We start from the raw sequence: 72,089 nt of genomic DNA, 5'->3' as shown, positions 1-72,089 counted from the left end.
GGTGCGGAATGCTCCGCATCTTTGGGGGCCGAGCCCCAACATTGAGGGGCTAGGCCGACGCCGGAGGAATTTCCGCCCCGCCAGCTGGTGGAAATGGCCTTTGTTGCCCCGCCAGCTGGCGCGGAAATGACATCCCCGGGCGGCGCATGCGCGGGAGCATCAGCGGCCGCTGACAGTTTCCCACACATGCGCAGTGGAGCGAGTCTCTTCCGCTTCCGCCATGGTGGAGACCGTGGCGGAGGCGGAAGGGAAAGAGTGCCCCCACGGCACAGGCCCGCCCGCGGATCGGTGGGCCCCGGTCGCGGGCCAGGCCACCGTGGGGGCACCCCCCGGGGCCAGATCGCCCCGCGCCCCCCCCAGGACCCCGGAGCCCACCCACGCCGCCTTGTCCCGCCGTTCAAAAGGTGGTTTAATCCACGCCGGCGGGACAGGCAATTTATTGGCGGGACTTCAGCCCATCCGTGCCGGAGAATCGAGCGGGGGGGCCCGCCAACCGGTGCGGCCCAATTCCCGCCCCCGCCGAATATCCGGTACCGGAGAGTTCGGCAACCGGCGGGGGCGGGATTCACGGCAGCCCCCGGCGATTCTCCAACCCGGCGGGGGGTCGGAGAATGACGCCCCTGGTCACCTCATTATAGGAAGGATGTGGAAGCATTGGAAAGGGTGCAAAGGAGATTTACCAGGATGCTGCCTGGATTGGAGGGTAGGTCCTATGAGGAAAGCTTGAGGGAGCAAGGGCTTTTCTCTTTGGAGCGGAGGAGGATGAGAGGCGACTTAATAGAGGTTGAAAGATAATGAGGGGGATGGATAGAGTGGACGTTCAGAGACTATTTCCTCGGGTGGATGTAGCTGTTACAAGGGGGCATAACTATAAGATTCAGGGTGGGAGCTAGAGGAGGGATGTCCGAGGTAGGTTCTTTACTCAGAGAGTGGTTAGGGTGTGGAATGGACTGCCTGCTGTGATAGTGGAGTCGGACACTTTAGGAACTTTCAAGCGGTTATTGGATAGGCACATGGAGCACACCAGAATGACAGGGAGTGGGATGGCTTGATCTTGGTTTTGGACAATGCTCGGCACAACATCGAGAGCCGAAGGGTCTGTTCTGTGCTGTACTGTTCTATATACAACCTCACATCCCTTGACTGTGGGAGGAAACCGGAGCAGAGAACAAACGGGGAGAACATGCAGACTCCGCACAGACAGCGATCCAAGCCGGGAATTGAACCTGGGACCCTGGAGCCGTGAAGCAACTGTGCCAACCACTGCGCTACTGTGCTACCATTTAGTTGATGCTAAAACATTGAATATATTCAAGAGGCAGCTAGATGTAGCACTTGGAGCGTCTGGGATCCAAGGTTATGGAAGCTATTAGTTATCAGAGTATTGTATCATCTTATTTAATGGTTTATTCTACAATTGTTTGTTTATTTTACTAGTTCAGTATTAAGCAAAAAGAACTCATGAGATTATTTTACATTACTCATTAAATTCCTTTATCATCACTGGAAGACATATGCTATATTTCAACATCTCAGCTAGATAAAAAGAGTAATATATATATTACAGCAACGTAATATAACATGGTACCAAGTTAGATTAGGTTAAAGAAAGACTAGTAAGAAAATTCAAACAAAAAAGACAAAGTTCAATACCGACTATTCGACTGGGGAAGCCTTTGCAGCAACTGAATCCTCGACTACAAATCGATTTTTGATGGACCAAGTACAGGGTCCTAGGCATCTAAAGACAACTGGTAATCTGAATTTTAGTTGGAGATTGTTTAAGCAACAATTCCAGCTTTATCTGGAAGATAGTGATTTAAACTCTGCTTCTGAAGCTAGACGGATCGCTTTGCTTCTGTCCCTAGCAATAGCAAGCAATTGAAATCTACAACTCATTTATTTTTGCTGCAGGCAAAGATGAATCAAAATTTGAACGTATAATTGTGAAATTCGATGATCATTGCAGAATGCAAACTAACAAACTTTTAGAGCGATTTAGATTTCATAAGCCAGTACAAAAAGTTGGAGAACCTGTGAATAACTTCATTACTGATCTAAAACTCTGAGCTCAGACCTGTAATTATGCTGATCTTCATGACTCTCTAGTGAGAGACCAAATTGTCTAAGGTATAACGGATGAATCTTTAAATGAAGCTTTAATACTTCAAAATGATCTTACGTTGAAAATTACTATTCATAAATGCATCTCCAGTGAACAAACTAAAAGTCAGTACTTTTATCCGAAAGAAAAAGGCGCGAAAGTCTACCACGAGGCTGAGAAAATAAAAATGGTGTCGCAGGCAGCACAGAACAACGTTCGGAATGGCAGCTACCCAACGCACGCATTTTCCAACTCGGGTCATGTGCATTTCGCACAGAGATGCGAGACTCCGCAAAAGAGGTCTGCGCATGCGCTAACGTCACTAATACGTCACAGCGACAGCGTGATGACGTGTCATAGATGTGGGAACGCCCATTTGAAGGTAAACTGCCCATCTTTTGTAAAACGCTGTTTGAGATGTTCAAAGATGAATCATTATACTTCTCAGTGCCAGCCATTAGCAAGTTATCTCCCTCCTGCCACAAAACGAATTACGATGTGGAGATGCCGGCGTTGGACTGGGGTGAGCACAGTAAGAAGTTTTACATCACCAGGTTAAAGTCCAACATGAATTACAACATGAGAGCAGTTGACAAAGATGAAAAAGTCAATACACCACACGATTTTTCCCAAGATGATGACATTTTCTCTGTAGAAAATACCTGCTTTGTTGGAGTGGTTGAAGCATCAACGAAGACAGATCTTCAAACAACAAAAAAAGCTTTTCACACAACTAAAAAGAATCTTTAAGCAACAAAAAATCAACAAGTCAACGTTGCCAGCAATGAATGGATGACAACTGTATGTATCAACGATATACCAATAACATTCAAGTTAGATAAAGGCGCTTCAGCGAATTTTCTCAGCTTCAAGAACTTGTCTACTATTAAAGGTGACTACGACATAGTACCTGCAGAATTTTTACCAACAGATTATAATGGTAATCAAATTTTTTTGCATGGCTCGTGTTATTTAAATGCCACCAACAGGGACATTTACAAAAATATCAGATTTGAAATAGTGGATAATAACCGATCTTCACTGTTGGGTGCTCAGGCTTGTAAAGGTTTGCAGCTGATTCAGAGATTCTTCTTGAATACTTCTGAGACATCTACAATAGAAGATGACATCCAACAACTCTTAAAAGAATACTCTGATATTTTTCATGGAATGGACACATTGCCATATCAATATAAAATTCTTCTTAAAAATAAAAAAGATGCCAAGCCAGTGATACATCCACCGAGACGAGTACTAGCAGCTCGCAGAGCCAGATTGAAAGCTGAACTAACAAGATTATAATTGCAAGGAATAATATCAAAAGTAACACAACCTACTGATTGGGTGAGCTCCCTAGTCTGTGTGAAAAAACCACCGGATGACTTTAGGATATGCATGGATCCTAAAGAACTCAACAGAAATATTCATTGAGAGCTCTGCCCAATACCTAAAAGAGAGGAAATCACCTCAGAATTGGCCAATTCCAGGGCAGCACGGTGGCGCAGTGGGTTAGCCCTGCTGCCTCACGCGCCGAGGTCCCAGGTTCGATCCCGGCTCTGGGTCACTGTCCGTGTGGAGTTTGCACATTCTTCCCGTATTTGCGTGGGTTTCTCACCCACAACCCAACGATGTGCAGCGTAGGTGGATTGGCCACGCTAAATTACCCCTTAATTGGAAAAAATGAATTGGGTACTCTAAATTTATTTTTAAAAAAGAATCGGCCAATTCCAAAATATTCACCAAATTAGATGCCTCACAAAGTTTTTGGCAGATGCAACTTGATGACTCCAGCGAGCTCCTCTGCACCTTCAACACACCTTTCGGGAGGTATTGTTTCAATACAATGCCCTTTGGAATCATTTCTGCATCAGAAATATTTCATCGTATAATGGAACAAATGTTTCTTTTTGTTTCTTCTTTTAAACAAAATTAACTTAGAGCACCCGATTAATTTTTTCCAATTAAGGGGCAATTTAGAGTGGTCAATCCGCCTAGCCTGCACATCTTTGGGTTGTGGGGGAGAAACCCACGCAAACGGGGGAAGAATGTGCAAACTCCACACGGACAGTGACCCAGAGCCGGGATCAAACCTGGGACCTCAGCGCCGTGATGCAGCAATGCTATCCACTGAGCCACCGTGCTGCCCTTTATAATGGAACAAATGACAGAGAACATTGAAGGTGTTCATGTTTATTTCAATGACATAATCATCTTGTCTACGACAGCAGAAGTGTTCAAAAGAGCTTAACCAAGCTAAATGTATGTTTGCCACCCCATCACTGAGAATTCTTGGTGACAACATTACAGCAAATGGTATCAAACCAGACGAAGATAAAATTCAAGCCATCAAAACGATGCAGAAACCGAAAGACAAAAAAGCTGTCTTACGCTTTCTTGGATTTGTGAATTTTCTAGGAAAATTCATCTCAAATCTTTCAAGCAGAACAACTGCATTACGTCAGCTCATCAGAAAAAACACTGATTTTGAATGGACTCAGAGTCACACTGAAGAATGGTTAGATCTGAAACAACAGTTGATCCATGCTCCAAGCTTGACATTCTTTGACCCGACCAAGCTCCCTAAAACTTTGACTGATGCCAGTCAGAATGGCATAGGTGCAGTTCTGTTACAACAAGACCATTTCAATAACTGGATTACCATCGCCTAGGCATCCAGATCAATGACTTCAACTGAGTGCAGGTACGCCCAGATTGAAAAAGCGTGTCTTGGACTTGTGACTGGAATTACGAAATTCCATGATTCTGTAAATGGCTTACCAAGATTTACTATGGAAACAGACCATCGTCCACTTGTCAACATTGTCAACAAGAATCTTAATGATATGGCACCGAGACTACAACGACTTATGATGAAACTGCACAGATCTGGGGCGTCATTCTCCGACCCCCCGCCGGGTCGGAGAATGGCCGTTGGCCGCCGTGAATCCCGCCCCCGTCGGTTGCCGAAGTCTCCGGTACCGGAGATTGGGCGGGGGCGGGAATCGGGCTGCGCCGGTTGGCGGGCCCACCCGCTCGATTCTCCGGCCCGAATGGGCCGAAGTCCCGCCGAGAAATTGCCTGCCCCGCCGGCGTAAATTAAAGTAGCTATTTACCAGCGGGACAAGGCGGCGTGGGCGGGCTCCGGGGTCCTGGGGGGGCGCGGGGCGATCTGACCCCGGGGGGTGCCCCCACGGTGGCCTGGCCCGCGATCGGGGCCCACCGATCCGCGGGCGGGCCTGTGCCGTGGGGGCACTCTTTCCCTTCCGCCTCTGCAACGGTCTCCACCATGGCGGAGGCGGAAGAGACTCTCCCCACTGCGCATGCGCGGGAAACTGTCAGCGGCCGCTGACGCTCCCGCGCATGCGCCGCCCCGAATGTCATTTCCGCGCCAGCTGGCGGGGCAACAAACGCCGTTTCCGCCAGCTGGCGGGGCAGAAATCCCTCCGGCGTCGGCCTAGCCCCTCAATGTTGGGGCTCGGCCCCCAAAGATGCGGAGCATTCCGCATCTTTGGGGCGGCGCGATGCCCGTCTGATTGGCGCCGTTTTGGGCGCCAGTCTGCGAACATCGCGCCGTTGGGAGCCCTCATTTCACGCAGTCTAACGGAAAGGCTGAAACATGCGTCCATATAATTAAACAGTTATTAAGTAAAGCCAGAGACACACTATCTGATTTTGACTGAGCATTGTTAACTTATAAATCATCACTTTCAACATCAGGATTACCTCCAGCCCAGATGTTGTTTAACAGGAACATTATGACTATGATTTAGTGGCCATTACTGAAACATGGTTAAAGGATGGTCACGACTGGGAGTTAAATATCCGAGGCTATCAAACTATTCTGAAGGACAGAGTGGATGGTAAGGGAGGTGGTGTAGCTCTGTTATTTAAGGATGACATCCGGGCAATAGTAAGGGATGACACTGGTGCTATGGAGGATAAGGTTGAATCCATTTGTGTTGAAATCAGGAATAGTAAGGTGAAAAAGTCACTGATAGAAGTCCATAGGCCACCAAATAGTAACATTATGGTGGGGCAGGCAATAAACAACGAAATATCGAATGCATGTAGAAATGGTACAGCAGTTATCATGCGGGAATTTAATCTACATGTCGATTGGTTTAACCAGGTCGGTCAAAGTAGCCTTGAGGAGGGGTTTATAGAATGTATCCACGATAGTTTCCTAGAACAGCATGTAATGGAACCTACGAGGGAACAAGCGGTCCTAGATCTGGTCCTGTGTAATGAAACAGGATTGATTAATGATCTCATAGTTCAGGATCCTCTCGGAAGGAGCGATCACAATATGGTGGAATTTAAAATACAGATGGAGCGTGAGAAGGTAAAATCAAACACTAGTGTTTTGTGCTTTAACAAAGGAGATTACAATGGGATGAGAGAAGAACTAGCTAAGGTAGACTGGGAGCAAAGACTTTATGGTGAAACAGTTGAGGAACAGTGGAGAATCTTCCAAGCGATTTTTCACAGTGCTCAGCGAAGGTTAATACCAACAAAAAGGAAGGACGGTAGAAAGAGGGAAAATCGACTGTGGATATCTGATGAAATAAGGGAGTATCAAATGGTTGAGGAACTGAACAGGTTTTTTCGGTCGGTCTTCACAGTGGAAGACACAAATAACATGCCAGTGACTGATAGAAATGAGGCTATGACAGGTGAGGACCTTGAGAGGATTGTTATCACGAAGGAGGTAGCGATGGGCAAGCTAATGGGGCTAAAGGAGACAAGTCTCCTGGCCCTGATGGAATGCATCCCAGAGTGCTAAAAGAGATGGCTAGGGAAATTGCAAATGCACTAGTGATAATTTACCAAAATTCACTGGACTCTGGTGTGGTCCCGGCGGATTGGAAATTAGCAAACTTGACACCACTGTTTAAAAAAGGAGGTAGGCAGAAAGCGGGTAATTATAGACCAGTGAGCTTAACTTCAGTAGTAGGGAAGATTTTGGAATCTATCATCAGGGAAGAAATAGCGAGGCATCTGGATGGAAATTGTCCCATTCGGCAGACGCAGCATGGGTTCATAAAGGGCAGGTCGTGCCTAACTGATTTAGTGGAATTTTTTGAGGACATTACCAGTGCGGTAGATAACGGGGAGCCAATGGATGTGGTATGTCTGGATTTCCAGAAAGCCTTTGACAAGGTGCCACATAAAAGGTTGCTGCATAAGATAAAAATGCATGACATTAAGAGTAAAGTAGTAGCATGGATGGAGGATTGGTTAATTAATAGAAAGCAAAGAGTGGGGATTAATGGGTGTTTCTCTGGTTGGCAATCAGTAGCTAGTGGTGTCCCTCGGGGATCAGTGTTGGGCCCACAATTGTTCACAATTTACATAGATGATTTGGAGTTGGAGACCAAGGGCAATGTATCCAAGTTTGCAGGCTACACTAAGATGAGTGGTAAAGGAAAAAGTGCAGAGGATACTGGAAGGCTGCAGAGGGATTTCGATAGGCTAAGTGAATGGGCTAGGGTCTGGCAGCTGGAATACAATGTTGACAAATGTAAGGTTATCCATTTTGGTAGGAATAACAGCAAACGGGATTATTATTTAAATGATAAAATATTAAAACATGCTGCTGTGCAGAGAGACCTGGGTGAGCTAGTGCATGAGTCGCAAAAAGTTGGTTTACAGGTGCAACGGGTGATTAAGAAGGCAAATGGAATTTTGTCCTTCATTGCTAGAGGGATGGAGTTTAAGACTAGGGAGGTCATGCTGCAATTGTATAAGGTGTTAGTGAGGCCACACCTGGAGTATTGTGTTCAGATTTGGTCTCCTTACTTGAGAAAGGATGTACTGGCACTGGAGGGTATGCAGAGGAGATTCACTAGGTTAATCCCAGAGCTGAAGGGGTTAGATTACGAGTAGAGGTTGAGTAGACTGGAACTGTTCTCATTGGAATTTAGAAGGATGAGGGGGGAATCTTATAGAAACATATAAAATTATGAAGGGAAGAGATAGGAATGATGCAGGCAGGTTCTTTCCACTGGCAGGTGAAAGCAGAACTAGGGGGCTTAGCCTCAAAATAAGGGGAAGTAGATTTACGACTGAGTTTAGGAGGAACTTCTTCACCCAATGGGTTGTAAATCTATGGAATTCCTTGCCCGGTGAAGCAGTAGAGGCTCCTTTATTAAATGTTTTTAAGATAAAGATAGATAGTTTTTTGAAGAATAAAGGGATTAAGGGTTACGGTGTTCGGGCCGGAAAGTGGAGCCTGGTCCACAAAAGATCAGCCATGATCTCATTGAATGGCGGAGCAGGCCCGAGGGGCCAGGTGGCCTACTCCTGCTCCTAGTTTTTATGTTCTTATGTTCTTATTAGAACAACACTACCTCAGCTACATATTCCTGATCCTGATCAACATGATGTTGTTCAAAAACTTCACCAGCAACGTCAGAAACAGAAACAGTACTATAATCTACATGCCAAGAATCTGAAATCTCTTGCAGAAGACGATACTGTTCGCTTCAGACTTCCTGAAGGAGGTTGGTCTGACATTGCTCACATTCTGAGAAAAGTATCACCTAGATCATATATGATAAAGACATCAGGTGATGTTCTCATCAGAAGAAATCTTCTTCAAGTCAAGGATCACACACAGATTTTTTCTGATCTTGAATTACATCACATTGTTTCAAGACATGTTGAACAACAACTACATTCTATTCCACCAATGAAAAATGTTTTTAAAAAAAGAGGGATGTAGTGATCTCTGTATGTAGTAATTCATGATCAGACTATGCTAAGCAAGTACAGGCAATTGAACACTAGATGGCCACACTATCAGGACCTATATAAATGTTTTCCCTCTCTTTGTTACAGGAGAGTGTGTCAAGATTGCAGAGAGAACAAAAGTGAGAAAGCTAGAGAGAAGAACCATAGAGCCTTGATTCATACGCGGAATTTGGATGTGGTTGCGGTAATGGAGACTTGGGTAAAAAAGGGAAAGAACTGGCAGCTAAATATTCCGGGATATTGGAGTTTTAGGTGAGGCAGGGGGGAAGGTATAAGAGGTGAGGGAGTTTCAATACTGGTTAGAGAACATATTACAGCTGTTCAGAGGGAGGACGCCTTGGAAGAATCAAGTAATGAGGCACTGAGGGTAGAACTCAGAAACACGAAGGGGTCAGTCACTATGATGGGGGTGTACTACAGGCCTCCCTACAGCCCACGGGAAGTTGAAGAACAAATACGTAAGCAGATTCTGGCTAGATGTAGAAATAATAGGGTTGTTGTAGTGGGAGACTTTAATTTTCCTCATATTGACTGGAAATCCCTTAGGGCTAGGGGTCTGAATGGTTAGGAATTTGTTAAGTGTGTCCAGAAAAGTTTTTTGGAACAATATGTGGATAGTCCGACTAGAGAGGGGGCTGTACTGACCTAGTACTAGGGAGTGAGCCCGGCCAGGTCATCAAGGTTGCAGTGGGGGAACATGTGGCAAACAATTCCGTAAGCTTTCGGATACTCATGGAAAAGGACGAGTGTTAGCCTTGGGTTAAGGTGCTAAATTGGGGCAAGGCTAACTACAACCAGATGAGGCAGAATTTGGAGGCTGTTGTTTGGGAGAATCTGTTTGAGGCTAAATCCACATTTGGTATGTGGGAGACTTTTAAGGAGCAGTTGATGGGAGTGCAGGACAGGCATGTGTCGGTAAAAAGGAGAGATAGGAAAGGTAGGATTCAGGAACCGTGGATGACCAGGGAAATAGTGAGTCTCGTCATAAGAAAAAGGATGCATACACAAGGTCTAGGCAACTACAAACAGATGAAGGCACTTGTATACAAGGAAAGTCGAAAAGAGCTCAAGCAGGGAGTTAGGGGAGCAAAAACGGGTCATGAAATGTCCTTGGCAGACGGGATTAAGGAGAATCCCAAGGCATTTTGTACGTATATTAGGAACAAGAGGGTAGCTAGAGAAAGAGTTGGTCCACTGAAGGACAAAGGAGGGAAATTATGCATAGAACCAAAGGAAGTAGGTGAGATTCCTAATGAGTATTTTGCATCGGTATTCACAAAGGAGAGGGGCATGTTAATTGGTGGTGTCTCAGAGGGATATGTAAACACTTTAGAACAGGTCATTATTATGAGGGAGGAAGTGTTCATAATCATAGAATTTACAGTGCAGAAGGAGGCCATTCGGCCCATCGAGTCTGCCCCGGCCCTTACAAAGAGCACCCTACTGAAGCCCACGTATTACCCTATCCCCGTAACCCAGTGACCCCCACTTTACATTTTTTGGACACTAAGGGCAATTTAGCATGGCCAATCCACCTAACCCGTACATTTTTGGACTGTGGGAGGAAACCGGAGCACCCGGAGGAAACTCACGCAGACACGGGGATAACGTGCAGACTCCGCACAGACAGTGACCCAGCCAGGAATCGAACCTGGGACCCTGGGGCTGTGAAGCAACTGTCCAAGGTCGTGGCCCCTAAACCTGGGGCAGCACCGTGGGTGACGGCCATCTTGCGAGCGTCGGCAGTGTGCGCCGCTCGCGCAAGTTATGCGACTCGGCGCCGCGTCAATGACATGGCCCGCATATCCGACGCCAGTCTGGGGCCGCTCCTCCTGCGCTTCTCGCGGTGCCCGTGCCGGCCCCTTGTGCGCTGCAGGATCGCTGGTCCTAGCGGCCCGCTGACGGCGTCGTAAAATGCTCTGGTGTTTACGACGGCGTCAATATTCTGCCGTTATAACAGAAAATCCCGCCCATTGTGTCCAGTTCTGGTCGCCTCATTATAGGAAGGATGTGGATGCTTTGGAGAGGGTGCAGAGGAGATTTACCAGGATGCTGCCTGGACTGGAGGGCATGTCTTATGAAGACAGGCTGAGGGAGTTCGGGCTTTTCTCACAGGAGTGAAGAAGGAAGAGAGGTGACTTGATAGAGGTGTACAAGGTGATGAGAGGCATGGATAGAGTGGATAGCCAGAGACGTTTCCCCAGGGTGGAAATTACTGTCACGAGGGCACATCATTTTAAGGTGATTGGAGGAAGGTATAGGGGAGATATCAGAGGTAGGTTCTTTACACAGAGAGTGGTGGGTGTGTGGAATGCACTGCCAGCGGAGTTGGTTGAGTCAGAGTCAATAGGGACATTTGAGCGACTCTTCGACAGGCACATGAACAGCAGTAAATTGAAGGGGTGTAGGTTAGGTTGATCTTGGATAAGGATAAATGGTCGGCAGTACATTGTAGGCCGAAGGGCCTGTACTGTGCTGTACTGTTCTATGTTCTAACCACTATGCTACCGTGCTGCCCGTGTTAGTTGTGTTAAAAAGCATTAAGGTAGACAAATCCCCAGGGCCACATAACATCTATCCCAGATTACTGAGGGAGACCAGAGATTAAATCGCTGGGCCTCTAACAGAAATCTTTGTTTCCTCATTGGCCACAGGAGAGATCCCAGAGGATTGGAGGATAGTCAATGTTTTCCCGTTATTTAAGAAGTGTAGCATGGATAACCCGGATAATTATAGGCCAGTGAACATGTCAGTGATAGTGAAATTGTTGGAAAAGATTCTCAGAGATAGGGGAGGGATTCTCCGATTGCCGACGCCGAATTCGCATCCGGCAATCGGCCGGAGAATCCATTTTTACGCTGAATGCATGGGCGCCGTGGTTTTTCCACCCCCTCATAAACGGCGTACTCACAGCTCTAGGGTCCCAGGTACGATTCCCGGCTTGGTCACTGACTGTGCGGAGTCTGCACATTCTCCCCGTGTCTGCGTGGGTTTCAACCGGGTGCTCCGGTTTCCTCCCACAGTCCAAAAATGTGCAGGTTAGGTGGATTGGCCATGATAAATTGCCCTTAGTGTCCAAAAAAGGTTAAGTGGGGTCACTGGGTTATGGGGATACGGTGGAGGTGTGGGCTTAATTAGGGTGCCCTTTCCAAGGGCCGGTGCAGACTCGATGGGCTGAATGACCTTCTTCTGCACTGCAAATTCTATGGCCGGGATCCTCCCCCAACCGACGGGGAGGGCTGTATCGGCGCCAAAGAGTGGCTTGAACCACTCCGCCGTCGGGCTGCCCAGAAGATGCTGAAACCTCACCACTTCCGGGGGCTAGGCAGGCGCTGGAGTGGTTGGCGCTGCGCCAACCGGCGCCGAAGGGCCTCCGCTGGCCGGCATGGGTTAGCGCATGCGCAGGAGCACCAACGCGTTCTGGTGCATGCGCAGAATCGCTGGCGTGATACCTGCGCATGCGCAGGGGGTTTCTTCTCCGCGCTGGCCATCGCGTAGCTTTACCCAGGCCGGCGCGGAGGGAAAGAGTGCCCCCACGGCACAGGCCTGCCTACAAATCGGTGGGCCCCCATCGCGAGCCAAGCCATCGTATGGGCCCCCCGGGGCCAGAACCCTCCGCGCCTCTCGAGGACTCGGCAGGTAGCCCTCAGAGCCAGGTCTCGCCGGTATGGACCTTGTCCATTTCACGCCGGCAGGACAGGCCGAAAACGGGTGGCCGCTCGGCCCATCGGGGCCTGGAGAATCGCCAGGGGGGCCACTGCCACCGGCCCCCGACCAGTGCGGAGTGATCCCCATCCCCGCCAAAAAAACGGCGACGGAGAATCCGGCAGCCACCGTCAGAGCGGCGGGGCGGCATTCACGTCGCCCACCCCCCCGGGCGATTCTCCCACCCTATATCTATATCTATGGCACACTCCGAAATGAAAAGTGCGATTGCAGTGGCCGACACCTCGGAGGGAGAGCTTTCGAATGAGCTAGCAACAGAAGACATTGTACCGATCTTGGAGAAGCTTGCTCCAGAGGCACATGGTGAATCGTCTCAGGCCTCTGAAATGGACTCCTTGATCCTTGATGCTATTCCACAGGAAGATGAGTAAGTGGAGCTGATGAATATACCGCTGTGTAGCTCCACGGATCACACACATATACTAGGGCAAGACCAGGATGACCCATCGACTGGATCGTCAGGGCCAGAGAACGTTTGGATCATAATTTCCAGTGGTGAGGAGTCATCAACAGATGTTCTAATAAGCCAAGAAAGGCATGACCTGATGTTATAGATGTGACTCCCACCCAGGCACCAGAAAGCGAGGCTCTCCAACCTCCATTTGAGGGCACAGAATTATTGTGGCTACACAATCCTCAGCAGCACGCTGGAGCCAGAGGTCCCAACTGAGGATCCGCACACTTCTATGCACAGGGTTCAGACCAACACTAAAACAGGTGTTGCCAAACCAAAACTTAAAAAGAAAAGAACTCGCCAGATGATCATTAAAATTAAAAAAGAGGAAGAGAAGAAGAGTGGGAGAGCTAGCACATCCCAATGATGAAAACAAAAGAGAAGGTCTCGATGCTGTGACTGACAAGCCAGAGACACAGAACATACAATGAACCAGCAAACAGCATTGTGGGAAGAGACAAAAAAATAAAAAGCGTGGGCGTCATTCCCCGACCCCCCAGCGGGTCGGAGAATGGCCGTTGGCCGCCGTGAATCCCGCCCCCGCCGGTTGCCGAAGTCTCCGGTACCGGAGATTGGGCGGGGGCGGGAATCGGGCCGCACTGGTTGGCGGGCCCCCCCGCTCAATTCTCCGGCCCGGATGGGCCGAAGTCCCACCGAGAAATTGCCTGTCCCGCCGACGTAAATTAAAGTAGGTATTTACCGGCGGGACAAGGTGGCGTGGGCGGGCTCCGGGGTCCTGGGGGGGCGCGGGGCGATCTGACCCCAGGGGGTGCCCCCACGGTGGCCTGGCCCGCGATCGGGGCCCACCGATCCGCGGGCGGGCCTGTGCCGTGGGGGCACTCTTTCCCTTCCGCCTCCGCAACGGCCTCCACCATGGCGGAGGCGGAAGAGACTCTCCCCACGGCGCATCCGCGGGAAACTGTCAGCGGCCGCTGACACTCCCGCGCATGCGCCGCCCGGGGATGTCATTTCCGCGCCAGCTGGCGGGGCAACAAACGCCGTTTCTGCCAGCTGGCGGGGCGGAAATCCCTCCGCCGCCGGCCTAGCCCCTCAATGTCGGGGCTCGGTTCCCAAAGATTCGGAGCATTCCGCACCTTTGGGGCGGCGCGATGCCCGTCTGATTGGCGCCATTTTGGGCGCCAGTCGGCGGACATCGCGCCGTTGGGGGAGAATTTCGCCCCGTGTCTCTGTGTGTTTCCTCCGGGTGCTCCGGTTGCCTCCCACAAGACCCGAAAGATGTACTGTTAGGTAATTTGGACATTCTGAATTCTTCCTCAGTGTACCCGAACAGGCACTGAAGTGTGGCAACTAGGAGATTTTCACAGTAACTTCATTGCAGTGTTCATGTAAGTTAACTTGTGACAATAAAGATTATTATTATAAATTAAAACCAATGCATCAATTATCTAACTTGACATTTCTTTTAAGCCTTACGAAGTAGTCCACCAGGATCCATGTTCTTGTCAACCCGCACAACAATTTACTCAGTGTCCCTTCTCTGTTGACTAATTTTCCTGAGTACCTCCCTCCCTTCCATTTCCTGGTTTATGGTTGCTTCTGTTGTTGCCTGCTCGATGGCATTCTGAGCCATTTGCCCCTGCAGACAGAAAAGAAGAATTAATATAACTTCAAAGGACACACAATCCCAGCTTGTCGCCATAATCATCCCTCTGATAGATAATGGATCCTCCTGGGTAAGTACTCCACAATCTAATTCCCATGTCATTTGCACCATTTTTCCTGCAAATTCTGGTTCACATATATTCAGGCCTCATGATACATCTGCTGCTGAGGGGTACAATGCATTCTACCAGCTGGTTGCTCTCTCCGCTCACTGAGACACATTGTTTGATGCCCTCATTAGAGCCACATTGAGGTAAAGCCATGTTTTACGCATCCCAATAGGTCATTTTCTTGCACTGAACCCAGGTGTGCCTGTCGACCCCTAGCCTGCTGACCTCTGCTGCAATTTCTACCCGGGCCTCCATGGTCAGGCAGAAGGTACCCTGGTGCCATCAGTGGGGAAACCACTTTGCACGTTTCCCAGACAGCCTGGAGGAAAATCTGCAGGAAGGCATCACTAAACTGTGGCCATTCTTTGTCTGTTCCGGCTCGAATGGAGAATCCGCGGGAGGTCTACACAATGAAAATCAGCATGAATCCCTCACTGATTTTGGTACCGGTGAGGGGCACCCTTTGGCACCGACCAAATCTCCCACCTCACGTGCCGAAAACGGCCGGAGAATGGCCGGGTCTCGTGCCGCTCATCTGCACAGCTGATGACCTGCACCAGTTGCGTTGTACAACATGGCGCCGGCCGTACGCTGACCCGACCCGCAAACTGTGACCCCACAGTCCACACCCTGGCCAACCCCCACCAGTCCCCCCAGCCCTCGCTGAAGCCCTCCCAACCAGCGGCACGGATCCAGGCCGAGTGTGGCGGCGCTGGGCACCTTCCGCAGTCGCCACGCCAGGTTCATGGTTTCTGCGAGGACACGTGGCCCGTGCCTTCAAGAACTCCACCCATCTGGGGCGGTGCATCGCGAGTGGGCCGGCCGGTGAGGTGCCAACAGCAATGCGACTGCATGCGGCGCGTATCAAGGTGACGCCGGTTTGGAGGGGGCGGAGACTCGCAAACCGGCGCCGGCTCCGATTCCGGCGTCGGAATCAATTCTCCGCCCAATCGCCGATTACAATATCGGCGTCGGGCAATGGAGAATCCCACCCGTGATGCCTCAGTCTGGAGGTGAAGGAAAATAACCTGTGGCTCAGAGTCAGAGAGGAAGGGCGATTCTGGAGCCAAGTTATCCTGTGGATTTATACTAGACCCTGCAGAACACACTATTGGTTTGTCAGCAATGGGTACATGTCCGTGTTCTGCTTAAAAATGTTAAAATGATGCCTGGGCCTCCAATCCTGTCAGTCGATGGTGGGTGTGGCACCTTCCTGGTAGTCACCACTGCATCGTTGGCTGGATTTCATACCTCTGCACATCTTATTTGCTTATCACTGCATGATCAGCCAGCCTTTCCAGCTGTGAGCAGAAGTTGCATCCACTTCTGGACCTGCGCTACTGGAACAGAATTCCATCCAGTGATTCTAAAAGCTTTCCCTCCACTGATGTCAAACTGACAAGCCTGTAGTTGTTGGATTTATCCTTATTCTCTGTTCAGAATGAGGATCTAAGATTTGCAATTCTCCAGTCCTCCGGCACCACCCTTATTTCAAAGGAGGATAGAAGCTTATGGCCAATGGCTCTCCAATTTCCATAATTAATTCCCTCTGATCTTTAAAAAAAACTAAGTTGCTGGAGGGGCATAGAACATAGAACATAGAACAGTACAGCACAGTACAGGCCCTTCAGCTCACGATGTTGTGCCGACCATTTATCCTAATCTAAGATCAACCTAACCGACACCCCTTCAATTTACTGCTGCCCATGTGCCTGTCTAAGAGTCGCTTAAATGTCCCAAATGACTCTGACTCCACCACCTCTGCTGGCAGTGCATTCCACACACCCATCACTCTCTGTGTAAAGAACCTACCTCTGATATCTCCCCTATACCTTCCTCCAATCACCTTAAAATTATGTCCCTTCTTGACGATGAAGGCAGCACGGTAGCATAGTGGTTAGCACAACTGCTTCGCAGCTCCAGGGTCCCAGGTTCGATTCCCGGCTTGGGTCACTGTCTATGCGGAGTCTCCACATTCTCCCCGTATCTGTATAGGTTTCCTCCGGGTGCTCCGGTTTCCTCCCACAGTCCAAAGATGTGCAGTTTAGGTGGATTGATCATGCTAAATTGCCCTTAGTGTCCAAAAAGGTTAGGTGGGGTTACTGCGTTATGGGGATAGGGTGGAGGTGTGGGCGTGGGTAGAGTGCTCTTTCCAAGGGCTGGTGCAGACTCGATGGGCCGAATGGCCTCCTTCTGCACTGTAAATTCTTACTTTCTTACTTGATAAACATTTGGGGAATAAAGACATATAGGGCAGGATTTTCCCGAAGCATTGGTGGAACCGGAAGATCCTGCTAGTAGCCAATGCCGAGCTGCCTCCGCCACCAGAAAACATGTCACGGAGGACGTGGAAAATCCCGCCCGGAGCTTCTCTACAAATAGTAGCAGATAATGAAGTAACAGGCCACTAGGTAATGACTGCATTCTTTGGGGGTTTCATGATAATTTAAACTGTGGTACTTACCTCTTTAACTGTGGCCAGCTTTCTCAAAGGCACAATGGATAAAATCAGAAATGTCACCACAGAGACCAGGACCATCAAATGTTTTCTCTTACCTAAAACAGATTTATAGTATTTTGTGAAAGAAGAGGGGATCATCCAACTCATCATACCCATGCTGACGCTGAGAGAACCACTTCGGCACCCACTGCTATACACGTCCTTTCTAAACATTTCATTTTGCAAATCTCAATTGCTTCTCATTTGAAAGCCATTTTGGATTCTGCTACCACCACTGTTTCTGATGAAGCATTCCATATTCGATGAACCACCTGCATGAAAAAACATCTGCTAACTTCTTTTATTTTTTGGTGATAAGCTTGTATCCAATCCGATGGGTGGAAATAGTTATTCTTAAGTTTCCATCAAGGCAGGTCTAAGAGGCCACTTTACCTCTTTTCCTTTTTTCCTTGTTCTTTCTGATGTTATCTTGCCCAAATATGGTCTGAACTGTTTTGGGATATTTACGCACACTGGATCATGTACTGAGTTTATGCACAATGTCAAGGATTGGTTCCATGTTGCAAAAAACTGCATTTTGCATCTGCTGCTGACCTGATAGAAGATTTATGGTGTGTGCAAAGAACAAAGAACAAAGAACAAAGAAATGTACAGCACAGGAACAGGCCCTTCGGCCCTCCAAGCCCGTGCCGACCATGCTGCCCGACTAAACTACAATCTTCTACACTTCCTGGGTCCGTATCCTTCTATCCCCATCCTATTCATATATTTATCAAGATGCCCCTTAAATGTCCCTATCGTCCCTGCTTCCACTACCTCCTCCGGTAGCGAGTTCCAGGCACTCACTACCCTCTGCGTAAAAAACTTGCCTCGTACATCTGCAGTTCAACTTTATCCCCTAACTTCTTTCTCTGGTGTCAGCTGTAGGGAATCTCTGGCAAGCAGCAACTTTGGTGTCTTCAAGTAGGCTAAGCAGCCTTTCACATTGAAGTAATAAACTGGTTTATTGTTTACTATTTATAATTTTAGAGGAAACAAAAGATTGGACATTCACTTGGGATTCATGCAGAAGCCAACATATCATAAATAAACATTTAAACAATAATTTTAAAACTCTATGGAATCTTCGGAAATCCACAGTTCAGCTATGCAAAAAGGAGAAGTTGTTTGTATTATCTGTCTCTGGATATCGCAATACATCCTAAAGAGTGTCATAATATACACCAGTATATTATGGTGCAAACACACACACACTGATGGACATGCAGTGGGACCAATCAGCAGACACAACACCGCAGCCAATCACCAGTGAGAGCACACGCACTATAAAGACAGGGGACAGGAGAGTTCCCGCTCATTCTAGCAGCAGCCAGCTCGGAGCACAGAGCTCACAGCCTGCAACACAGACATTCACCATGTGTTGAGTGAATCACCTGGTTAGGACTAGGCAAGGGTCAACAGTAAAAGCTGGTGTTGCATTTACCCACAGTTCAAATATGTTAATATAGTTAACCTTATAATAAAATAGAGTTGCACCACTTCCAGTGTTGGTGACCTGTTTGTGATCCAGAACACCCAACACATCATAGAGGACTGTCAATTTCCATTTTAAAGACCTGACAAATTGACTTGTGAAACATTATATAGGACATTCACATGGGATTCAGGTAGAAGCCAACATACCATAAATAAACATTAAAACAATCATTTAAAAAATCTATGGATTTTTTTTATCAAGGAATTGAGAAAATTGACATTTCAGAAATGTAAAATTAGTTTTCAGGGCCAGGTAGGTTAATCAGCAGTAATTATGACAGTGCAATGTTAAAACTCAGCTATATCTCAATTAACAGGGCTTAATCCTTAACTCACGGAGTGAATAATGCGAAAACAGTGAGCATCCACATTAATTCTGCGTTTTGGAATTGATTTCCATCTGCAAGGATATTAACATTACTCCCTTTGGAGGAGCAGTGACAGCAGTGATTCTAGGATTCTACGTTTAACGACATTTGTATGGATGTCAGATGTTGCTGTCATGGTGATGGTGAACGCTGATAGTTTTGCTGTTGTTACAATAGCAAAATCGGAACATAATTTTTTGTTCCAAATAGCTGGCAATTTGACAACCTGACGAATAAAACCAGCCAATGTTCTGCTTCATGCAAAAGAAATGAGGCACAAAATTGCATTGAATATTAGTTTAACAATAAATCCAAAGATGACTTGATGACATGAAAACACAATTTGGCAACATTACACAAATGGTACTGTTGTAAGGTAAGTCAAATAAGGTAAGTCAAAGAGTAAGATTCACAGCTGAGGTCCAGTGGCACAAAAGGGTCATTGCACTGAAACCTTTAGCAATCCACAGTTCAGCTATGCAAAAAGGAGAAGTTATTTGAATTATCTGTCTCTGGATATCGCAATACATCCTATAGAGGACTGTCAATTTCCCTTTTAAAGACCTGACAAATTGACTTGTGAAACATTACAAATAAAATTAGATTGAATACTGTGATGACGGATTTTTATTTAGATGCTGTTCATGCTTACACTTCAAATGATGCAATGGCTATCTGCGCACAGCTGAATTGGAACTATACAAAACCATTAATAGAGAAATTGGCAGGAAAAGTCAACAGTGACATGTTTTGGACACAAATTACATCAGCTTCTGTCAAAATAGCACCTGCATCATTTAGCATGTTATTTACAATATCCTTTACTATCACATTAATGTAATAATATGCAGCAGTTTAAAACAAACCATTATATTGGGGGCGGGGGGAGGCGAAGCATAAAGCAGAGAATTAATCATTGGGTTTGGTAGAGCTTGAAAAGCTTCATTGTAAATCGGCAGATGATGATCATTGAAGGTGTGTAAACAATGCTTTGTAGGGCAGAGGCTGAGATTTGAATCATAGACATGTTAAGCTTGATGGCGCATGTAAAATGATGCACTGGAAAAGCATTATAATACTTTAATACAGAGCAAGTGAATTCTCCTTTTGTTCTCATTGGCACCAATTATCTTTTGCTTTATTTGAACCAGCTTAAACTTCCTGGCTCAAAATATATTTATTGTTGTGGAACAGAAAACCATTGAGATTTGGAGAATTTGTGAATCGGATATTAATTAGGCTAGAGTTTTCTCCATTATCCTACAGCAATTGGAAATGCCATCTCTCAGCAATGTGGCCATTTTCTGTAACCCCCCCCCCCTTCATAGCCCAAATACCCAAATGTTTTAGCCATGGATAGAGGAGGGTATGTGTCTGAACATCATGGCAGAATATTTTCAGGCGAATCCCTGTGAGAAAAAAACTACAATAAAGAGTTGCTATCATAATATAGATCACTTTTCCAAATTTCTTACCAGTGTGATTGGTCTTGTCACATAGATCGATATTCACTGGATTGCTGGTTGCGTTACTAACTGGGTTTTCTGCTATGCATCTGTATACATATTGCTCCTCTTCAGTAACACAGTCTATCACAAGCACTGTCCCATCATATATTTCATGGTGATCTCCAGAAATGGACACCTTTACCCAGTGAATTATAACATTTGTTCCATTGGAGACAGAACAGTTCAAACTTATGTTTTGTGAACTGACGTAGTTACCATGAATCACTGTCACAGGCTGGGAAACTGGTTCTGAAATAAACAGATAATAATTAACTAACAAAACTGTTAAGAACCCTGCTGATGTTAAATGCGAGGGCATCCCAAAATTGTTGTAACTTGGAACACTGGTTCTTAGTGATGTATATTTTCAATTTGGTATAATGTGAGAAAAGATATGCAAACAAGGGATGAATGAATAGTCCAATCATTTTGTGATCAAAAATAAGAATATTTATTTATTTATAACAAAGAATATTTGTTAACTTAATAGGACACATGACAGGAAGGACTATAATACACGACAATAATATACTTAACTACATTGATAGCTATACACACACATTATTACATGACGTTACCCCTTTGTTCTACGTTTCCTAAACTCTGAGACACCCTTGTTCCCAAACAACATCCAATATTACATAACTCGATGAGCTGAATCCAGTAGATAATTATCACACAAAGGTTATTTGTCCACATTTGGGAAAACCGCCTTCAGCGAAGGCGTAATCTTCTCGATTCGAGTTTTGGATTTCAGTGGCTGCCCTTTTAGCAATAACTTGTTTTCTGGAGAGTCTGTTTTCTGTAGCTGGGTGTGGCTGTGATGGTAGCTGCCTCTATCTCCTGTGGCCCTTTCTCCCAGTTATTGTGCTATGGGTGTATCATTCTTTTCCTTTGATGTTACCCACCCCGTGGACATGGCCTTTTAGCATTTAAGTGCCAATTGACTTTGAAGTTACCTCTTCCACACCCCATTGTCTTCTTCCAGTCACACAGGTAAACATTTGCTTTTCCCACTGGTATGCTAATTTACAGATCATGGGCGTCATTCTCCGACCCCCCGCCGGGTCGGAGAATGGCCGTTGGCTGCCGTGAATCCTGCCCCCGCCGAAGTCTCCGGTACCGGAGATTGGGCGGGGGCGGGAATTGGGCAGCGCCGGTTGGCGGGACCCCACGCTGGATTCTCCGGCCCGGATGGGCCGAAGTCCCGCCCAGAAATTGCCTGTCCCGCCGGCGTAAATCAAAGCTGGTATTTACCGGCGTGACCAGGCGGCGTGGGCGGGCTCCGGGGTCCTGGGGGGGGGGCGCAGGGCGATCTGACCCCGGGTAGTGCCCCCACGGTGGCCTGGCCCGCGATCGGGGCCCACCGATCCGCGGGCGGGCCTGTGCCGTGGGGGCACTCTTTCCCTTCCGCCTCCGCTACGGCCTCCACCATGGCGGAGGCGGAAGAGACTCTCCCCACTGCGCATGCGCGGGAAACTGACAGCGGCCGCTGACGCTCCCGCGCATGCGCCGCATTTCCGCGCCAGCTGGCGGGGCAACAAACGCCATTTCCGCCAGCTGGCGGGGCGGAAATCCCTCCGGCGTCGGCCTAGCCCCTCAATGTTGGGGCTAGGCCGCCAAAGATGCGGAGCATTCCGCACCTTTGGGCCAGCGCGATGCCCGTCTGATTGGCGCCGTTTTTGGCGCCACTCGGCGGACATCGCGCCGTTGGGGGAGAATTTCGCCCCATATCTCCTTCAGATAGCTCCCCTCATATATTTCTCTTTTTATTTTATCCCAATTCCATTTTTTAATTTTAATTTTCCTCAATTCTTAACACAGCACTTTAGAATAATTTATTTTATATCATATGCCTTGTGAGACACTTCTGATTGACATGATAAATCACAACACAATGAAATATACCAACTGAGGAGAACCAGGGATAAGTAAAAATCAGAGCAAGCATAATAGAATCAGTGGGGGCAGAAGCAGACTAAGCCAGAGAACTGGGATATAAGTTGCAGTCATCCTACGAGTGAACACTGTGTTATATCACAGGTAGTTTGGTCGGTGAATATTCTCTCTTCTACCTTTTTGGACTTGCTTTGCTATTGAGAGCTAGGTAGAAAAAAAATAGTGTGAAAACTAAAGAGCAGTAGTCAAATTAAAAACAAATTGAAAATCCAATGAAATAAAAAGGGATGCAGGTCCAGGCAATGTGTTGTAGCTGCAGCATGTGGGAGCTAGTGGACCCCATTGTGGTTCATAGTGACCACAAATGTGGTAAATGTGGTAAATTGCTTGAGGAACTTCGGCTCATAGTTAATGAACTGGAGCCTGAGCTTCAGACATTCAGACCTGGATGCTGTATTTCAGGAGGAAGTCACACCCCTTAGATTAATTACCTTGAATTTGGCCAGTGATCAGGAGCACCAGGATATGACTACAAGTGAGGCATGTAGAGGTATCCAAAAGGTAGCACTTCAGGACCCTCAGCCCCTGCCCTTGTCGAACAGGTTAAAGATTCTTGCTCCCTGTGTGGACGAGAGTGGAGACTGTGGGGAGGATGAGCAAATTGGCAATAACACCATGGTACAGGGAGACATTGAAGGGAAATGTAGTCATAGTTGGAGACAGTATAGTTCTCTGTAGCCAAGATTGAGAGTCCTGAAAGCTGTGTTGCCTGCCCAGTGCAAGGGTTTTGGACATTTGCTCCAGGCTGGAGAGGGAGTTACAGTGGAAGGGGGAGGATCCCGTTGTTGGGTCCATGTAGATACCAACAACATGGATAGGACGAAGAAAGAGGTTTTGCATAGAGGGTTAGCGGAATCTTAATAAAATAATCTACGATGATATGAGGCGTGAGTTGGCTATGATCGATTGGGGAACGCTTCTTAAAGGAATGGATCGGCATTGACAAACATTCAAAGAGCGCATGCGGGAACTGCAACAATTGTTTATTCCTGTCTGACTCAAAAATAAAATGGGAAAGGTGAATTGGAGATAGTACTCAAGTATTCGATTCAAGGGAGCAGCATACAAATTGTGGAAGTAAAACAACAGGGGCGTCATTCTCCGACCCCACAGAGGGTCGGAGAATGGCCGTTGGCCGCCGTGAATCCCGCCCCCGCCGGTTGCCGAAGTCTCCGAAGGGAGAAAAGTCGGCGTTAATGTCGCCGCTGCCGTCGGAGAATGTCACGGGTCTGCGCAAGGCAGCCGATTTTCGGCCTGCCAATATTCTCCCTTCCGAATGGGCCGAAGTCCCGTCGACGTGATGACCGTTCACGTCGACGTAAATTAAACCTCCTTTTCATCGGCGTGACCCTGTGCTCTAGGTTCACGCCGACCAGCGTGGAGGTGAGTGACAGCCTGGGGGGTTGGCTCTGGGCAGGCGATGGCGTGGCCGCAGTCTGAATGCGTGAGGAGAGGTGTGTCTCGGCTTGTGTGTGTGTGTGTGCGGCGGGGAGGGGGGGTGGTTAGAGTAGGCTGGGCTCCGGGGGAGTGCCGGGAGGGGGGTCCTTGCCGGGGAGGGGGATGGGAGGGTCCCTGCCGGGGTGGAGGTTGGGGGGGGGGGTCCGTGCCGGGGAGGGGGATGGGGGGGTCCGTGCCGGGGTGGAGGTTGGGGGGGTGTCCGTGCCGGGGAGGGGGATGGGAGGGCAAGTGCGTTGGTCCACCTGGCTAGGTGCCAGCCTCCAACAGTTGGACCCATGCGGTCCATGCCACCTGGCTGGGGGGAGGAGGGGATATGGGCAATGATGACATGTCGTCGTTCCCCTCCCCCCACCAGGCCATCATGTTTTCAGATCATCCAGCGATGTTGGCCGCCGTGGCGGCAGCCGCTCATGTCTATGTTGCCCTGGATGAGGAGGAGGATGAGGAGGAGGAGCGTGCCAGAGAGGCGGCGCAGGCTGCTGCAGAGGGGCAGGTGGCAGCCGCCCAGGCTGGAGGGACACCTGACCGACAGGACGAGGAGGGGGGAGGAGGACGTCGCGGCCCCACGGCAACGGAGGCACCCGAGGGCGCCCCGTGTGTACCGTCCCAGGCAGTCATACCAGGACCTCACGGACCGGGAATGCAGGAGGAGACTCCGGATGAGCCGGGAAACCGTGGCACACATCTGCCACCTGCTGCACACCTGTCACTGCGTGGCACTGGCGGGGGACACCCTCTCCCCGTGTCCGTCAAGGTTACGGTGGCCCTGAACTTTTATGCAACGGGGTCATTCCAGGCACCGAGTGGGGACCTGTCCGGCATATCGCAGACATCGGTGCACCGGTGCATCCGGGCAGTGACAGATGCGCTATATGCCATGGCGCATCGCTACATCCGCTTCCCCGTGGACCGGGCCAGCCAAGATGCCCGGGCCGTGGGCTTCTCTGCCGTGGCCGGGTTCCCCATGGTCCAGGGCGCGATCGATGGGATGCACGTTGCCGTGCGGCCAACTGCAGATAACAGGGCCGTGTTCACTAATAGGAAGGGGACCTATTTGATGAACGTACAGGCGGTCTGCGACCACCGCATGATGATCCTGCACGTCTGCGCCCGTCACCCAGGCAGTATACACGACTCATTCGTGTTGTCGCGGTCATCCACCCCCGGCATGTACGAGGGACGCCATCCCCGGCTGAGGGGCTGGTTGCTCGGCGACAGGGGCTACCCATTGCGATCGTGGCTGATGACGCCTATACGGAGGCCACGCAATGAGGGGGAGAACCGCTACAATGATGCCCATGTAGCGACAAGGGGAGTGATAGAGAGGTGCTTTGGCGTGCTGAAGATACGTTTCAGGTGCCTGGACCTCTCTGGGGGCGCCCTCCAGTATCGGTCAGATAGGGTCGGCCGCATCATTGTGGTGTGCTGCGTCCTGCACAACATAGCCCAACAGAGGGGCGATGTGCCGCAGGCAGAGGAGGGCGGAGTGGAGGAGCAGCAGGAAGAGGCGCAGTCCTCCCTGGATTAGGGGGATGGGGGTAATGGTCAGGGCAGACGGGTAGACACAGGCGGGTGGCTGTCCACTGTTACCGGCTGGCACAGCGGGCACGGGACAGACTGATAGACACCCGCTTCACTGACTAGATGGGCGTGGGAATCGGGTAGTATGGCCACAGACCGCACACCATGGCAACAGCCGACCACCCACACCCCCCACCCATCCACCCACCCAGTACCCTCACCCCCCTCCCCAACCCCACCCACCCCACCCGCATGCACCCCCCGCCCCCCCCCCCATTGCCGATCCACCTGCGGCACAACGGGCCGGGCTCACACAGTTGCGGGTGGACGCGTGTCTATCGCAGGCCATGGAGGATGATGACAACCCGCCCTGCGGTGAGCTCCTGGCTCTACATCGTTGGACTATGTCTGACCCATGGTCACAGTACCACCATCCACCCGGACCATCCCTGCATGCGGCTGTGACACTGCAGCGCACGGTCCCGTCCTCTGCCCGGGGGATGTTGATGGCGGCCCAGGGGGAAGGGGGCAGACTCACCTGGGGCTGAGGTAAGACCACCCCTCACACACACACTTGCGCTCAACGTACATGACACCCCCGCACACTTTGGACAGAGCACAAAGGCAGCTTCTGTAGGTGGAACATTGACTTTAATAACCAAAGGAGTTCATGCACGTGCCCTAGCCCCTAAAACTCATCTGTGCCCTGCAACCGTGCCAACTTACTCAGTGTCTAATTGTTTGGCCTTACGGGCCCTTTGACTACGTCTACGTGGTTCCCCAGATGGTACAGCAGAACTGGAGGTGGACTCCTGTGATTCCTGCCCTCTGACACTGGATCCCTTTGGCGGCCGTTTCCTGGGGCGTCCTGGCCTAGATGGGCCAGGCTGCAGCCCGGGCGACTGGGATGGCGAGCTGCCAGCCTGTCCTGCCCGTTGCCCACCCGATGCACCTGGGACGGAAGGGGGGGAGTCCGAGGTGTCGCGGTGTACCGGGACCTACCCTACAGAGGGAGCCGGGACGGACCACACCACCTCCTCCTCCCTCGGGGTGCCCGATGGCCCCCAGGCCTCTACATGGGTGGGGGATGTGAACGGACTGGCCATCCGACGCCCCCCGACATCTGGCGCTGCCAGTCCTGGAGGCCCGTGCTGGTATCGACAGGGTTCTGCAGGTTTTCAGCCATGGAGCCCAGGGGGTTGGCAAACCCTGTCTGTGACAGTGCGACGCCGGCTCGCACATGGCCACTGGAGCCGATGCCCTCAGCGATGGCCTGCAGAGACTGGGCCATGGCCTGCTGAGACTGGGCCATGGCCTGCTGAGACTGGGCTATGGCGTTGAGCGCCTCTGCCATCTGGCGCTGGCACTGGCTCATGGCCTCCTGTGAGAGGGCAGCCATTTCCTGGGCCACAGACGCCGCCTGCACGGAAAGCCCCAGGCCTCGCAAACCGTTCCCCATGTCTGACACCGTCGCACCCATTGCCTCCACCGCGGACGCCACCCGTGCGGTGTCGGCCTGGGTGGCACGCATGACTGGCACCACTCCCAGCTCCTGGACGTGGGTGGACTCCTCCATCTGCGACCACAGCCGCCGCAAGCCGCCCGTCATCCTCTTCGCTCGTCTCCGGGTCGGTGGTTGCATCGGATCTATGTGTGGGTGTGGTAACTCCAGGAACCCGGGATCCATCTGGGCGGCAGATGTTCGCTTGGGCTGGGCTGCCCTCCGACTGTCCGGCCCCTCTGCTGCTCCTACCTCCACCTGCTGTACCGGGACGGCTGTGTTATGCACACCAGTGAGTGTACCAGACGCCTCATCACTAAAGTGCCCAACCGTGGTGAGTGTTTCTGCGATGGTGGAGGGTGTTGGTGACAGCAATGGCGTTGTGTCGTGCTCTTCGTCCCACTCTGAGTCCATGGCACTTTGGGGTGGGGGTTCGTCTCCACCCATCCACTCTGAGTCACTGTCCGGTATTTCGTCTTCCTGGGTAGTGCTGTCCCGGGTACTGCTGTCCCGGGTAGTGGTGTCCTGGGTAGTGGTGTCCTGGGTAGTGGTGTCCTGGGGAGTGGTGTCCTGGGTAGTGGTGTCCTGGCTCGGATGTGACGGGGGCCTGTGGCTGCCCCCTCGTCGCTGGGTGGTCGCTCCCGCACGTGACGGGGGTGTCGTCTCCCTGTTGCTCCAGGTCTCTCCGTCTCCTGTGTTGTGCGAGGGGCATCCTGCGGGTGTCGCATGCTGGAGGGTGCAGGTCTCTCCGTCTCCCGTGGTCTCCGAGGGGCATCCTGCGGGCGTCGCATGCTGGAGGGTGCGGGTCTCTCCGTCTCCCATGGTCTCCGAGGGGCATCCTGCGGGCGGTCTGCATCTGCGGGGATGGGTGCCTGGATGTTTGGTCCTGCGATACACAATGAAGCATGCATGGTTAGACATCAGGCAGTGATCAGGTGATACGGGGGAGGGGGATATAGGGGAGCGGGGATATGGGGACGGTCTATCGGTGGCTCACTTACTAGTACGCCCCCGACCTCTGCATCAGCAACTTCCCGGTCCTCAGGTCCGCCAGCCAGTTCCAGGGCCCTTTCCTGGTGTTCGGTCAGTGGCCTCTCATCAGCGGGGCCTCCTCCAGTCCTCACATGCTCCCTATTGTTGTGTGCGCGCTTCTCCTGTGGGGGGGGGCGGGGTGGCAGGGGTAAAAGGCAACACTGTTAGGCAGGTATATGAATGCACGCCATCGGTGGCGCGTGCATTGCAGAGGTTAAGGTTAGGGCTGGATTCACTTGGGGATATGGGGGATATGGGGGAGGGGGGGATATGGGGGAGGGGGGATATGGGGGAAGGGGGGATATGGGGGAGGGAGGATATGCGGGGGGATATGGGGGAGGGGGGATATGGGGAGGGGGGATATGGGGAGGGGGATATGGGGGAGGGGGGATATGGGGGAGGGGGGATATGGGGGAGGTGGGATATGGGGAGGGGGGATATGGGGGAGGGGGGATATGGGGGAGGGGGGATATGGGGGAGGGGGGATATGGGGGAGGGGAGATATGGGGGGGGATATGGGGGAGGGGGGGATATGGGGGAGGGGGGATATGGGGGATATGGGGGAGGGGGATATGGGGGATGCTCACCCTGCCTGCTCTGACGAGGTCGTTCACCTTCTTGTGGCACTGGGTGCCTGTCCGTGGTGTCAGGGCCACAGCGGTGACAGCCTCTGCCACTTCCCTCCACAGACGCCGGCTGTGGCGTGGGGCAACTCTGCGGCCGTGCCCGGGATACAGGGCGTCCCTCCTCTGCTCCACCGTGTCCAGGAGCGCCTCCACATCGCGTGACTCGAACCTCGGGGCTGAGCGGCGGCCAGTCATCCAGTCGGGTGTTGCGGTCGGGTGTTCCGGTCGGGTGGGGGGGAGCAGCGTGGCCTCATGAGCCGTCACGCCGTGCGGCGCGTATGACGCTGCACGGCGTGAACCACTGCGCAAGCGCGGATCCTGTTACGTCGCTGCTAGCCCATTTTGGGCCGGAGACTATCGACCCATTTTTCCGACGTGACGCAAGTCGGATTTGCGCCGTTTTTTGCGCCGATCGGCGGACTTTCCGTCGATAACGGAGAATTTCGCCCCAGGTCTGAGGATAGGAAGCAGTTTGGAATTCAGCAAAGAAGGACCAAGCGTTTGATTAAAAGGGGAAAATAGAGTACGAGGGTAATCTTGCTGGAAACACATACACTGACTGTAAAAGTTTCTTTGGTTCTGTCTTCACAAATGAGGACACAAATAAGATAGCAGAAATGGTGGGGAACAGAGGGTTTAGTGAGAGAGAGGAACTGAAATAGATCAATATTAGTAGAGAAATGGTGTTGGGGAAATTGATGGGATTGAAGGCTGATAAATACCTAGGGCCTGATAATCTACATCCCAGAGTCCTTAAGGAAATAGCTCTAGAAATAGTGGATGCATTAGTGGGCACCTTCCTGGATTCTATAGACTCTGGGACAGTTCCTGCAGATTGGAAGGTAGCTAATGTAACTCCACTGTTTAAAAAGGGAGGTAGAGAGGAAACAGGGAAGCATAGACCAGTAAGCCTGATGTCGGTAGTTGAGAAAATTCTAGAATCCATTATCAAATCCATTTAATAGCAGAGCATTGAGAAAATAGTGGCAGGATTGGACAGAATCAGCATCGATTTATGAAGAGGGAATCATGCTTGACAAATCTACTGGATTTCTTTGTGGATGTAACTAGTAGAGTTGATGAGGGGGTTGTCATAATATACACCGGTATATCATGGTGCAGACACACACTGGTGGACACACAGTGGGACCAATCAACACACACAACACCGCAGCCAATCACCAGTGAGAGCACACGCACTATAAAGACAGGGGGCATCAGAGTTCCGGCTCATTCGAGTTGCAGCTATCTAGGAGGACAGAGCTCACAGCCTGCAACACAGACATTCACCATGTGCTGAGTGCATTGACTGGTTAGGACAAGGCAAACGTCTTTAGTTAAAGCTAGTATCGTATTAACCCACAGTCTAAGTAAGTTTAAACAGTTAACGATTCAATAAAATAGTGTTGCACTATTTCAAGTGTTGGTGACCTGTATGTCACCAGAACACCCAACACATCAGGGGAGACAGTGGATGTGGTTTATTTGGACTTTCAGAAGGTTTTTGACAAAGTCTCACATAAGAGATTAGCATGTAATATTAAAGCGCATGGGGTTGGGGTATTAAGATAGATAGTAATCTGGTTGGCAGACAGGAAACAATGTGTAGCAATTAAAATTGGCAGGCAGTGACTAGTGGGGTACTACAGGGATTGGTGCTAGGACCTCAGCTATTCACAATATATATTAAATTTAGACTATGGAACAAAAATGCAATGGCCAGATTTGCCGACCTTGCGCCGGGTCGGAGAATCCCCGGGGGGAGGTGCGAATCCCGCCCCGACGCCGGCTGCCCTATGCTCCGGCGCCATTTTTCGGGTGGGAGTGGGATTCCCGCCCCGGCGATTCTCCCAGCCCCGATGTGCCAAACGGCCGTCCATTTTTGGCCAGTCCCGCCGGTGTGAATTACTCACCTCTCCCATGGTGGGACCTGGCAGGTGAGAATGCGGGGGCGGTCCTCGGGGGGGCACAGGGGAATCCCTGGGGGGAGGGCCAAGGTGGCCTGGCTCGCGATTGGGGCCTACCGATCTGTGGTCGGGCTTGTTCCATGAGGGGGGCTTCTTTCTTCTGCCCCGGGCCCCTGTAGGGCTCTGCCATATTGCCGGGGACTGGAGCAGAGAAGAGAACCCCCTGCGCATGCACGAAAATACACCGGCTGTTCCACGCATGTGAGATCACGCCGACTGTTCCGCGCATGCTGGAGTGGCTCTATCGACTCCGGCGTCCACCTACCCCCCTAAAAAGGTGAGAATTCCTCACCTTGGGGGGGCTGTTGATGCCGGAGTCGTTGGCGCTTGTTTTCCCACCGGCGTGGGGACTTAGTCCCCAGAAGGGAGAATCACGGCCAAAATCTCCAAATTTTCAGATGTCACCGTTGGGTGGGAGGATGCAGAGATCCTTCAGCGTGATTTTGACAAGTTGAATGAGTGGGCAAGTAAATGACAGATGCAGCATAATTTGGATAAATGCCACTTTGGTGGCAAAAACAAGAAGGAAGACTATTATCTGAATAAATTAGGAGAGGGGAATGTGCAATGCGACCTGGGTATCCTCGTGCACCAGTCACTGAAGGAAAGCATGCAGATGCAGCAGGCAGTAAAGAAGGCAAATGTTATGCTGGCCTTCATTGCGAGAGTGTCTGAGTACAGGAGCAGGGATGTCCTGCTACAATTATACAGAGCCTTGGTGAGGCCACATCTGGAATATTGTGTGCCATTTTGGTCTCCTTGTCTGAGGAAGGATGTTCTTGCTATGGAGGGAGTGCAGCAAAGGTTTACCAAGGTAATTTCTGGGATGGCAGGGCTGACGTATGAGGAGAGATTGAGTCGGTTAGGATTGTTTTCGCTGGAGTTCAGAAGATTGAGGGGGGATCTCATAGAAACCTATAAAAATCTAACAGGACTGGACAGGTTGGATGCAAGAAGGATGTTCCAATGGTGGGGGTGTCCAGAACTAGGACAGAGATGAGAAGAAATTTCTTCACCCAGAGAGTGGTGAGCCTGTGGAATTTGTTACCACAGGAAGTAGTTGAGGCCAAAACATGTAAGTTTTCAAGAAGCAGTTAGATATAGCACTTGGGGTAAGGAGATCAAAGGAAATGATGGGAAAGCAGGATGAGGCTATTGAGTTGGATGATCAGCCATGGCCATTATGAATGGCAGAGCAGGCTCGAATGGCCAAATGGCCTCCTCCTGCTCATATTTTCCACATTTCTATGTAATGAAACATCACTGGAGCACAGTAGCATAGTGGTTAGCACAGTTGCTTCACAGCTCCAGAGTCCCAGGTTCGATTCCGACTTGGGTCACTGTCTGTGCGAAGTCTGCACGTTCTCCCTGAGTCTGCATGGGTTTCCTCCGGGTGCTCTGGTTTCCTCCCACAGTCCAAAGATTTGCGGGTTACGTGGATTGGCCATGCTAAATTGTCCTTAGTGTCCAAGAAGGTTGGGTGGGGTTACTGGGTTACAGGGATAGGGTGTGGGCTTGGGTCGAGTGCTCTTTCCAAGGGCCGGTGCAGACTCGATGGGCCGAATGGCCTTCTTCGGCACTGTAAATTCTATGATTATAAAATAAGTATGACTATGAGCACCATTAGATCAAATGACCAAATACTTGGTTAAAGAGGTAAACTTTAAGGAGTGTCTGGAAGGAGCAGAGTGTGCTCGGGATCACAGAGATGTCGGGATGGAATTCCAAAGTTTGGGGTCTAGGCAACTGAGCACAGTGCCATCAGTGGTAATTGAGGCCAGGAGGCCAGAATTAGTGGCCAGAAGCTAGAGACATGGCAATCAGATCAGCTGCTTCTGCCTCGACCTTCGCGAAAAATCCATAAGCTCCTCACATTGTATTATAAACACAAAGTGCTTTCAGAAAAGTAGTCAGTGGAAAAAGCCAAGTGCTTTGTTTATTTTGACTCACTACCCTTTATTATGTACATAGTAAACCGTCTGTTTATTTGTCATCTTTATACACAGTTAATGTTGTTAACAGATGTTCACTGGTGAGTGTATTGTGTTTCAAACGCTCATTTGAATGCTCCCAAGAACATATTTCCCCAGCTGGCAACATCCCGAACGATATATTTCTAAGATTCCTTTCTGTGCGCACTGTGCCATCAAGTAAAGATATAAATGTATCAAAGACTGCATAATTCCTAGCTTTGTTCAGCCCTTGTTCAGCATTCTTGTATTTATTCTGTCTCAGAAACCAAGAGCTGTATTCTCCGTTTTGGGACTATGTCCTCACGCTATCGTGAAACCTGTGGGGCGTCATTCTCCGACACCCCGCCGGGTTGGAGAATCGCCGGGGGCTGCCGTGAATCCCGCCCCCGCCGGTTGCCGAAGTCTCCGGTACTGGATATTCGGCGGGGGCGGGAATCGGGCCGCTCCGGTTGGCGGGCCCCCCTGGTGGATTCTCCGGCCTGGATGGGCTGAAGTCCCGCCGATAAATTGCCTGTCCCGCCGGCGTAAATTAAATCACCTACCTTACCGGCGGGACAAGGCGGCGTGGGCGGGCTCCGGGGTCCTGGGGGGGGTGCGGGGCGATCTGACCCCGGGGGGGTGGCCCCACGGTGGCCTGGCCCTCGATCGGGGCCCACCGATCCACGGGCGGGCCTGTGCCGTGGGGGCACTCTTTCCCTTCCGCCTCCGCAACGGTCTCCACCATGGCGGAGGCGGAAGAGACTCTCCCCACTGCGCCTGCGCGGGAAACTTTCAGCGGCCGCTGACGCTCCCGCGCATGCGCCGCCCCGACATGTCATTTCCGCGCCAGCTGGCGGGGCAACAAAGGCCGTTTCCGCCAGCTGGCGGGGCAGAAATCCCTCCGGCGCCGGCCTAGCCACTCAATGTTGGGGCTCGGCCCCCAAAGATGTGGAGCATTCCGCACCTTTGGGGCGGCGCGTGCCCGTCTGATTGGCGCCGATAAATTGCCTGTCCCGCCGGCGTGGATTAAACCACCTTTTGAACGGCGGGACAAGGCGGCGCGGGCGGGCTCCGGGGTCCTGGGGGGGGCGTGGGGTGATCTGGCCCCGGGGGGGGGGGCCCCCACGGTGGCCTGGCCTGCGAACGGGGCCCACCGATCCGCGGGCGGGCCTGTGCCGTGGGGGCACTCATTCCCTTCCGCCTCCGCCACGGTCTCCACCATGGCGGAGGCGGAAGAGACTCCCTCCACTGCGCATACGTGGGAAACTGTCAGCGGCCACTGACGCTCCCGCGCATGCACCGCCCGAGGATGTCAACAAAGGCCGTTTCCACCAGCTGGCGGGGAGGAAATTCCTCCGGCGTCGGCCTAGCCCCTCAATGTTGGGGCTCGGCCCCCAAAGATGCGGAGCATTCCGCACCTTTAGGGCGGCGCGATGCCCGTCTGATTGGCGCCATTTTGGGCGCCAGTCGGCGGACATCGCGCCGTTTCGGGAGAATGTCGCTGTGGTCTTTTATGCCAGAAAAACTGGCGTCAAAAGGCCACAGATTCACAGCCTTGCAAGGGGCTAGCAGGCAGCTGTCATGGAGCTCGCAGCTCTAACTGCCGATACGGCCCCCCGCACTTCCGGGTCAGAGGCCGTGCACGCGCACGGCGACGGCCTCCAGTGGCCTCGTCGTGCTACATGGCGGACTCAGATTCAGGACCGTGGAAATAGTGCCCCTGATCGGCCGCGCGCCCGACCCGGACCGCCCGCACAAAAAACCCCAGTCCCGAATGAGGCCCCCCTGCCCTCCAATCTGCCCTCCCCTGACTGTGGCGGACCCGGACTGAGTCCGCAGCCGCCATGCGGGTATCACCTACGGTGGGACCATGAGTGGTCCACGCCGTCGGGAAATCGGCCGGTGGGGGATGGAGAACAACGGGGCGGACATCAGGCAATGGCCTCAGGCGGTGGATAATCAGCACGGGAGTATGCCGCTTTTCGGAGGCCAGAGAATCGCGGAACCAGCGCCGGGCCCGATGTCGTGCGGGAAATTTGATTCTCCGCCCCTTTGCCGAACGCGATTTCAGCGTTGGGGTGCAGAGAATCCAGCCCCAAATGTTACAAAATGATGCAGAAATAAATACACCCTCGGTTACAATAAGCCTTGAGGTGATTATTTCCAAACAAGACATGAAGGCCTGGTCTCCCGTTGCGAGTCCGTTCCACTACCGCTGCTGGCGAGTTTGGAGAATTTGGCGCACCATTCGCTGGCAGCGATATTCTCCACTCCTGCCGTTTGTGAATGGGATTTCTCACTGAAGCCACCCCATGCCGCTGGGAATCCCACGGGCGGGGGTGCGCTGCCGGCGGGACTCGAGAATCCCGCCACCAGTGAATGGCTGGAGAATTCTCCCTGAAATGTCTCTGAAGTTAGTTTGTAGGGAGGCTGATACATTACCATGTGACACTCAATGTTCATGTGTTTGATTGCTGCTTTGCAAAACATTAAAAGGCAGCAGTCAGCAGAGATGGCAGAAGCCAAGTATCCAAAGCAGGGCTGGTTTACATTTACTGATGTTGGCGGCAATGTAAAAAGGGGTGGGTATTATCCCTGGACGTTGGCAGTAGAAGGTCACCCAGCTGAACTCAGCAGGCCTGGTGGAGGTGGAAGTACATGTGAGAAGCTGCAGTGTTGTCCAGAGGACTTGGGTCAGTGCCGGAGAGGTTTAGTGACCTTCTTAGTTCTGGCATGGTGAGTACAACACAACATCTGGATAACAGGCCTGCAGCCAGGAACAGAAGCAACAGTTGAACAGCTTGAGGACATATGCTGTTCTTGAATGTGGGAGAAATGTGTGCCTGTCAGCAAGACTCAGAGCACCAGCATTGTTAAAGGAGTTGTGTATGAAGCCTCTTCTGTAAATGAGCCACTGACATTGGTGAGAGAGGCTAGCATTGCTTTTTCTCTTGCTCTCCATCTCTCTTTTCACCTTGCAAGAGAAAAAGGTGCACAATGCCAGGTAGAGGGCACACATAGGAGAAGGAGTGCCCCAGCTCACTATCCTGACTGTTATGGAGGAGGTGGCACTAGACATCGCCACATGAAGACGTGGGTAATAGAGAGATGGGAAACGTGGAAGAGAGGGTGGAAAGATCTTGTGCCGTGCAAGCCTCCCAATCTGACAACTTGCCATGTCAAAGCCTCAGCTACTTTGGGAGCCATAGTTCTGCAAAGGTATATATTGTCACTGAGTTCTCATGATTGTCAGTTGTGGAGGGGAACATGCCAGTGCTCTAGCAGAATCACTGTTAGCCTCCAGTAAACCTAAAACAACTGAGCTAGCACCATTTGTCGCATCAGCCAAGCCCAGCAAAAACACAGTCACATGTTTAGATAGGATGACACAGAGTGAGGAGCGTGGCATGAGTGAGGGGGAGGGCCGATCCATGGATAGGGTGAACATTATTTGGGACTGGGGGCACTGTGGTGCGGTGGTCCAGGTCGCGCAAGCCAGCCGAAGGAGGGCACTATTTCGCAGGTCAGGTCTGGGCTAGGATCGGGGCTGCGTCATCTACACGCGCCAGGCCTTGTCGCCACGTAAAGGCGGCGCCGCATAGATGACGCGGCCGGCGCCGCATAACTGGCATTACCCACGCATGCGCGGGTTGGCCGTCCTCTCTGAGTCCACCCCGCAAGAAGATTGCGGACGGATCTTGCGGGGCCGCGGAAGGAAGAAGGTCCTCCTTCAGAGAGTGGGCACCGATCGCGGGCCATGCCACATTTGAGGTACTTCCCGGTGCAGGATCTCCCCCTCCCCCCCACCCCCGCAGGCTGTCCCCCCAGCATTCCTGCGCTGTTCCCGATGGCTGCGACCAGGGGTGGACGGCGCCGGGGGGAACCCGCCCTTTTGGCCTGGCCGCTCGGCCCATCCGGGCCTGAGAATAGCGGGGGTGCCGGAGAATCGCTATTTTGGATGTCTCCGGCGATTCTCCGGCCTGCGGCCCGCGGAACTCGACGGGGCCATTCCCACCGCTTGGGAGAATCGCGGGAGGGCGTTGGACCGGCGTCCCGGGAAATTTTGGCGGCCCAGGCAATTCTCCCAACTGGCGCAGGAGTGGAGAATCTCGTCCACTATCTTTGAACTCAAACTGACTAACTGGTTGTTTGGTCTTTAATCGATATCCGGTAAAACCTTGTGGTGGTATTATTTGATACCTGGCGACTCTGAAAAGCAATATTGTCATTAATAACTGCCATATCTAGTTAATTTGGCAACATTATTAGTGCCGATTGGTGGTATAGTATTCCACTCATTAAAAAGAGCAATTATTGGTGACACCGGTGCCGATTGGCAACACCCCCCAGGGTCGGCCCTCCCCTCCTCCCCACAGGCCGCCACCGGACCCTTTAACGCTGAGTTCCCGCCAGCTGAGAGCAGGTTAGAACGGCGCCGGCGGGACTTGGCATTTCCACGACGGCCGCTTGGCCCATCCCGGCCTGAGAATCGGCAGGCCGGCCGCGTAGAACAGCCGGTGACCAGCGCCGCACCAACCACGCCAGCGCCAGTGGCGCCGCATGCTGGCGTCGGGGCGGCATAGCCCGATTTGCGCCGGTCACGGGGATTCTCCGGCCCGGCCCCGGGCTGAGAGTATCCCACCCATAGGGCGAAATTCTCCCCAGACGGCGCGATGTCCGCCGACTGGCGCCTAAAACGGCGCCAATCAGACGGGCATCGCGCCGCCCCAAAGGTGCGGAATGCTCCGCATCTTTGGGGGCCGAGCCCCAACATTGAGGGGCTAGGCCGGCGCCGGAGGGATTTCTGCCCCGCCAGCTGGCGGAAATGGCCTTTGTTGCCCCGCCAGCTGACGCGGAAATGACATGTCGGGGCGGCGCATGCGCAGGAGCGTCAGCGGCCGCTGAAAGTTTCCCGCGCAGGCGCAGTGGAGGGAGTCTCTTCCGCCTCCGCCATGGTGGAGACCGTTACGAAGGCGGAAGGAAAAGAGTGCCCCCACGGCACAGGCCCGTCCGCGGATCGGTGGGCCCCGATCGCGGGCCAGGCCACCTTGGGGGCACCCCCCGGGGCCAGATCGCCCCCCCCAGGACCCCGGAGCCCGCCCACGCCGCCTTGTCCCGCCGGTAAGGTAAGTGGTTTAATCTACGCCGGCGGGACAGGCATTTTAGCGGCGGGGCCTTGGCCCATCCGGGCCGGAGAATCGCGGGGGGTGGCCCGCCAACCGGCGCGGCGCGATTCCCGCCCACGCCGAATATCCGGTGGTGGAGAATTCGGCAACCGCCAGGGGCGGGATTCACGCCAGCCCCCAGCGATTCTCCGACCCGGCGGGGGGTCGGAGAATCTCGTCCCATGTGTCTCTTGGCGGGGAACATCCAGGAGTTGGTAGAGGAGGCAGGTTTTGAAGGTGCTCTGGAAGGAGTCTCAGTAAGGTGACATTGATGGCTACTGAGTGTGAATGGTGAGTTATAACGTAGCTCACTGCAGCAAGGACATAAATCTCAGGAGTAACTAACCGTCTGCCAGGATCGGCTCAGTCTCCTGTGATGCTGATTTCCTGAAATGTCCAGGTACCTTCTTCTTGAGGGTCTGACTCTTCCTGCCTCTTATTCCTTCTCAACTAACAACAATTGGTGCGAACTTACTTGCTTGCTTGCCCGCGCCCATATTTAGGTGAAACTCTCACTCATTCTTCCAGCATGAACACATTGCAAATCCAATTGTTATGTGACTGACGGTTGTATGGGTTGATCATTCTTAACTAAATAGTTTGGCTCAACAGTAACTGGGTGTCAATGGTTATTTAAATGTAGCTGTGAAAACGCTGTTGTTGAAACGATACTCATTATTATTTACCCAATGTCGGAGGCCCTTATGTTTGGTTGTGTCAACTAAAGACTTACATAACTAGTCTGTTCACTGGATACAGGGTGTTATATTACTCTTTGGTAATATATCGTTACTCTTTGCTTCGTAATCTAGAATAGTTTGATGGTGTGATTATAAATAAACCACCAACCTCTAACTTAAAGCAGAACTGATTTATTGAAAATCGATTAATATTGAGTTTGCACATGCCACAGAACTATCACTAGTAATCAAGTCATCTATATTTACGTAATAACTAATTTAAATGACACATGCTGATTCTATCTAATCTTAACTCTGCTGTGATCTATCTCTCTCTCTCTTACACTCTACTGGCTAGAATCTCCCAAGCTCACCAGAGAAGTAATAATTAACCCTTTACTTGTCTACATATTTGCATCATTACACAGAGAAGCAAATAATTGTGAAACTGGAATTTTTTCAGTACCTTGCAAATGATACGTTGAAGCAAACGTATATCCTGCGTTACTGATAGTAAGCAAAGGTTCTGACCCAGTCTTTACTTAACACAGAAACTGCAGCGAAAAAGTTTCTATTCTGAATCATTCAGGCCTGCCGGCGCGGGTTGGCGTATTCGCGGGAGCACCAGCGTGTTCTGCCGTAATCCCAGTGCATGCACAGGGGGTTTCTTCTCCACGCCGGCTATAGTGGACCGTTGCAGCGGCCGGCACGGACAGAAAGAGTGCCCGATGGCACAGGCCCGCCCGCGGATCGGTGGGCCCCAACCGCGGGCCCTGCCACCGTGGGGGCCCCCCTGGGGCCAGATCCACACACGCCCTCCCGAGGACTCCGCTGGCTGCCCGCAGAGCCAGGTCCCGCCAGTAGGAACCTTGTGTGATTTACGCCAGCGGGACTGGCTGAAAACGGGCGGCCACTCGGCACAATTCGAAGCGGAGGATCGCCGGGGTGGGGGGCCACTGCCAACGTCCCCTGACCAGCGCGACGTGATTCCCGCCCCCGCCGAAAGACTGGCACTGGAGAATCCGGCAGCCGGCGTCAGGGCGGGATTCACGCTGCCCCCCGGCGATTCTCCGGCCCGGCCTAACCCTGATGTTAAAATGCTGCTGCAATTCTCAAAGTTAACAGAAGTTCCAGTGTAAACACTTACCAAAGACCTGCATCCTGAATGTACTTTCTTCACGGTTTTTCAGCTCTGCCCCATAGTAGTCAATGTGTATTTCATATTCTCCAGTGTCATCAACCTGGACATCATTCAGCATCACAAAATCTCTGTCAATTCCAACTTGGTGTTTATACAGTGGGTGGACAATGTGCAGCTTCTCCGGATGTTCCGATTTCCATGTAAAAATCTTAAAGGACACTGGAAACTTCAATCTAAATGTTACGTCATACTGGTCAGTGCCATTGTACTGTATGGGGAAGAGGACCTGTTCTCCTGCAGGGGCGTTCGTGATGGTTTCAGGTCGGGCGAGTATTCGTCCTCCACACGCTCCAAAGAAACAGAATACTGGAAAACACAACACAGAGATTGCACACATCAATCTTTTGTTGCTAGCTTAAGAAAAATAAAATGGATTATCAACTGATGACTAGGGAGGTTGGAGGAAATGTCATTGAGGGGTTGTGTTGGGGGTTCATCTTGCTTCGGTTTTGAAATTCGAATTGCCCAATCCTTTGTGACAGGCCGACACAATGTGGGTGCGCTCCCATACTAGTACCTGAAACCCACCTTTAGGAGGGTGAAGCACTGCTCATTGACAGTCCCGGTTGCTGCATGGGAATCATTATAGTGGGTGTCCACGTCAGTCTGTGGCCTCCAATAGGCGTCATCAGCCACAACCGCAGCGGATAACACCTGTCGTCAGGGAGCCAGCCCCTCAACCGGGGGTGCACCACAAAGAGGTCGGAAATCGTCGAGTGTGCCAGGATGAAGGCGTCACGCACACTACCCGGGTATAAGGCACAGACATGCATGATGTGCATCTGTTGGTCAGAACCCCTATCAGTTTGTGAAGACCGGCCTGTCACCTGCAGATGCTCGTAGGGCAACATGCATCTCGTCAGTAACCCCCGGGGCATCTCAGCGATGGCGGCGAACACTGCTGCCCAGGCATCCCGGTAGGCTCGGTCCACATTGAAATGGATGTATTGTGCTGACTGGGCATACAGGAAACGGCATTCTTCGCCCTCCGCCGGGTCAGAGAATCCACGGGAGGCGGTGTGAATCCCGCCCTGCCGCTCCGACGCCGCCTGCAGTATTCTCCGGTGCCGGTTTTCAGGCGGGGGAGGGGATCATGCCACGCTGGTTGGGGGCCGTTGGCAGCGGGCCCCCCCCCCCCGGCAATGGGCCAAGCAGCTGTTGGTTTCTGGCCAGTGCCGCCGGCGTAAAATGGACATGGTCCCACACGGTGGGACCTGGCTGGTTGGCCGGCTGGTGCGGTCCTCGGGGGGAGGGGGGGGAAATCCGGCCCTGGGGAGTACCCCCAGGGTGGCCTGGCCCCCGATCGGGGCCCACCAATCTGCGGGCTGGCGGGCCTGTGCCATGGCGGCACTCCTTCCTCCCGCGCTGGCCTCTGTAGGCTCCGCCATGGCCGGCGTGGAGAAGACACCCCCCAGCACATGCACAAGAATACGCAGGCCGGTCTGCACACGCGTGGAACCACGCCGGTGGTTCTGCACATGCGCTAACTCGCCCCGGCCCTTCAGCGACAGTTGGCGCGGCGCCAAACCCTCCGGCGCCGGCCTAGCCCCCGAAAGATTCCGCAACTTACGGTTGGCCCGATGCTGGAGTGGTTTGCGTCATTTTTGTTCACTGGCGTCGGGCCATCGGGGGATTCAGGGGAATCCCGCGCGGGATCTCTATGATGGCACAGGTGCACTTGTGCACCGAGCTCTGTGGGATCTCGGACAGGTCCCCACTCAGCACCTGGATAGAGTCCATGGCGTGAACGTTCAGGGCGACTGTCACCTTGACAGTCAACAGGAATGGGTGCCTCCCTCATTCCCGCGCAGTGGCAGGTGCGCCATGATCTGGCAGATATGTCACTCTGTCTCCCTGCTCAGCCGGAGTCTTCGACAGCATGCCCGATCTGGCAGGTCCTCGAATGACAGCCGCTGCCGGTACACACACCTCCTCCTCCTCGGCCTGTTGGGTGGCCAACTGTCCATCCTCACCGGCTGCCTTCTGTTCCTCTGGGGCACACTCTGCTGCTGCAGCTTCCTCCTCCTCGAGCAGCTCCGGCTCGTACAGCCGCAGTGCATCCCCCAGGGCTGCGGCGACTCGGAGGAAGGCCACTATTGCTGGTTGAATTCCAATATCCATTGTGTGCCGGGGGTGAAAAACCGACATCATGGTTCTTACCTCCATGCCCAGCCTGGTCCAATAGGCTAAACGGTGGTCCCAGTTGGCACTGTGGACACTGCCCCCCCCCCCCCGGCCATGTTACCCCCTCCTACTCCATTTTCACTAGCCCCTTCGGTGCCCGGCATCGTGGGGCCCTCTGGACCTGTTGCCTGTCCCTGCTGCCAGGGGTACCATTGGTTCGAGTTGCCCATGCCAGCGGTACGTTTATGGCCCCCCTCTGGCGTTCCCTGTAGGGGCCACTCTGGGTGTTGCCCTTGGGTGGGCCGCGTGATGCCCTGCTGGCAAGTGGCAGCCGTTGGTGGGAGGGGTGCTATGATGGAGGGGGAGAGTAGGAGCAGTGGGGTGGAAGAGTGGGGGCTGGGGTATAGGCGTGGAAGCACCCATATGGCCAATGTCACTCTGCAGAACGAGGGGCCAAGGTGGCCAGGGCTGCTCAGCACGCTGGCTGTCATGCAGGCCATGGCAATGGTGGTATGTGCCTCAGCACTACCCCAGTCCCATGAGGGGTTACACCAGACTCATGGCCCATCCGCTGGTCCCCCCCCCCCCCACACTGACCCTGGCAGGGTCCCCCCCAGCCCTGCCAGTGTATAGCCCGGCAGACCACGGTCACGCCTACCTGTGTCTTACCTCCTGTCATCAGCCACAGCGCCTGTTTCTCAATTTTTAAAAGCCCTACAAGTGAACATCGATGTTGGGAATTTCCCTCAGTGGAGGTGGAGAATGGCGGAGAGCCCGGAGAATACAGGGTCAGGCTCGCTAATGATAATCTAACGGTATTTACTGTACGTGCAGAGTGGAACACATTGGCGCTGCTGTCGAGGCACCGTAGAGTTGCGATTTGGCCTGAATCCGGCACCCACCACGATTTTGGTGTCAAACCTGATTCTGTGTCCAATCGCGTTTCCTGACTCCTGCGTCATGCGACAGAGAATCCCGCCCCTGATTCTCTGTTCACACATATTTTGAGGCAAAAAAGGCCTGTTTGGGGTTCCCCAATACTCTTGGGAAGTCACGAGGGGTTGCACAGTTCGAAAGTTTGGGAACCCCTGGATTATGTTCTGACAGACAGAAACTTTACATTCACAAGTCAATGTCACCTCTATAATTGGCAACAAAGGTTGGCTAGCGACCTCTAACAGGTATTACCTGAGGTAAGTCTGAAGATGTCAACATTCAATGAATTTGAGCACTTCATTGTTTATTCTGCTCAACGTGAATCCTTTTCCTTTTCTTCATGAGCTCTGGCTGATCCTAAAAGGGGATAAAAGTGATAGCCTGACAAAAGGTACAACAGTGCTCAACCGAGACTCCCCTAGAAACATCAGCTGTCTGAATACAGGCAAAGAAAGAAAAGTTTGCATTTATATAATGTCTTCCCCGAAGTCAGGATATCTCAAAGCACTTTACAGCCAATAAAGTACTGGGTGCTTCTGAATTTTACCATTGTGGAAATTTGGAAAATGCAGCAGCCAATTTGCAAACACGAAGGTGCCTCAAACATCAATGTTATAATGGCCAGGTAATTTGCTTTCAGTGGTGTTGGCTGAGGGTTAAATATGGGTCAGGAATGTATTTGAAATAGAACTTCAGGCTGGATTCTCCGATCCCCGACGCCGCAATCGCGTTTGGCGATGGGGTGGAAAATCTCCGATGACGCCTAAATCGGGAGCGGCGCCGCTTTTGCGATGCTCCGCCCACTGAAAAACAGCGTACTCAGAGAGTACAGCGCTTGCCATATCCACGGCCTCCGTACGTTGGCTGAGGACCGCCCCGCGATGCTCCGTCCCCGTCGGGAACTCGGCGTGGTAGCTGCGGACTCAGTCCAGTGGTGCTACAGTCGGAGGAGGGTCGATCCTCGGACAGGGGGGGACATACTCAGGGCTGGGGGCACTGTGGTAGGCCATCCGCCATGAAGCACGGCGCGGCCACTGCAGGCTGCCGCCTTGCATATGCTGCCATGGACCCGGCAACTCTGCAGGCCGTATCGGCAGCTAGAACTGTGAGCTCTATGCTGCCTGGCTGCTAGCACCCCCTGGAACAGGGAATCGGTTGCACCAGTTTTCCTGGCTTTACCTTCTCAATGACAGTCTGCAACTGTTGGCACACAACATCAGTTATGGAGAATAGACTGGTGAATATCTTTACATTGCAGCATGTCGGGTTTTAAAGTAATACAGATGAGGGAAGGTTTGAGCAAAAAAAGCATTGGAAATCCAAAGAGAAAAGTTGACACAGTAATACGGTGTGGTGATCGGCATAAAGAAAAGCAGAATGGTACAGGAAGGGAGAGAGAGTCTGACAGTAATAGTACACCAGTGAGCAAGATCCATGCAGGCTGGTGTAGAAAAAAATAATATAAAAGGCTCTTTATCTGAATCTGCAAATTATCCACAATACGATAGATGAACTAGTGGCACAAATAGAGATAAATGGTTTAGATTTAATTGTCATTGTAGGGTAATGGCCATAAGGTGACCAAGTTTGGGAAATAAAGAGTTTATTTTGACACAGGGAGAAGGCAGAACGGGCAGAGTTGGCAAGGCTGGTGGAAGAGATTTTGAGAGTGGACAGGAGGTATTCAGAGATCCTGGATACAGGGCTGCTGATGGAGAGGCAGAGGCCTCAGATGGAGTTTGGATTGATGTCCACGAGGCAGGCGGTAGGGCAGTTGTGGATGGCCAGGAGGGCAATGTACGAGTATGGGGAGAAGGCGAGTGGGATCCTGGCCCACCAGCTTAGGAAGCAGGTGGTTGCGAGGGAGGTTGGTAGGGTGAGGGATGGGATAGGAAGGTTGGAACTGGATCTGGTGGGGATAAATGGGGTGTTTGAGGAATTTTACAGGAGATTGTATGAGTCGGATACCCCGGCCAGGGGGGTAGGGAATGCAGCGGTTCCTGGATGGATTGGAGTTTTGTACGGTGGGCGAGGAGTTGGTGCAGGGATTGGGGGCCCCAATCGGGCTAAGGGAGGTGATGGAGAGTATGGGGGCAATGCAGGCAGGGAAGATCACGAGCCCGGATGGGTTTCCGGTGGAGTTTTACAAAAGGTTTTAGGGGGACCTTGGGCCACTGCTGGTGAGGACGTATAACGAGGCTAGGGAGAGGGTGGAGCTCCCCCCTACATTATCGCAGGCATCCATCTCTCTGATACTGAAAAAGACAAGGTCCTGGAGCAGTGTGGATCGCACCATCTGATATTGTTGCTGAATGTGGATGTTAAGTAGTTGGCAAAGGTGAATCGAGTACTGTGTCTCGGGGGTGATAGGTGTGGACCAAAAAGGGTTTGTGAAGGGGAGACAGTTGTCAGCAAATGTAAGGAGGTTGCTTAACGTGATTATGATGCCCCCGGAAGGGCAGGGGGTAGAGGTGGCAGTGGCGATGGACGCGGAGAAGGTTTTTGACCGAGTGGAGTAGGAGTACCTGTGGGAGGTGATGGGTTGGTTTGGGTTTGGCAGGGGTTTGTGGACTGCGTCCGGTTGCCGTACAAGGCAGCGGTCGCAAATGTACGGACGAACTGGGTGAGTCCAGGATATTTTGGGTTGCACCGTTGGACGAGGCAGGGGTGCCCACTCTCACCGTTGCTTTTCACATTGGCTATTGATCCATTGTCGAGAGATTGGAAAGGGGTTGTACGGTGGGGGGTGGGGTGGGGGGTCCAGCACAGGATGTTGTTGTACGCGAAGGACCTGTTATTATATATTTCGGACCCACTGGGGGCATTGATAGTATTGATAGTATGGGGATTTTGGAGGACTTTGGTCAGTTCTCTGGGTACAAGTTGAACATCGGAAAGTGCGAGGTGTTCCCGATGGAGACCAGAGGGCAGCAGAGGAGGTATGGGGAGCTGCTGTTCAAGGTGGTGGGGGCGACCTTTAGGTACTTGGGCAGTCAGGTGATCTGGTGGTGGGCACAGCTGCATAAGTTGAATTTGACTTGGCTGGTTGGGGAGCTGAAGGGGGATTTTAAGAGGTGGGATGTGTTGCCACTGTCATTGGCAGGACGCATGCAGACAGTAAAGATGACGGTACTGCCAAGGCTCCTGTTTATATTTCAGAACATCCCGATCTTCATTCCGAAGGCATTTTTTAAGAAGTTTATTGTGCTGATCTTGGGGTGTGTATGGGCGGGGATTTTTTTTGTAGCGATTCATTTCTTTTACTAGTCTTTGCTACTTTGGGTGCAAACACCAACATTGAGCAGAAATGTAACTGCACCAGCCAAATAAATGTACCCACAAGAACAGGTCTGAGGCTGGGAATTCTGCTGTGAATAATTCACCATCTGACTCCACAAAACTACCCACCATCTACAAGGCTCAATTCCAGAGGATGATAGAATGTATTTTCAAATTGCCTGGATGAGTACAGCACCAACAGCACTCCGAAAGCTTGACAACACCCAGAACAAAACAGCCTGCTTAATCGGAATCACGGCCTTGTAGCGCACAATGACTTACGCGAGACGAGAAGCGATGAAGTCTATCTAGGCTTTATTAAGCGAGACTTGTCCCCAGCAGCTCAGCAACAGAATGAGGCTGCGGGGAGAAGCTCGAGCTCTTATACTCCGCCTTCAGGGCAGAGCCAGAAGTCGGCAGATCCAACCAGGACCCGGGACCTGTCAGCCAATAGCCTCTCGGCTTCACAGGTACCACATTACCCCTAATACATACCACCACATTCACCACTTGTTAAAAAGGAACCCGGCGGGGTGGTGGTTCGCATGGTGGTAGGGGTTTACAAGGCTGGCCCTGGAACAAATTTCGGACTGTGTTAATGCAGCTTTAGCCCTACACTGAGCTATGTACAAGTTTGTGAGAACTATTTACAATATGGGCAAAAACATTTTTTTTTATGTTACAACAACATTCTTGCTTTTTCTTGGTGTCACGCGGATTCCACGAGTCGAGCGGGCGGTCTGGTCTTCCTCGTCGATCGCCTCAGCCCCGGTGGTGGTGCAGGTGCTTGCTCGGGCGTTGTCGTCTCCGGGAGCGTTTCGCTGTTTGTTCCTGTTTTACTCCTGGGTGGGCACAGGAGGAGGACCGATCCCCCCGGGAAGGGGGCGTTCGGGGGGTCCGCCGGTGGCAGGGAGGGGGTGATCGGTGTCGGGGGTGTGTGTGTGTGTTGCCGGCGGGCACCAGGGCCCGCAGGGAGACCGTGTCCAGTCGGCCGACGGGGTACGCCACATAGGCGTACTGCGGGTTCACGTGGAGAAGGTGGACCCTCTCGACCAAGGGGTCCGATTTGTGCACCCGCACATGTTTCTGGAGCAAGATGGGTCCTGGGGCCGCCAGCCAGGTTGGCAGCGACGTTCCGGAGGAGGACTTCCTGGGGAAGACAAGGAGGCGCTCATGAGGCGTTTGGTTAGTGGTGGTCTCGTCTCGCGTAAGTCATTGCGCGCTACAGGGAGGTTGCGGGACTTTATAAAATGGTAGAAGCGGGTGACCCCCGGGTGGCAGAGGTCTTCGTGGAGGGCTTGGAGGCGGTCTATTTGTGCATTGGCACATGTGCCGCGGGACAGGGCATCGGACGGCTCGTTCAGCTTTCCGGGACGATACAAGATCTCATAGTTAAAGTTGGGCGCTCGATCCTCCACCTTAAGACCTTGTCATTCGTAATTTTGCCCCGCTGTGCATTATCGAACATAAAGGCTACCGACCGTTGGTCGATGAGGAGAGTGAATCACCTGCCGGCCAGGTAATGCCTCCAATGTCGCACAGCTTCCAATATGGCTTGGGCTTCCTCTTCCACTGAGGAGTGGCGGATTTCTGAGGCGTGGAGGGTCCAGGAGAAAAAGGCCACGGGTCTGCCCGCTTGGTTAAGGGTGGCCGCCAGAGCTACATCGGACCTGGAAGGGGAGGGACTCGTCGATGGCGCGCATCGTGGCCTATGCGATATCCGCTTTGATGCGGCTGAAGGCCTGGCGAGCCTCTGTCGACAGGGGGAAGGTAGTGGACTGAATTAGCGGGCGGGCCTTGTCTGCGTACTGGGGGACCCAGTGGGCGTAATATGAAAAGAAGCCCAGGCAACGTTTCAGGGCTTTGGAGCAGTGGGGGAGGGGAAATTCCATAAGGGGGCGCATGCATTCGGGGTCGGGGCCTATTACTCCATTGCGCACTATGTATCCCAGGGTGGCCAAACGGTTTGTGCTAAAAACGCATTTTTCCTCGTTATATGTGAGGTTCAGGGCGTTTGCGGTCTGAAGGAACTTTTGGAGGTTGGCGTCGTGGTCCTGCTGTTCGTGGCCGCAGATGGTTACGTTGTCGAGGTACGGGAACGTGGCCTGCAACCCGTGCTGGTCAACCATTCGGTCCATCTCCCGCTGGAAGACCGAGACCCCATTCGTGACGCCAAATGGGACCCTTAGGAAGTGGTATAGCCGCCCGTCTGCCTTGAAGGCGGTGTACTTGTGGTCACCTGGGCGGATGGGGAGCTGGTGGTAGGCAGACTTGAGGTCCACGGTGGAAAAGACCTGGGGCGTCATTCTCCGACCCCCCGCCGGGTTGGAGAATCGCTGGCGGCTGCCGTGAATCCCGCCCCCGCTGGTTGCCGAAGTCTCCGGCACCGGATATTTGGCGGGGGCGGGAATCGGGCCGCGCCGGTTGGCGGGCCCCCCCGCTCGATTCTCCGGCACGGATGCGCCGAAGTCCCGCCGATAAATTGCCTGTCCCGCCGGCGTGGATTAAACAACCTTTTGAACGGCGGGACAAGGCGGCGTGGGCAGGCTCCGGGGTCCTGGGGGGGAGCGGAGTGATCTGGCACCCGGGGGGTGCCCCCACGGTGGCCTGGCCCGCGATTGGGGCCCACCGATTCGCGGGCGGGCCTGTGCCGTGGGGGCACTCTTTCCCTTCCGCCTCCGCCACGGTCGCCACCATGGCGGAGGCGGAAGAGACTCCCTCCACTGCGCATGCGTGGGAAACTGTCAGCGGCCGCTGACGCTCCCGCGCATGCGCCGCCCGGGGATATCATTTCCGCGCCAGCTGGCGGGGCAACAAAGGCCTTTGCCGCCAGCTGGCGGGGCGGAAATTCCTCCGGCGTCGGCCTAGCCCCTCAATTGTGGGGCTCGGCCCCCAAAGATGCGGAGCATTCCGCACCTTTGGGGTGGCGCGATGCCCGTCTGATTGGCGCCGTTTTGGGCGCCAGTCGGCGGACATCGCGCCGTTTCGGAAGAATTTCGCCCCTTATACTGAGCAATCCGATTGACCGTGTTGAATATGCGGGGGAGAGGGTACGCATCTAGCTGCGTGTACTGTTGATGGTCTGACTATCGTCTACGACCATCCTTTGCTTCTCCCCGGTCTTTACGAGTACCACCTGGGCTCTCCAGGGACTATTGCTGGCCTGGATTATGCCTTCCTTCAGCAACCGCTGGACTTCAGACCGGATAAATGTCCGGTCCTGGGCGCTGTACCGTCTGCTCCTAGTGGCGACGGGTTTGCAATCCGGGGTGAGGTTTGCAAACAAGGACGGCGGTTCAACCTTGAGGGTTGCGAGGCCGCAGATAGTGAGTGGGGGTATTGGGCCACCGAATTAGAATGTTAGGCTCTGAAGGTTACACTGGAAGTCTAATCCCAGTAATGTGGGCGCGCAGAGTTGGGGAAGGACGTAGAGCCTGTAGTTCTTGAACTCCCTCCCTTGCACCGTTAGGTTTGCGATGCAGAACCCTTTGATCTCCACTGAGTGGGATCCTGCAGCTAGGGAAATCTTTTGCGTGCTTGGATGGATGGTCAGAAAACAGCGTCTTACCGTGTCTGGGTGAATAAAACTTTCAGTGCTCCCGGAGTCGATCAGGCATGGCGTCTCATATCCGTTGACCAGCACCGTTGTTGTCGTCTGGAGCGTCCGGGGCCGTGATTGATCCAGTGTCACCGAAGTCAGTCGTGGTAGTAGTGTTGTGGCGTCTTCTTCGGACCCCGTGTAGCCGTCGATTCTGGGGTCCTTTCTTGTCAACCAAGATGGCGGCGTCCATGAATCGCACTCGGCCGGGGGTGGACAAAATGGCCACCCCCATGGGTCGCACGTGGTCGGGGGTGGACAAAATGGCCGCCCCCATGAATCGCACGTGGCTGGGGGGGGTTACAAGATGGCGGCACCCATCCTCCCCTTGTGGTGCCCGGGACCCAAAATGGCGGCTCCCGCGGGTCGCACATGGGGCGCTGGGGGTGGTTGGGGAGTGTTTGGGATGAGCTGTCCTCGTTCGTCTCCGGGGATTGCGGCGACCCCCCGGGACCGGCACACTGCCGCGTAATGGCCCTTTTTGCCGCAGCTTTTACAAGTAGCTGCGCGGGCCAGGCAGCGCTGCCGGGGTGTTTTGCCTGTCCGCAAAAATAGCAGCGGGCCCCCCCGGGATGGTCTGGCGCTTTAACCGCGCAAGCTTGCGGGGGGGGGGGGGGGGGCGGTGCCGGGGAGTTGGTCGCGACGGGGGTCCACGGAGCCCAAGGGGCTGCTGCGCGGTCGGGGCCGTAGGCGCGGCCGTTTTGGGAGGCCACATCAAGGGAGGCCGCAAGGGCCCGTGCCTCTGAGAGTCCTAGCGCCTCTCTTTCTAAAAGTCTTTGACGAATTTGGGGAGAGTTCATACCTGCCACGAATGCGTCACGAATTAGCAGGTCCGTGTGTTCGATCGCGTTCACCGGCGGGCAGTTGCAGCCTCGTCCCAAAATCAGCAGCGCGCCGTAGAATTCCTCGAGTGATTCTCCGGGAATTTGCCGTCTCGTCGCGAGTTGGTGGCGCGTGTAGACCTGGTTTATGGGCTGAACGTAGATGCCCTTCAGCAATGCGAGCGCCGTCGGGAAATCCTCTGCGTCTTCTATTAGTGAGTAAATTTCCGGGCTTACCCTCGAATGCAGGACCAGCATTTTCTGTTCTTCTGTGATCCGGCCGGGGGCCGTTCGGAGGTAGCCTGCGAAGCATGCTTGCCAGTGTTTGAATACGGCCGCCGAGTTCGCTGCATGGGGGATGATCCGCAGGCACTCCGGGGCGATCCGGAGCTCCATAGTCTTTTAAACTCGCTTAATAAATTGTAGCGCACAATGACTTAAGCGAGACGAGAAGCGATGAAGTCTATCTAGGCTTTATTAAGCGAGACTTGTCCCCAGCAGCTCAGCAACAGAATGAGGCTGAGGGGAGAAGCTCGAGCTCTTATACTCCGCCTTCAGGGCGGAGCCAGAAGGCGGCAGATCCAACCAGGACCCGGGACCTGTCAGCCAATAGCCTCTCGGCTTCACAGGTACCACATTACCCCTAATACATACCACCACACTGCTTAATCGGAATCTCGGCCTGAATTCTCCGGCCATTCGCTGGCAGTGGGATTCTCTGGTCCCGCCAGCAGCATCCACCAACCCCCTCCCCCCACCCACGGAGTTCCGACGACATGAAGTGGCTTCACTGGGAAATCCCATTGACAGCGGCAAGAGGAGAGAATATGGCTGACAGCAAACGGCGCGCTGGTTCCCACCGCGGAGAAACACGTGGCTGGGAGGCCGCAGAATCCCACCCCTTATTTACCGTTTTCAATTTTTACATTTTTCCCCTCTACCACTGGTGCACAATTGCAGCAGTGTGTACCATGTACAATATCTACTTCAGGCTCCTTCAACAGCAAAATAAAAACCTGTCAATTTGCAGTCTGGAAGGACAAAGCCGCAGATGCAGGGGTACACCGCCACCTGCAAGTTCCCCTCTAAGCCGCTCACCATCCTGATTTGGAAATATATTGCTGTTCCTTCACTGTCACTGGGTTGACAACACTGTGGGGGTACCTACGCCACATGGACAGCAGCAGTTCAAGAAGGCAACTCACCACCACCTTCCCAAGGACAATTTGGGATCAGTAATAAATGCCAGCCAAGCCAACAATACTCACACCCCAAGAATAATTTTTAAAAACTGTCTGGATCCATTTCTATGAACTTTTTAAATTGTGCAATACTTTGAACATTCAAACCTCAAATTCTAAGGTTGCTGATCTTGCTAACAGCTAAATTTAAATCTAATTGTCACACAGAACTTAACAGATCACAGTAAATTTACAGTTGAAGCTGCCTGGGGTTCTCAGTCTAACCTGTAGCCATGGAGCCAGCAGAATAAAACTTCACCATGTATTGAGCCAAGCTGAGGACTGTATTTTGAATGCAGCCTGTTTTTAAATTCCTAGTGTATGGATCACTATCGAGTTACCTGAAAGATTACCTTTCTGTGCTGATCCATAAAGTAATTTAATATCTGTGGGACACTTTCAACAAACAGTTTTCTAAATCCCATTTCCTCCTCACAATAAAAAGAGAAGCTTTCATATGGAACCTCATCTGAACCTATTCCTGAAATTCTCTCCTTCCAATAGTTGTTCTGTGTCAGCTCCTTTGTGGACAGTTTGATCAGTCAGTGACTGAGCAGAGTCTCAGCGACTGAGCAGAGTCTCAGTGACCAGCAGCGACTGAGCAGAGTCTCAGTGACCGGCAGTGACTGAGCAGAGTCTCAGCGACTGAGCAGAGTCTCAGTGACAGTCACGCTGAACTCAGCCCCATTCATTCCCGTCTATTCAAATCCACCAGCTCATGTTTTATGGGATTCGTTCCCTTCCCAATCACCACCAACTCACCTACTTTTCCATTTTGATGCGATTGCACTCAAACCGGGCTGGAATTTTAGGATCAGCAGCTTCTTAAGCTTGAACTTGCCTTCAGCAAATAATCAAACGCCTGTTTTTCAAGGCGGGACTTGTTCCCGGCTCAGTTCCCACTTGTCTCTGGTACAAACAAACAGGACACATCAGAAAATTCGTTAAAATTTAAATTTAAACGTATTTTAAAATGAGTTGTCTTTGACGATGGACTGAAATCTCTTGTTTGATACATTTTATCTAGAGTTAACTGATAGTGTTGACAGATTATTAATAAATTAATATCACTTGATTCTTCTCAAATCTGCCTTTCTAACCTCAACACCGGGAGAGACACATACTAATTGAAGCCTTTGAATACTGTCCACTGCTGCTGCCTCCAGGCAGATTTATACAGCACACCATTTGCAAAATAAATAACCAAGCCTGATGTTCTGGCAGTTTGGGAATTGCCAATAGCTGGAAGGAGCCACTTTCCATACACAGGAGTTACTATTTTGCTTAGTGTTCAATTTCAGACACATTCTGCTGCTCTTTAGGAGTATCCAACCCCAGAGTCTGAGTCTGCTCAGGATTCGCTACGTTGTAGTTTACTCCCAGTGTAAGACAACTTATTCTGAAATTGTCCTATTTTTAAACAGCAGCTGTATCAACAGTGAATCTGCAGCCTGTTTACACCCTCTTCTTAGAATACAGGGAAGGGAAATTTAGGACCGAGATGAGGAGGAATTTCTTCACTTAGAGGGTGGTGAATTTCTTACCCCAGAGGGCTGTGGAAGTTCAATCACTGAGCATGTTCTGGACAGAAATCGAGAATTTTCTGGATACTGTTGACAGCAAGGGATATGGTGATAGTGCAGGAAAATTGCATTGAAATGGAGGATCAGCCATGATCTGACTCCTGGCTCCGCCCTGAAGGCGGAGTATAAGAACCCGAGCTTCTCCCCGCCGCTTCATTCTGTTGCTGAACTGCTGGGGACAAGTCTTGCTTAATAAAGCCTGAATCGACTTCATCACTTCTCGTCTCTCTCGTAAGTCATTGTGCGCGACAGTTCCTTTCTATCATTTCACCAATTTGTCCTCAGTTTCTGTGGGTTCTCTTCTGCTTTTGATTGTACCTCAGCAACAATGATGAGATTTAACTTATTTTCATGTACAAATGATTTGTTTGAGCTGCACGCAGAAAAATATTTTTCACTGTACCTTGGTACATGTGACAATAAACAAATCTAATCCAATCCAAATCATGTTTGTCGTGTTGGGTGTTCTGCTATACAGACGAACCAACACGGTTGTAGATGGTACAACTCTGTTTTAGTACTCTTGATAACAACATCTGTAAACCTATGACTGTGGTTCGTAATCCACCCGTTAACCTGTGGACCTAGCCCTAACACTATCTTAGAGAGGCACTCAGCACATGGTGTATGTCTGAGTGGCACGCTGTGAGCTCTGTGCCCTGAGCTGTCTCCTGCAGGAATGAGCGGGAACTGTGGTGTTCCCCGTTTTATAGTGTGTGTGCTCTCACTGATGATTGGCTGTGATGTTGCGTGTGTGTTGATTGGTCCGTTGATCTGTCCACCAGTGTGTATGTGTATTTGCACCATGATATGTTTGTCCGAATATCATGACAATGTTTAGATCTTAATAATCAGCAAAACCTGTTTACTGCCAAAACGTCCTTATCTCGATAAATATACGGAAATTGTGATTTAGCTGAGACTGATTAAATTGCAAACACCAATGAGAATTGAAAAATTGCATAGGGAAACCCAACTGTGAGAACAATTAATCTCTGTAAGCAGTTCACAAAATGGGTAAAACCCCAGAAAGAAATGTTTGCAATAAAATGTTCAAAATGGTCTTCACCTGAACCATTCTGGGACCAGTGTTCTAGCGAATAGGATAAATAGGTTGGTCACAAGGACTTTAAACTAGCAAGTTGGGGGGAAGGGAAGTGTAAAGCTATGGACAGTATAATGGTTAATGGAGATCAAGGCAGCAGGTTACGTGACAGTTTATTATGTAGAGATATGGGTTCAAAGACAAGGAAAATTAGGAGAAAGAGTAAGAGGAAAAATAAATTGCGAAAAGTTACTGATCAAGGTGTTAGGATTCATAACAAAGACATAAAAAACAGCATAAGTGTACTTTACCTGAATGCTCGTAGTATACAAAATAAGGTAAATGAGTTGATGGCGCAAATCATCGTGAATGACTATGATTTAGTGGCCATTACTGAAACATGGTTAAAAGATGGTCATGACTGGGAGTTAAATATCCAAGAGTATCAGACTATACGAAAGGATAGAATGGACGGTAAGGGCGGTGGTGTAGCTTTGTTGTTTAAGGATGGCATCCGGGCAATAGTAAGGGATGATATTGGTGCTATGATGGACAAGGTTGAATCAATTTGGGTGGAAATCAGGAATAGTAAGGCAAAAAGGTCACTGATAGGAGTAGTCTATAGGCCACCAAATAGTAACAGGATGGTAGGGCAGGCAATAAGCAAAGAAATAACGAATGCATGTAGAAATGGTACAGCGGTTATCATGGGAGATTTTAATCTGCATATCGATTGGTTTAATCAGGTTGGTAAAGGCAGCCTTGAGGAGGAGTTTATAGAATGTGCCCGGGATAATTTCCTGGAACAGTTTGTAATGGAACCTACAAGGGAACAAGCGGTCCTAGATCTGGTCCTGTGTAATGAGGCAAGATTGATTAATGATCTCATAGTTTGGGATCCTCTTGGAAGGAGCGACCACAATATGGTAGAATTTAAAATACAGTTGGAGGATGACAAGGTAAAATCAAACACTAGTGTTTTGTGCTTAAACAAAGGCGATTACAATGGGATGAGAGAAGAACTAGCTAAGGTAGACTGGGAGCAAAGACTTCATGGTGAAGCAGTTGAGGAACAGTGGAGAACCTTCCCAGCGATCTTTCACAGTGTTCAGAAAAGGTTCATACCGACAAAAAAGAAAGACGGTAGAAAGGGGAAAAATCGACCGTGGATATCTAAGGAGGTGAGGGAGAGTATCAAATTGAAGGAAAAAACATACAAAGTGGCAACAATTAGTGGGAGACTAGAGGACTGGGAAGTCTTTAGGGACAACAGAAAGCTACTAAAAAAGCCATAAAGAAGAGTAAGGTAGACTATGAAAGTAAACTGGCTCAGAACATAAAAGCAGATCGTAAAAGCTTCTACAAATATATAAGACAAAAAAGAGTGGCGAAGGTAAATATTGGTCCTTTGGAAGATGAGAAGGGAGATTTAATAATAGGAGACGGGGAAATGGCTGAGGAGCTGAACAGGTTTTTTGGGTCAGTCTTCACAGTGGACGACACAAATAACATGCCAGTGACTGATGGAAATAAAGGTATGATGGGTGAGGACCTTGAGATGATTGTAATCACTAAGGAGGCAGTATTGGGAAAGCTAATGGGGCTAAAGGTAGACAAGTCTCCTGGCCCTGATGGGATACATCCCAGAGTGTTAAAAGAGATGGCTAGGGAAATTGTAAACGCATTAGTGATAATTTATCAAAATTCACTCGACTCTGGGGTGGTCCCAGAGGATTGGAAAGTAGCAAACGTGACACCACTGTTTAAAAAAGGAGGTCGGCAGAAAGCGGGTAATTATAGGCCGGTAAGCTTAACTTCGGTTGTAGGGAAAATGCTGGAATCTATCATTAAGGAGGAAATAGCGGGGTACCTGGAGGGAAATTGTCCCATTGGGCAGACGCAGCATGGGTTCACAAAGGGTAGGTCGTATCTGACTAATTTGGTCGAATTTTTTGAAGACGTTACCAGAGCAGTAGATAACGGGGAGCCAATGGATGTGGTATATCTGGATTTCCAGAAAGCTTTTGACAAGGTGCCACACAAAAGGTTGCTGCATAAACTAAAGATGCATGGCATTGAGGGTAAAGTGATAGCATGGGTAGAGGATTGGTTAACCAACAGAAAGCAGAGAGTGGGGATAAATGGGTGTTTCTCTGGTTGGCAACCTGTAACTAGTGGGGTCCCTCAAGGATCAGTGTTGGGCCCGCAGTTGTTCAGAATTTACATAGACCATTTGGAGTTGAGGACCAAGTGCAATGTGTCAAAGTTTGCAGACGACACTAAGATGAGTGGTAAAGCAAAAAGTGCAGAGGATACCAGAAGTCTGCAGAAGGATTTGGATAGGTTAGGTGAATGGGCTAGGGTCTGGCAGATGGAATTCAATGTTGCCAACTGTGAGGCTATCCATTTTGGGAGGAATAACAGCAGAATGGATTATTATTTAAACGGTAAGATGTTAAAACATGCTGCTGTGCAGAGGGACCTGGGTGTGCTGGTGCACGAGTCGCAAAAAGTTGGTGTGCAGGTGTAACAGGTGATTAAGAAGGCTAATCGAGTTTTGTCTTTCATTGCTAGAGGGATGGAGTTCAAGACTAGGGAGGTTATGCTGCAATTGTATAGGGTGTTGGTGAGGCCGCATCTGGCGTATTGTGTTCAGTTTTGGTCTCCTTACCTGAGAAAGGACATATTGGCACTGGAGGGAATGCAGAGGAGATTCACTAGGTTGATCCCAGAGTTGAGGGGATTAGATTATGACGAGAGGTTGAGTAGACTGGGACTGTACTCATTGGAGTTTAGAAGGATGCGGGGGGATCTTATTGAAACATATAAAATTATGAAGGGAATAGATAGGATAGATGCGGGCAGGTTGTTTCCACTGGTCGGGGAAAGCAGAACTCGGGGGCATAGCCTCAAAATAAGGGGAAGTAGATTTAGGACGGAGTGTAGGAGGAACGTCTTCACCCAAAGGGTTGTGAATCTCTGGAATTCCTTGCCCAGTGAAGCAGTTGAAGCTCCTTCTTTAAACGTTTTAAAGAAAAAGATAGATACCTTTCTAAAGAATAAAGGGATTCGGGGATATGGTGTACGGGCCGGAGAGTGGAGCTGAGTCCACAAAGATCAGCCATGATCTCATTAAATGGCGGAGCAGGCTCGAGGGGCCAGATGGCCTACTCCTGTTCCTAGTTCTTATGTTCTTATGTAATTAGGCCCGTTAGCAGATGGAAATTCCAAGCCTTCATGGCAGTTCACAAGGATGTTTATGGTTTCGAACCGTTTTCGGAGAATGAACACTAACATGTGTGCAGCAGGAATCTCACCACCTACTGACTCTTTATAGTTATTGCACATGTCAGGAGAAGTTCAGAGTTGAAAAGTCAGGGTTCACTGGTTGTCAGTATATCTCAATAATTACAGGTAAGCAAGACTCTTCATTCCATCCTAATCCATTTCTGCAGAGAGATCCTAATGCTTCCCTCCCCTATGAAGTATCCAGTTGTATCTGAAATGATCCTAAGAAAAAAAATGACAAATAGTAGATGTCCATCCACTTGTGTCAAACCACTTCAGAACCAGGCGGCATGTTAGCACTGGGACTGCGGCGCTGAGGACCCAGGTTTGAATCCCGGCCCTAGGTCACTGTCCGTGTGGAGTTTGCACATTCTCCCCATGTCTGCATGGGTTTCGCCCCCACAACCCAAAGATGTGCAGGTTAGGTGCATTGGCCACACTAAATTGTGCCTTAATTGGGAAAAAAAATAATTGGGTACTCTAAATTTATTTAAAAAAACACTTTAGAACCAATGAAGTGTTTGTTTAAGTGTTAAAACTGTTAAAGTATCCAATTCATGCACAGCAACTCCCGCAGGCAACAACATGATCATGGATAGTTCAGCAATCGAGGGATAAATATTGACGAGGACCCCCTGCTCTTGTTCAAAATGGTGCCGCCGGGTATTTAGATCTGTCATTGTCCCATCTGACTATAAGTTCACTAATTGAAGCTGTTGTCACATTTTCCATTGGTGAATGTTTGATAGATAGTTCTTGCGTGGATATAATTGTTTTCAACCTTGAAGACTTTCAATGTGACATGACCAAGGTGGGAGGTGTGTTGGATATGATTGACAGGTCAGAAGATAGACTATCATCATCCATGGCAACAACATGGTGCTTGGTGGAATGGACATGTACAAAGTGCGGAGCTGCACAGAGGAGGGGTGCCAAGATCACAGGGGATCTTACCCTTGTCACAGGGTTTACAGACAAAAGCTCTTGGGAGAGCAGTCCTCCGGAGTCTGAGGTAGCCATGTTGGATAATAGAACATAGAACACACAGTGCAGAAGAAGGCCATTCGGCCCATCGAGTCTTCACCGACCCACTTAAGCCCTCACTTACACCCTATCCCCGTAACCCTATAACCCCTCCTAATGGCAGACAGCTACAATTTCTAAGAGAAGGATTTTGCTCCCTGTTGGACCCAGTGACCACACATTGCCATGACTTGCAAATGTCACCATTGTTCTCAACTCTTTTGCCTCAAGGTTTTTCCAGGGTGCTACCAGAAATGATCCAAGATTTCCCAGTTAGATGCACATCAATGCATAAGGCGGATCACCGGTAGATTGCTTGACAGAACCTGTCATTTTGTAAGTTTACCTAACTCAGTTTGGATTCCCACAGGTACATTGTATCATCAACTGCACACGCGTGGCAATCCAACCATCGCCACAGCAACCGGAGGTTTTAGAAACTGCAAGGAATATGCGTCCATCAGTGCCCAGCTGGTGCGCAACCACTGGAAGATGTTTATACAGAATAAAGTCACATTCCCTGGAAGCTGTCATGAATCGTTCATACTGTGACAGTCCAACATTCCCAAGATCACAAACAAGTTACATTTATGTAGCACCTTTAATATAGCAAAACATTCCAAGTCACTTCAGAAGGGCATTATTCTTCAGAATTTGACTGAGACCCCACAAAAGGAAATAGCGGACCAAAACCTTGGTCAAGGTGATAGGTTTTAACGAGCGCCTTAAAGGAGCAGAGAGAGAGAGAGACAAAGAACCCGCTGCCTCAAAAGGGTGATCCAGGTAGAAACCCTCACAACATTTAAAAAAACACGCACTTGCGATGGGGTAACCCATAGGGGTACAACCCAACAGCTGGAAAGTGGGGCTAGATTAACTAGGTCTTCTTCAGCTGGCATAGAGATAATGGGCTGACAGACTTCACGCTGTGCTGTAGATATCTATAATTCTATGGAGTACTCAGCTCAGTTTTGAACACCATACCTCAGGAAGGATTCTGTTTGCCTTCAAAGAGATAAAAACAGATTAACTTGAATGATGTTGTGGTAAAAGTGTGTAATTATGAGGACAAGTTTTTTATTCTGTTGAGTTTAAAAGATTGAGAGGTGATCTAATTGAAATGTTTAAAATGATAAAGGGATTCGACAAAGTAGAAACAGATAAATTGTTTTATCTAGTGGGGTAACCCAGATCAAAGGGGTCTGTGACGTTATACAAATGTACAGCATGTGAAGAGTTAATGTTATGTTAAAACTAGCCACTAGATGGAGCTAAGGGACAGTACTATAAAAGGCACAGCCTCTTTAGGCTCCTGGGAGAGAGTGTAGAGACTGGAGTAATGTGCATTGTAGAGCTAGAGAAGATAGAATATAGTGATTGTAAGTCTATTTTAATAATCATTTTGTTTACCATACGAATAAGTATCAAAATCAAGTAGTGTAAATAAAATTAGTTTAGTTAATGAAAAGAGCTTCAAATGTCTTTGTGATTGGCATTCTTGATCAGCAGATGCAAGAACATTTATTAAGATGAACAAATTTAACGTCAGAGGAAGCCATAAACATGTAAGTAAGTAAGCCACTAACAAGGATGCTGAGTTCAGAGCCAGAGAAAAAGGCGTGAATTCTGGCAATGTGGTCGGCGCCATTGAATCTGTTACTCGGCTAGGAAAACATTGTGTTGCAGAAGGCGACCATTTTGTGCAGACATGTTTGAGAAGAAACGTAATCCGGATGTTGAACGTTCTGCGCATGTGCAGGACCAGTTAGCGTCATTTTTTTCCAAGTGCGCATGTGCAAACTAGTCGACCGAAGTCGACCGATTTACGCATGCGCATGAGGTTTGCGCATGGCGTCACAAGGATCATGACGTGACACACTGTGGCCATGCCTACAGTAGAAAACATTGTCCGGCAGTCGGAAAGAAGTGCTCAAGATGTTACAAACTGATTCATTCTGCTGCACAATTCCGATTTAATACAGCAGTAGTGCCAACATAAAATGGTTTGCAGCATACAAAATAATGAGGATGAAGAAAACATTTTCATGTCACAAATTGATTCCGCTAAGCTCCTTTTGCTGGACATCTTTATAATAGAAGTGATAACGAACGTTAATGCTATGGAAACTGCTCATAAGCAAATTATGCAACAGTCCGATGTGAATAAGGATAGGACTGAAACATTAAATGTAAATGGATCAGATGTAAATAGGACTCAGGTGCACACACTCATCTGATAACAGAAACAGATTTTAGAAAGACAACTCTCCACAACTTAGAAAAATAGCTTATAACTGATTGTAATGGTAATGCAATAACTATTAAAGGTTTCTGCTGCTTGATGGTGCAGGACGGTGACATTAGGATTCCACTTGACTTTGAGATAGTGGATGCCACGAAATCTTCGCTCATTGGGACACAGGCATGCCTTAAATTAAATCTAGTGAAAATAACTAAGCATGTCAAAGCATCTCAGCATGAAGATGCAGGCAAAGAGTTAGTCCTTGCGGATGCACTATCCAGAGCCACGGTATACACTGTTGCTCTTATTAGCCTTAGTTTATTAGCTCTGATTATGTCACCTTTGCTCACAAGTCGCCAGGTATCTTTCTGATACCGCCACATGGTTCAAGCTCGAGTTATGATTAATAAGTCAGCACACCGCTTAGTAAGATTGAAATCAACGGTCATTTATTATATACAACAAGTAATGCTTACACAATAATCCTACTATCTGTACAGAAACCTATCACTACTGGCCAATACTTAACTTTAGGAAGGGCCCACCAGGTCAGGGAAACGAATGGCTTATCGAATCGGATCTGGCCCGCGGGATTCAAAAAGGCTGATACAGGTCGATGGCTAGGAGTCTTTATCGGGTAGCAATCGCTGGAATCAAACTTACTGTTTCTGGTTGATGTTCTTGCGAAGGTCTCGAGCAGGAGAAGAAGGGAGAGAGAGAGCTATCTGAACTTGGCCCCTTACTTTATAGGGCCCAGGGGCTTCCCGCCTCTCGGGGCGGCCCTTGACCCTGAGTCCCAAGTGATTGGACTTGTTCCCAATCACTGGGTTCGATACGTCCAATAACGGGGCGATTCCTCGATCGGGGGTGGTCGTTCACCTGTCTTTGTTTCGGCCACTGCAGGCGCCGACAGGTCTGGCCCGGTATTCAATTGCTAATATATTGCAATTGTTACCGGGGATAGCCGATTAAACTGCAGATGTCTGGGTTGATGTGCTGCTAATGGTCTTGAGTATCGATCTGGGCCGACTTCCCCAGAGCCGAATACGCTATTCTGTCTGCAGCTGTCTGTTTGTGTCCTGTTGGCTGCTTTTCCCATCAGCCTTTTCGGTGAGCCATTTTAAATCGGGTTTTGGCCAAATTAATAGGGAATCAGCCATTTTAGGTGGCTACAACTGATGACACAGCAGTTGACGTAGTGCTTAGTGTTGAAGTATCAGCAAACTTTATTGCTGATATGCTACGTGTAACAGATGCAAAATTACAGTTGATCAAGGATGAAACTAACAAAGACACTACACTTCAGCAAATGATTCAATACCGACGTGATGGATGGCCTAAATGCAAATGTACCAGCTATCGCAACGTAAAGGACGACCTGACAGTCATCAACGGATATCTGCTAAAAGGGGATCGTATCATAATTCCTTCCTGTCTCATACTGCACATTTTAGAACAAATACATGAAGGACCTCATGGAATCGAGAAGTGTAGATGCAGAGCAAGATAATCGGTATACTAGCCGGGTTCAGAAATGTTGTGTATGTCAAATGCATCAATCGGCACAATGTGAACAAACCTTGGTGTTAAGTGAACTTATCACGCAACCATGGCCAAAAATTGCCATGGATTTATTTTACTTCAGAGGACAACATTACTTAATAATAATAGACTATTATACTATATGAGACTATAGAGATAGTATAACAGCTGCAGAAAGGCAGTTCGAGGAGTATCACCCTATTGAGGTAGTATGGGTTGCAGTCAGAAATAGGAAAGGAGCAGTCACCTTGTTAGGAGTTTTCTATAGGCCCCCCAATAGGAACAGAGATGTGGAGGAACAGATTGGGAAACAGATTTTGGAAAGGTGCAGAAGTCATAGGGTAGTAGTCATGGGCGACTTTAACTTCCCAAATATTGAGTGGAAACTCTTTAGATCAAATAGTTTGGATGGGGTGGTGTTTGTGCAGTGTGTCCAGGAAGCTTTTCGAACACAGTATGTAGATTGTCCGACCAGAGGAGGGGCAATATTGGATTTAGTACTGGGTAATGAACCAGGGCAAGTGATAGATTTGTTAGTGGGGGAGCATTTTGGAGATAGTGACCACAATTCTGTGACTTTCACTTTAGTAATGGAGAGGGATAGGTACGTGCAACAGGGCAAGGTTTACAATTGGGGGAAGGGTAAATACGATGTTGTCAGACAAGAATTGAAGTGCATAAGTTGAGAACATAGGCTGGCAGGGAAGGACACAAGTGAAATGTGGAACTTGTTCAAGGAACAGGTGCTACGTGTCCTTGATATGTATGTCCCTGTCAGGCAGGGAAGAGATGGTCGAGTGAGGGAACCATGGTTGACAAGAGAGGTTGAATGTCTTGTTAAGAGGAAAAAGGTGACTTATGTAAGGCTGAGGAAACAAGGTTCAGACAGGGCATTGGAGGGATACAAGATAGCCAGGAGGGAACTGAAGAAAGGGATTAGGAGAGCTAAGAGAGGGCATGAACAATCTTTGGCGGGTAGGATCAAGGAAAACCCCAAGGCCTTTTACACATATGTGAGAAATATGAGAATGACTAGAGCGAGGGTAGGTCCGATCAAGGACAGTAGCGGGAGATTGTGTATTGAGTCTGAAGAGATAGGAGAGGTCTTGAATGAGTATTTTTCTTCTGTATTTACAAATGAGAGGGGCGATATTGTTGGAGAGGACAGTGTGAAACAGATTGGTAAGCTCGAGGAAATACTTGTCAGGAAGGAAGATGTGTTGGGCATTTTGAAAAACTTGAGGATAGACAAGTCCCCCGGGCCTGACGGGATATATCCAAGGATTCTATGGGAAGCAAGAGATGAAATTGCAGAGCCGTTGGCAATGATCTTTTCGTCCTCACTGTCAACAGGGGTGGTACCAGGGGATTGGAGAGTGGCGAATGTCGTGCCCCTGTTCAAAAAAGGAACTAGGGATAACCCTGGGAATTACAGGCCAGTTAGTCTTACTTCGGTGGTAGGCAAAGTAATGGAAAGGGTACTGAAGGATAGGATTTCTGAGCATTTGGAAAGACACTGCTTGATTAGGGATAGTCAGCACGGATTTGTGAGGGGTAGGTCTTGCCTTACAAATCTTATTGAATTCTTTGAGGAGGTAACCAAGCATGTGGATGAAGGTAAAGCAGTGGATGTAGTGTACATGGATTTTAGTAAGGCATTTGATAAAGTTCCCCATGGTAGGCTTATGCAGAAAGTAAGGAGGCATGGGATAGTGGGAAATTTGGCCAGTTGGATAACGAACTGGCTAACCGATAGAAGTCAGAGAGTGGTGGTGGATGGCAAATATTCAGCCTGGATCCCAGTTACCAGTGGCGTACCGCAGGGATCAGTTCTGGGTCCTCTGCTGTTTGTGATTTTCATTAATGACTTGGATGAGGGAGTTGAAGGGTGGGTCAGTAAATTTGCAGACGATACGAAGATTGGTGGAGTTGTGGATAGTAAGGAGGGCTGTTGTCGGCTGCAAAGAGACATAGATAGGATGCAGAGCTGGGCTGAGAAGTGGCAGATGGAGTTTAACCCTGAAAAGTGTGAGGTTGTCCATTTTGGAAGGACAAATATGAATGCGGAATATAGGGTTAACGGTAGAGTTCTTGGCAATGTGGAGGAGCAGAGAGATCTTGGGGTCTATGTTCATACATCTTTGAAAGTTGCCACTCAAGTGGATAGAGCTGTGAAGAAGGCCTATGGTGTGCTCGCGTTCATTAACAGAGGGATTGAATTTAAGAGCCGTGAGGTGATGATGCAGCTGTACAAAACTTTGGTAAGGCCACATTTGGAGTACTGTGTACAGTTCTGGTCGCCTCATTTTAGGAAGGATGTGGAAGCTCTGGAAAAGGTGCAAAGAAGATTTACCAGGATGTTGCCTGGAATGGAGAGTAGGTCTTACGAGGAAAGGTTGAGGGTGCTAGGCCTTTTCTCATTAGAGCGGAGAAGGATGAGGGGCGACTTGATAGAGGTTTATAAGATGATCAGGGGAATAGATAGAGTAGACAGTCAGAGACTTTTTCCCCGGGTGGAACACACCATTACAAGGGGACATAAATTTAAGGTGAAAGGTGGAAGATATAGGAGGGATATCAGAGGTAGGTTCTTTACCCAGAGAGTAGTGGGGGCATGGAATGCACTGCCTGTGGAAGTAGTTGAGTCGGAAACATTAGGGACCTTCAAGCAGCTATTGGATAGGTACATGGATGACGGTAAAATGATATAGTGAGATTTATTTGTTCTTAACGGCAGCACGGTAGCATTGTGGATAGCACAATTGCTTCACAGCTCCATGGTCCCAGGTTCGATTCCGGCTTGGGTCATTGTCTGTGCGGAGTCTGCACGTCCTCCCCGTGTCTGCGTGGGTTTCCTCCGGGTGCTCCGGTTTCCTCCCACAGTCCAAAGATGTGCGGGTTAGGTGAATTGGCCAATGATAAATTGCCCTTAATGTCCAAATTGCCCTTGGTGTTGGGTGGAGGTGTTGAGTTTGGGTATGGTGCTCTTTCCAAGAGCCGGTGCAGACTCAAAGGGCCGAATGGCCTCCTTCTGCACTGTAAATTCAATGATAATCTATGATTAATCTAGGACAAAGGTTCGGCACAACATCGTGGGCCGAAGGGCCTGTTCTGTGCTGTATTTTCTATGTTCTATTCCAATTTTCCAGAGGGAATTACGCTATCTGACTCGACTGCATACTCAGTCGTGAGAGCAACTAGATCAGTGTTCGCTGGAATGGCATACTGATAACTGTTGTCACGGATAATGGACCATGCTTTAGTAGTGTGGAATGGTCACAATTTGCAGATACATACAACTTCTCACATGTAACTCCCAGTCCACTGTATCCACAAGCAAATGGTAAAGCTGAAAAAGGGGTTGGAATTGTGAAGCAGTTATTTAAGAAAGCATTGGATGATAAGAAGAAAGACTTTGCATTGGCATTGTTGATTTACAGGGCTACACCTTTATCATTAATTGTCTCCAGCACAATTGCTAACTGGAAGAAAACTACGTACAACATCACCAGCATTAATAGTTCCAAATGTAGATGACCATGTTGCCCATACAAAAATGCAACAACTGAAGAACAACCAAATGAAACATGACAAGAAGTCAAAACCACTATCACCACTCAGTGAAGGTGATTATATATGAATTTGCAATCCTGATGGTGGATGGATGGACATTGCTGAAGTATTGGATGAAGTACCACCCAGATCATACATGGTCAGGACGGAATCTGGAAAGATTTTTTGCAGGAATAGAAGAGCATTATTGAAGGTTAAACAACTGTACAGTTTACAGAATCTGTCGTCAAATGTAGTCGACAATTCAAATGACATTGTTATGCCATTGAGAAGGTCGAGAAGACATAGGAAACCTCCGAATCGTTTGAATTTGTAAATATGTCAAATTCAGAACTACCTTTATAATCGTTGGCATGCTGTGTAATAACTTGCAAAAGAAATGTACAGACATTCAACCTTGTATGTAGAAAAATGGGGATGTGACATTATATAAATATCCACCATGTGACGAGTTAATGTTATGTTAAAACTAGCCACTAGATGGAGCTAAGGGACAGTACTATAAAAAGCACTGATTCTTTAGGCTTCTGGGAGAGAGTGGAGTAGAGGTAGAGGAGACTGGAGTAAAGTGCATTGTAGAGCCAGAGAATATAGAATATAGTTATAGTTAGAATATAGAAATAGTGTCAGTGAGTGTAGTTTCATAATCTATTTGTTTACCATAGGAATAAGTGTTGAACTCTAAATCAAGTAGTGTAAATAAAATTAGTTTAGTTCATGAAAAGAGCTTCAAGTGTCTTTGTGAAAACTACGCTTTTCATCCAGAAGTCAACCTCACAAAGATCACTACAGGGTCTATTGTTAAAATCAGAGTTGGGTCATTTAGTGTACATTCATTTCCTGGAATGCTGCCTCCCAAGAAGCTGTGGATGTTGATTGAATTGAAATTTACAAGACTGAGATTAATAGTCTTTTTGGATCAATATCTCCAGGAATATGGAGCAAAGGCAAATAAATGGGTTTGACGTATCAATCAGCTATAATCTAATTGAATCTATAGGAAGCCCGAGAGACTGAAAAGCCGATTCATATTCCTATATGTTCCTGACATTCAGGGTCACACCTTCTCCTTTTATATTGATTTTCTTTTCTAATCACTCCACACATGTAGATGTTATTTTAATTTCCATGTATTAGTTTTAGCCATTTTTCTAATGTTCCCAACGTATGATCATAACAGCCTTCATTTCCATGACCTCACTTCTAATGCTTTTAGTATTCATATATATACATAATAGATATACCTTCTTCCCTCATGTACCACAATGACTAACTATTCCTGGTCTCTGCTTTGGTTGTTCCATTTGAGTTTGATTCATTCCAGCCTGCTCACAAACATCTACCCTGTGGACTGGAGCACCCCCACCCCTGGGCATTTCCGTCTACCCCCTACCTGTCCCTTATATTATTGTGGGTGGTGTCTTGTTATGCTCTAGGCGTAGTAGAAGCAGCTTCCTTGTGGTGCACTTGACAAAGGAAGGTTCAGACATGGAGATAACTTCAACACGTTTATTAAACTATTTACACTTCTCCTACTCGGGTTCGCCACTACTGTTAATCCTTCTGTAGCTACTCAGACTGACTAACCAGTCTGCTACAATCCACGTGGTGGGTGTAATATTGAATCAACCCTGTGTCTCTACTCACTGACTGTCTCCACTGGAAAGAGGAAGATCATGTGTGTTGTGTCCTTTATATATGGGTTGGTGTAATGCCCTCCTGTGGTCGTGTCACCTCTGTGTGTATCGTGAATACCCATTGGTCGTGTCCTATCTAACTGTTCTATTGGTTGAGTGTCTGTGTGTCATGTCTCTGGTGCTCCCTCTAGTGTCTAGCTAGTCTACATGTATTTACATTAACCCCTTGTGTCTTTACGGTGATGCAAATCACCACAGTGGGGAAGGCATCTGGCAATCTGACTACCTTTGGACTTATTGAGGGCCTTGAGTGGCCAATTAAGTGACCATTATAGGGCCTAATTCTGCCTCAGCCGCTATATTATGGTTGGCAGGAGAAGACAGCGGCAAAGCAAGTGACCCGGTAGCTTTCACCACCCCGCTTCTGTCAGGCAGAAAGTGGGGGGTGAGGGGAGCTAGCTCTTTTTGGGAGTCGTTTGAGTCCATTGAAAGATCCACCTTCAAGATCGTTTCCCTTGTTAAGTACTCAAAAATACATCTCCCCTGAAGTTTGGAATCCATGACATTTCTCCGTCAGGGACTGCTTGTAGTCTTAGTTCCAGATGGGGGTGGAAGTACCACTCTCACTCAATTAAGGCTGCCTCTCGCGTAATATCACTGTTGGGGAAACCAGGATTCAGGTGGGTGGGCTGATCGCAGGCTTTATGGTCAGGCGGATGGGGAATAATCCACCCCCCATCCTCCCCATAAAGTCCACCCCAATGAGCTGCGAGTCAGAGCGGAGATTTTAAAAGATCGCGGCCTAGTTTCGGGAGCCGTTCGGAGGAGGAGGAGCAGTCTCTGTCAGGGAGAGAACCTGAGAACATCTAAGACACTCAGAAGGTAAGAAGGTAAGTAAGTGATTTTTACTCATTTTTACTTTTATACCTTTTTCAAATTGTGTGTGTCGGGGGGAAACTGAAGTGACATCACAGAAAAGCTGTGACCTGAGTGGCTGGTTGGGAATCTACACTAAATTAAAAAAATTAAGCATTGGTAACTAATTAAACATAATTACTTAATTATAATTTAGAGGGGTATCTAAGCCAGAGATCGGAGAGTACTATATTTAGCTTTCGCATTTATATTAGAAATCTAGTGCTAGGAAACAGATAGTTAACAGTAACTTTAAAAAATATATAAATTAAAAAAAAAAACTTTTAATTTTAATTAATTGACGCAATGTCAGTTAGAGGGGTGCAGTGCTCTGACTGTGAGATGTGGCAGGTCCGGGATGCTTCCTGCGTCCCGGATGGCTTCATCTGCAGAAAGTGCACCCAACTGGAGCTCCTCACAGACCGCATGGTTCGGTTGGAGCAGCAATTGGATGCACTTAGGAGCATGCAGGAGGCGGAAAGCGTCATAGATTGCAGTTATATAAATGTGGTCACACCCAAGGTGCAGGCAGAGAAATGGGTGACCACCAGAAAGGGCAGGCAGTCAGTGCAGGAATCCCCTGTGGTTGTCCCCCTCTCGAACAGGTATACCCCTTTGGATACTGTTGGGGGGGGATAGCCTATCAGGGGAAAACAGCAGCAGCCAGAGCAATGGCACCACGGCTGGCTCTGATGTTCAGAAGGGAGGGTCAAAGCGCAGAAGAGCAATAGTAATAGGGGACTCTATAGTCAGGGGCACAGATAGGCACTTCTGTGGACATGAAAGAGACTCCAGGATGGTATGTTGCCTCCCTGGTGCCAGGGTCCGGGATGTCTCCGAAGGAGTAGAGGGCATCCTGAAGGGGGAGGACAAACAGGCAGAGGTCGTTGTACATATTGGTACTAACGACATAGGCACGAAGGGAAATGAGGTCCTGCAGCAGGTGTTCAGGGAGCTAGGCAGAAAGTTAAAAGACAGGACCTCTAGGGTTGTAATCTCGGGATTACTCCCTGTGCCATGTGCCAGTGAGGCTAGAAATAGGAAGATAGAGAAGCTAAACACGTGGCTAAACAGCTGGTGTAGGAGGGAGGGTTTCCGTTATCTGGACCACTGGGAGCTCTTCCGGGGCAGGTGTGACCTATATAAGGACGGGTTGCATCTAAACTGGAGAGGCATAAATATCCTGGCCGCGAGGTTTGCTAGTGTCACACGGGAGGGTTTAAACTAGTATGGCAGGGGGGTGGGCACGGGAGCAATAGGTCAGAAGGTGAGAGCATTGAGGGAGAACTAGGGAATAGGGACAGTGGGGCTCTGAGGCAGAGCAGACAGGGAGAAGTTGCTGAACACAGCGGGTCTGATGGCCTGAAGTGCATATGTTTTAATGCAAGAAGTATTACGGGTAAGGCAGATGAACTTAGAGCTTGGATTAGTACTTGGAACTATGACGTTGTTGCCATTACAGAGACCTGATTGAGGGAAGGGCAGTATTGGCAGCTAAACGTTCCAGGATATAGATGTTTCAGGCGGGATAGAGGGGGATGTAAAAGGGGTGGCGGAGTTGCACTACTGGTTAGGGAGGCTATCACAGCTGTACTGCGGGAGGACACCTCAGAGGGCAGTGAGGCTATATGGGTAGAGATCAGGAATAAGAAGGGTGCAGTCACAATGTTGGGGGTTTACTACAGGCCTCCCAACAGCCAGCGGGAGATAGAGGAGCAGATAGGTAGACAGATTTTGGAAAAGAGTAAAAACAACAGGGTTGTGGTGATGGGAGACTTCAACTTCCCCAATATAGACTGGGACTCACTTAGTGCCAGGGACACAGACGGGGCGGAGTTTGTAAGGAGCATCCAGGAGGGCTTCTTAAAACAATATGTGGACAGTTCAACTAGGAAAGGGGCGGTACTGGACCTGGTATTGGGGAATGAGCCCGGCCAGGTGGTAGATGTTTCAGTAGGGGAGCATTTTGGGAACAGTGACCACAATTCAGTACATTTTAAAGTACTGGTGGACAAGGATAAGAGTGGTCCTAGGATGAATGTGCTTAATTGGGGGAATGCTAATTATAACAATATTAGGCGGGAACTGAAGAACATAGATTGGGGGCGGATGTTTGAGGGCAAATCAACATCTGACATGTGGGAGGCTTTCAAGTGTCAGTTGAAAGGGATTCAGGACCGGCATGTTCCTGTGAGGAAGAAGGATAAATACGGCAATTTTCGGGAACCTTGGATAACGAGAGATATTGTAGGCCTCGTCAAAAAGAAAAAGGAGGCATTTGTCAGGGCTAAAAGGCTGGGAACAGACAAAGCCTGTGTGGAATATAAGGAAAGTAGGAAGGAACCTAAGCAAGGAGTCAGGAGGGCTAGAAGGGGTCACGAAAAGTCATTGGCAAATAGGGTTAAGGAAAATCCCAAGGCTTTTTACACGTACATAAAAAGCAAGATGGTAGCCAGGGAAAGGGTTGGCCCACTGAAGGAGAGGCAAGGGAATCTATGTGTGGAGCCAGAGGAAATGGGCGAAGTACTAAATGAATACTTTGCATCAGTATTCACCAAAGAGAAGAAATTGGTAGATGTTGAGTCTGGAGAAGGGTGTGTATGTAGATAGCCTGGGTCACATTGAGATCCAAAAAGACGAGGTGTTGGGTGTCTTAAAAAATATTAAGGTAGATAAGTCCCCAGGGCCTGATGGGATCTACCCCAGAATCCTGAAGGAGGCTGGAGAGGAAATTGCTGAGGCCTTGACAGAAATCTTTGGATCCTCACTGTCTTCAGGGGATGTCCCGGAGGACTGGAGAATAGCCAATGTTGTTCCTCTGTTTAAGAAGGGTAGCAAGGATAATCCAGGGATCTACAGGCCGGTGAGCCTTACTTCAGTGGTAGGGAAATTACTGGAGAGAATTCTTCGAGACAGGATCTACTCCCATTTGGAAGCAAATGGACGTATTAGTGAGAGGCAGCATGGTTTTGTGAAGGGGAGGTCGTGTCTCACTAACTTGATAGAGTTTTTCGAGGAGGTCACTAAGATGATTGATGCAGGTAGGGCAGTGGATGTTGTCTGTATGGACTTCAGTAAGGCCTTTGACAAGGTCCCTCATGGTAGACTAGTACAAAAGGTGAAGTCACACGGGATCAGGGGTGAGCTGGCAAGGTGGATACAGAACTGGCTAGGTCATAGAAGGCAGAGAGTAGCAATGGAAGGGTGCTTTTCTAATTGGAGGGCTGTGACCAGTGGTGTTCCACAGGGATCAGTGCTGGGACCTTTGCTGTTTGTAGTATATATAAATGATTTGGAGAAAAATGTAACTGGTCTGATAAGTAAGTTTGCAGACGACACAAAGGTTGGTGGAATTGCGGATAGCGATGAGGACTGTCAGAGGATACAGCAGGATTTAGGTTGTTTGGAGACTTGGGCGGAGAGATGGAAGATGGAGTTTAATCCGGACAAATGTGAGGTAATGCATTTTGGAAGGTATAATGCAGGTAAGGAATATACAGTGAATGGTAGAACCCTCAAGAGTATTGAAAGTCAAAG

The 72,089-nt window shown here is 50.0% G+C and overlaps 1 protein-coding gene across 1 annotated transcript; it reads right to left on the bottom strand.

Moving 5' to 3' along the window:
• Window positions 1–14,517: 14,517 nt before the first annotated feature.
• LOC140389048 (hepatic and glial cell adhesion molecule-like) lies at window positions 14,518–52,606 on the bottom strand. Its single transcript, XM_072473208.1, has 6 exons — window positions 52,467–52,606; window positions 43,018–43,122; window positions 39,652–40,011; window positions 20,611–20,892; window positions 17,235–17,326; window positions 14,518–14,634 (listed from the first exon to the last, which is right to left on the bottom strand). The coding sequence occupies exons 2-6, from the start codon at window positions 43,064–43,066 to the stop codon at window positions 14,518–14,520; spliced, it is 900 nt and encodes a 299-aa protein (XP_072329309.1). The 5' UTR covers window positions 43,067–43,122; window positions 52,467–52,606.
• Between the last annotated feature and the right edge of the window lie 19,483 nt (window positions 52,607–72,089).

This window comes from Scyliorhinus torazame, chromosome 14 (genome assembly GCF_047496885.1).
Source record: "Scyliorhinus torazame isolate Kashiwa2021f chromosome 14, sScyTor2.1, whole genome shotgun sequence".
NCBI classification, from domain to species: domain Eukaryota; kingdom Metazoa; phylum Chordata; class Chondrichthyes; order Carcharhiniformes; family Scyliorhinidae; genus Scyliorhinus; species Scyliorhinus torazame.
Note: the sequence above shows the minus strand (reverse complement) of the source record. Positions and strands in the feature narration are given on the sequence as shown.

Bases quoted from the DNA above. Each gene is read 5' to 3' on its own strand.
- LOC140389048 (XM_072473208.1), bottom strand. From the start codon at position 43,066: ATGAAGTGCTCAAATTCATTGAATGTTGACATCTTCAGACTTACCTCA. The intron at 40,012-43,017 runs GTAATACCTGTT...TGTGTTTTCCAG, and splicing joins CATCTTCAGACTTACCTCAG to TATTCTGTTTCTTTGGAGCG. The intron at 14,635-17,234 runs GTAAGTACCACA...TTCTGTCTGCAG, and splicing joins AGCTGGCCACAGTTAAAGAG to GGGCAAATGGCTCAGAATGC.